This window comes from Furipterus horrens, unplaced genomic scaffold (assembly GCF_987537825.1).
Source record: "Furipterus horrens unplaced genomic scaffold, mFurHor1.1.pri manual_scaffold_17, whole genome shotgun sequence".
Lineage (NCBI taxonomy): Eukaryota > Metazoa > Chordata > Mammalia > Chiroptera > Furipteridae > Furipterus > Furipterus horrens.
The window spans coordinates 102,611,493-102,683,581 of NW_028327187.1; the positions used below are offsets into that span (position 1 = coordinate 102,611,493).

Below are 72,089 nucleotides of genomic sequence, written 5' to 3' on the forward strand. Positions count from 1 at the left end.
GAGCTATTAAAATAAAATTGTAACCAAAGAAATTTGCCTTGGTCATCACATTAATGGTATTTTATGTGAAATCCAAATGTGGCTTAGACGTAGAGAATAAAGATGTCTGGTAAAACTTTGCTTCACTGGAGACAAAGGTGGTACTGTTGTATGAATTAGATAACAGGCATTATCAAAACATCCATGATTTCTGTCCAGGTCATCTTTATTTAAGTTCCATTCTGGAATTTGCACTTCCCACCAAAATGCTTATAAAAATGTTTGTTGATCATACCTACCATATACATAGAGAATGCTCAAAACGTCAGTACTATACAAATTTAGGCCCTTCCTAGAGTTACCAGGGGAGAAACCTTCTGCAGAGTACCATAGAGGAGAGGCTTACTATCATATTCTTTCAGAATTCCAGTTTCTAAAACTTAGACTAAAATCTGAGAAACCTTTGTAATGAGTATCAGATGCCTTGACACTAAAAAATGAATATCCCAACATCGTCCAGGATAGTATATTAAGAAAATCAGCAAAACAGTTTCTTTAACTACTAAGTGAACATAGACATGATTTAAAGTACAGAATGAGATCCAATGGGATCTTTATTAAAGGCTGCAATTGCCTATTGAAATCAGAAGCCACCGTATGGCAACTGCTATAATAGAGCAAAAACAATGAACATTTTTTCTTAAGTTTTAGGGCAGAAATCAACCATGAGTTTTTTATAAATGGTCACTTTGTTCAACTCTTGTATTAATTCTTATTTATTAATGAGATGTTCTCAGATTGTTTATATGTCCTAACATACCATTGACAGTCAGTTACACTTCAACGTATTTGTAGCTAATTATATCTCTTATTTCTCCATCACTTGCTGTATTTGCTGGGATCTCCCGTACAATTCTGAATGGTAGTTCTTAGGGCCAGACACCCCATGCTTCCCATAACCTGCCATCTGAGTAAGACCTTACAAAATAGGTTATGGCCAATGGTCACTGTGTTCTCAGAAAGTGTGGCCTGCAGTCACATAGGACCTGGGCCACTGCCTGTGCCGAAACAAAGAGGGTCTCTGTCACAGGCCAAGTACCCTGTACCCAATCACAAGGTTCCCCATTAACAGAGGCAACTAAAGCTTAGCTACCGCATCCTGCTGAGAGCTAACCTCACCCCCACTGCCCCTTCTCCTCTCCCTTAATCACTTCCCACAAACAAGGACCATAATTCTCCTGACAGCCACCCGTAATCAGGGGACATTGTTCTTTTGCAAACACCTGTGAGAAACGCTCACAATAAAAACTGGGACACAGGACTTGAGCAGTAAAGCGAGGCCTTTATTCACGAGTCTGCAGGGCCGGGCGCACCCTCACAGCCAGGAGAACGTGCGCACCAAGTAGACAAAGGAAACTGGTTTTATAGTCTTAGCTTCCCCACCCTAAAATTGCCACCCTAAAGTGATTATCTTCCTTGCCCTAAAGTGAGAGCAATTAGCTTCCCCGCCCTAACACAACTAGCTCCCCCTCCCCTCTCCTTCTTCCCCGTTTCTCCATTACTGGTTACTCCGGAGTTACAATCTAACACGGTTATCTAAATGCCCCTTCTGTGGTTTGTAGATATGCCAGTGCTCTCAGCTCCCTTCTCAGAGATTCTCTAATTACATTTGCCCTTAAGACCCTTTAATTACATTTGCCCTTTGTTACTAATGACTTTTTACTGGTTTGGGAGTCACTATGTCCTTATTTCTAACACACCTATACCCTGGACTCTGGAGCTGACCAACAGGGTGACCCATCCCCCTGAGGGTTTGCTCCAAGTCATTAAAGATCCCTCTATCCTTTCCTTTGGTGCTGTAGTTCACCCAGACTCAGCCCCCTGCTTGAACATCCTTCAGTAAAGGCTTTGAACTGGTCCACCTGACTCCTCCCTTCTTCCAGGCACAAACCTAACAGTAGTGATGTTAGTGCACATCCTTGTTTGTTTTTAATGTTAATTAGGAATGATTCTGTGCAGGCTAAAAAAATAATATTTTACCTCCCACTTCAAAATTCTTCTAGGCTGGGATAATAAGCAAATTAAAAATGACGGGTTAAAAGGATAAAAACAAAGTTTAAAAAATGTGCATGGTGTATACATATAGGCATGAAAATTCAAGGCAGGGAGGCAACATTGAGTATTAAGACATTTTTGGAAAAAGGAGATAGGTAAGGAAAACAGAAACAGGGTCTCAGTTTCAGACATGAAAATGGGTGATTTTCAGGTAGTTGAGGAAGAACACCTGATAGCAACTCAGCTCGGAGCCCTGCTCTCCCACAACACCCAGCACTTCCCTTGCCCCCCAAATGGCTATGAACCAAACCAAGCCCAGTAGTTCCCCATCCCTCATCTGTCAGCTCTCCCCTTCAGGATCCGGGGTACGTTGTCTTCAGCCTCCATATAATAGTCCAGGGAAGCATGTGCTGTATTACACTGGATCATGGTGACGTCCAGGAAAGGCACAGGTCCTAAAAGGGTGTCCTTTCCATATTTCCTAATGTTGTCAGAGAAACCCAGGTTCTTCTAGCAGACATTGTAAAGAATTATAGGTCAGTGACCCTATTAGCATGCATGCAAAGTTTATTAGTGAATGGGAGAGCAAAAGCAAGGGTGGCCGAAGGCTGGGGTGGCAAGCTTGTCCGAGGGTGGCCAGAGGCTGGGAGCCAGAGGTCCAAGAGTGACCAGTGGCCATACGTCTGCTGGTCAAAGGCCAGGAGGTCAGGGGCCCCTGGTGTAGCAAAAGGGCCAAGAGAGCAAGTCTTTGTTCTGAGGACTTGTATAATTGGCGGGATGGGAGATAGGGTGAAGAAGTTACATATTGATTGACAGGTAAAAGTGGTGCTAGCTTTCCAACACCAAGGCGAGAACACCAAATGTTAATGGGCTTCTTTTTTTAGGCCCTATGCTCCCTTTCCTGCTGTCAGGGCAGCCTTGCTCTGAGAAATCGCCCAGAGACCACTGTGGGATTAGGCAATGGGTTTATTGAGGGAAAGGGGCGGGGAGAGGGACAGGGGAGAGGCAGCTTCCGGACCAACTCAAGGGCCCGTAGGAGCAAGGGGAATGGGGAACGGGGAATGGGGACTCCCAGTCCTCCTTGTGGGCCCGTAGGAGTCCCACCAGCACTTCTGCAGGCACCTTTTTTATACTTGTCAACCACACATTTTGGTGAGGGTGAGTTTGCTTATCAACATACTCAGTAGATCATTTACATCTGATTGCTCGCCCCCCACCCCCCACCCCACACACACCAGGTTAGTTAACATATCGAGCTAGGTTCATTACCATTTCCCCTGGAAATGGTTTCAGTCCATCAACACATCTTTTGGGAACTGCAAAGTCCATCAGCATGTCTTTGGGAACGGCTAAGTCCAGGGCCGGGTTGATTAGCAGATACCAAAAGTCCAGGTGTGCATTCAAGCTGCCTCTTTGTTCAGACACCTGCCTTTCAGGCCTTGGGGTGTAAACAGAGTTTCAAAGGCTTTCCTTCCCAGGTAGTGGGAAAAAATGCATAGAATTCCACGGACTTTTCTCCTTCTGTGCTAACACAGTGTTTCTGAAACCAGAAAAGCCGGTGACCTTGCTGCCTGTCATCTCCCAGACCCAATAAGCAGAGGCAAGGATTAAATCTCTATGAGCACTTTATGAGCAGATGGTCGGCAATCTGAGAAGACAGCAGGTTTGTACCCTAACAGACTGTCTTAAATTCTATTATAAACAGACCCTTTTTATAAGAAGGAACGTGTAGGTAAGGGGTTTGGAATTCAGGGAAAAGGTTAATCAGATAAAGCTGCAGCATTCTTTCATCTGTGTCCTGGGCTGCAGTCCTTGCGTCCTGGGTGGTGGTCATCTCACCATGGAGTGCAATGGCTCAGATACCGTCTTGATTGCCTGCAGTCCTCCTGAGGCACAAAGGTGGGACTGCTTATGGTCTCCTGGCGTCAAGGTGGGTCACACCTCCAGTTCCCGAAACAATGGCTTTTTACACACATTGATCACTAAGCTTATTAGCTGTTACTGGACACTTTTAGTTTCCAACATTTGAGTCTCCCATCACTTATGTTGCCTCCGGCTCTCAAGGCTGCCAGCTCTTCTTTTTAAATCCTGAAAGTCACATATCTTTTGCCCTGGGGTGGTAGCACAGCTATTATCCAGATATCAGCTTCCATAGATATACAAAGTATCTTAAGCTGTGTATTATCTCCTTCCCCCATCCACCAAACATTGGCTGTGAGGACTTTGGAGACCACTCTCTATCCTGTTTCAATTCCCTATATGATCCAAGACCTTAATGGCTATCTATCATGAGTTTTAATCCCTCCTATTGTTGGTAATACCTGTCAGCTGAGGAAGAGAGTCCCTAGAATATCAGGGTTATTATAACTTTTTTTAGCAGAATAATTCAAAAGAACCAATTACTCAGGTTAAGATGTGATTTGAATTTGAGATTCATAAATGTGGGGGCTAAAAAATATTAATACTTTTCCTCCAACCTTCTAAATTTTTCTAAACTGTGCTAATCACCAAATTAACAGAGACAGATTAACAGGAGAAAACCAACTTCTAATACACGCGCATCAGGAATTCACATAGGCGTGAAAATTCCCAAGACAGTGAAATAACATTGGGTATAAAAGACGTGTCTGTGCAAAGGAGAAAGGGGGTGGGGTGGGGCAAGGTATTAGATATCAGAAGTGAGAATGGGTGATTTACACGTAATTTAAGAGCACACAGGCGGACACACATGCAATGCAAGAAAGTCCTTGCTAGGCCACACAGAAACAATGGGACCCAGGGGGTATCTAGTTAACAGGTAACTGCCTGAAGCCCTCTTGTTTACCGTGCTTCATTCAAATTAGGCCAAGGGAAACATCCTAAAATGTCTTTCCTGAAGCATGTTTCTCTCTCTGAATTTCAGGAAAAGGGGAAGGGACAGAGGTTCTTTCTGAGTGTTTCATTTCTTAAAAAACAGATTAAAATCAATATCCCCACAAGCAACTTCAGAGTGGCAGAATTTTGGTCCCTTCAGCCCTGAAGTTTGAATTTTAAAGTTTCAGATTTCAGAAGTTAAGTTGGTAGATTACTCCATATTTCACTGATTCATTCTGCCCAGAGAATAAGTCAGTTCAGTTAAACTGCCCAGTCTATTTTCAGCAGGTGGTGATCCAGATAGGCTTATATTGTGTAAGCAAGCAATAGGTATTTAACAAGAACTATGTTTATCAAAACAGAAGAAAAATAAAACAAAGTTCATGGTTAGACCAAATTATAAACTAGTTTCCGAGTCCGCAAGGCTGTCAGTCAAAAAGATTTCCAGAGGAAAGGCTCAGAGTTCTTTTGCTGGAATGAAAGCAGGCAGTGACTACCTGACAGATTCTCCTGGTCTGCAGTTCAACGTCTCAGGTGATGTCATCAGGTCCTCGGGAAAATTCTGCATGGCTTACACTGGCATCAGTCATTGAACTTGTTTAAGTGTGAGCTGTAGTGACGATTTCTCAAGTTCACTTCATGTCATTTAGCTTCAATTTGCAATTGCAAGGTTCAGGGAGAAAAGTTTTAGTTCTCAATAATTCCAAGTCAAAGAACAGGAGAAAAATGGAATATTAGTTTGAGGGGTTATAACCACATATTTAAGAAAACTAGAAAAATCAGGATTCAGTCACATTTACAGGTGAAAAATAAAAGAGAAAGACAATTAACTGAACTACAGTCTAATATCCACAACTGTGTCTTATAATTTCTATGGAAACACAATTTCTCTCCCCAAAAATCACCCTCATTTTTATTTTTCTTAAAAATAGTCAAAGTAACACTATTTCCTGCATAAGTCTGGATTTAATAAATTGGCTTGATTATTTGCACAAATATAACAACAGCAGCAAAGAAGTCATATAGACTTTCTTAAATCTGCTTTGTTGGAATTGTTGCTGGTGGAAATAAGGCTCTTCCACGGAGTCATGAGAAAGGCGTTTCTGGGATACGTGCATGGGAAGATGAGGTGTACTGGTCAGATTTATTGAAGTAAAAACAAAGGACTGTCTCGAGGTGCCCACTGTCTCATTCATGACCAGGTAACTTAGCTCTGTCTCTCTGTGGAAGATGTCCAGCCTTGTCTTCACCGAAGCCAGAAGGGCCAGGGCCCAGATGTTGTGCAATTACCCAGCATCAGCAGGGTATCTGAAGCTGTTGTAGTTCAATTTAATCCAGGTCAAAGCTTAGTCCAGCTCAGTCTTTGTCCTCATCCGGTTGGTTTTGTCTCTCTTCTCAGCTGCGCTGCAGCTGGCACTGTGCTGCTGCACCCAGGCCCCCACTTGGAGCCCGCCCAAGGTTGGGCCAGCATAGCTCTGTGACCACATGTCGGCAACAGAGAGAAAGCATGGTGTGAATGAACCGGTGAATGCGTGCTACCGAAAGGGGCCTTTGTTAAGCTTTGATTATTTTATCTTGGGCATGGGAAAGAGCAGGACTTCTTTCAAAGTAGCCAATCTGTTTCCTAATCCTCTGCGGGCTTTTGCTGGGTCCTCCCCTTATCCAACCTCTTTCCTATATCTTACGGGGTTTCGTGCCCTCATCCAATCCAATACGTTTTTCAGGCTACACACTTCTCCTTTATGGCTGCCATCTTGGTTCCTACTGTGCATGCACCCAGCAGAAGAATTTATTCCTCTTCCCCCATAGTCCTGGCAAGTGGACAGGTTGTACAGTGGGGAGATTGGAAAGCTAATCTTTCCTCCTTACACAGGATGGAGGGGTATTAATCCTCCTGGCGGGGATTCTGTTATCCCCTGGAGTGTCTGAATCTGTAACTTTCAGGCATAAACTTGATTAGGAGTAACTTTTAGACTTAACAAGGCCCAACCATTCTAGCTCCCTTCTCTTCTGTTAACTGCTAGCTGCCTATACAAACAGAATCTCATAAGGAATCTCCAGATTGAATTTTAATTAGCTTCTCAGGGCACAGAAGCCAAACCTATAGGTCTGAGTGTACTCCTCAGATTCCAGGTTCCCCAAAATGTCTTGAGGTTCTCTCTTTGCCATGTCCCAGGAAAGCAACGTTTTTTGTTTGTTTGTTTGTTTTGTTTTGTTTTTTAACCTGGAAAGACTGCTGAGAACCACATAAGTAAGGTACCATACCTTTTCCAAGGGAATCTTATTGGCTTCCAAAATCAATTTATTAAAGCTTTCTGGTGACATCCAGAATCTATGCATGTCTCTGTCAAACATCACATTCCAGTCAAAATCTTGGTTAATAAAACTAGTTTCCAATTGTGTCCTGTTAAAAAAAAAAAAAAAAAAAAGAATCTTACTGATTTCATGCCAACAACTGTATTACCATGAAAATAAAAACACTCATTAAGAGTTTCCAAATTTTGGGGTATCAGGTAGGAGAAAATATAAATGCTTCAATACTGCTTACAAAGGTATAATTTACCAAATTGCTGTAAGAAAAACAAGTTTCTTTATATCTGAAAAAAAAAAGATTTAAAAAGCAAACAAAAATTTTTTAAAAATTTTTATCCTCAGTTTATTCAGTCCCATATAATCAATTCTTACATATCCTGATTATTTTCAGTATTTCCATAAACCTAATTATTTCTTAGAGTTCTATAAATTAGCACCCAGTTCAAAGAAATGACCTGAACGCTTATTCTCAGAAATACGTAATTTAAAAGAAGGCAGAGTCCTTTCTATGGATCTTTAAGATGAAACATATTTGCAAAAACAGAGTAAAACAATGACTATGACTGTCTATAAATGACAAAACTTTAAATAATATGGTTATAAATTTGATTATAATGCAGTTATAAAACATTTTGCTTTTCTATAACATATAACATTCTGAGATAAGAATTAGAGTTACAGTGTAAATATATCAGAACTTTGTAGACTCTTGGAGATTTTTCTATAATCTCTAGGATATCCACTTTAATAATAAAAATACATGTATATGAATAAACATAATTATTATTTCTTTATTTTGAAAAACTGCCCATGTAACTTCAGAATATCAAATAGGCCTAATTAGTTTAAAATCTCTTATTAGGAGAGAAAAAAAAAATCTTTGAGGTATGCTAGGGACCCATTAGAATAATCCAAAGCTATTTCCAAGATTAGAAAAAGTCTCCTTCCAAAATTTAAACCGAATGAATGGTGTCACATATATTTGACCAAAAGATTATATATATTTATAAAACAATGTTAAATTATCCATTTACCCAAAGTGACAATCAAAAGTATCAAACAAATTTAGGTTAGCAAAACTTTAGTTCTTATGACTTAAAGGATTATCTTTTTAAATAATCAAGAAATTCATTAAGAAAATATGACACAGAACTATTTTAATACAACATAGAATCTTTGCTTTGCACGTAGAAAAATTTTTATATCTAGAGGAGAACCATAATACAGAAGAAAAACCCCCAAAACCTTGTCCCGGTAAAAGAACCAAACTCTGGTTTTGCATCAGCTTACACTTGATATTTACATTCATGCACTTAATTATATTTATTCCAATCTTATTCATCTTATCCATATATAAAATTTCCTCTCAAGATTTCTCTCATAAAGCTACAACATTTTTCATCACTCAGTTTTCCTCTCTTAACTCATTCAAAAGTCACCAACTTTAGAACAACCCAAAATTTGTCTCCATACCTTATACCTACCTTCCTTTACCAAAAACACAATTTCTGTCTGACATAGTTAGGATTTTTAACTTTTATAAACTTCAATTTCCAGTAGCAACAAAAAGTAAATAGCGTTCCTTTTAGGTTCCCAAATTCCTGAATAAATTTAGTAACTTCTAGAAACAGACTCTTTCCTTGGCAAATATATTCAGAATTTTATAAACATATTTAATAAAATGAAAGACATATTCAATAACAAATCCAAATTTATTTTCTACCTTCTCTGTAATAATAAACCAAAAGTAGTAAAACTTCGATCAATTCATGTTTTAATATTTTATGTTATTTTAAAATATCTAGATACTTAGTAATTTTTATCAGTTAACTTTAAAAAAATCTCTAAAGTTTCAAGTTAGCAACAGACTTTAGAAAACTATATTTAGGTATATCGTCGTCGTCGTCGTCGTCGTCGTTGGCAGCCGTCCGTCTCGAGAGACAATGGTGTAGCTTCTTAAGAGTCTATCTGCACCGCCGAGAATGGTTGTGCAGTCCGACTCGGGAGTGACACGGTATCTGTCTCCTCCCGTGTTGAATCGACATCTTGCGATGACGCTGGAGTGTCCTCTCCAGTGAAGCTGAAGCTACAGAGCCTGGGCAGGGTAATATGGAGGGTCTGCTGTTGCCCATGCAGCAGACCCCCCCTCTCTTCGCAGCTGAAGGGTCCAAGGGAAAGACGGAGTCAATACAGCTTGGCTTCAGGTGCGCCGCAGGAGTTGCCGGTGTTGGCTACAACGTCGAACCGCCTTAGGGACTCCGGCTCCGGATTTTCTGTCGGGGTTTACTCCCTTAGCCTTTCCCCTGAAGAGGTATGCCGCAAGGCAGCGGAGGTTTTTTGGAGTCAGAGTTTTCCTTCTCTGATGTGCCCTGACTGGAAGATCGAACCAGCGACACTTAGCTCGCAGGCCGACGCTCAATCCACTGAGCCAAACCAGCCAGGGGTATTTCGGTATATATATAACATATAATAAAATTATTACTTTTATCAAAAACCCTCCACTTTAGTTGTATTTAATGGATCTTAGTAACACTATGAGGTTTCAAAATCAATTATTATCCAACCCATTTTCTTGACAAATTTTGTAATGGACGTAACTTGAAATTATTTTTGTTAACCCTGGTAAAACAAACATATAAAATTCATGTTAATAACTCTAAAAGATATCAACAAAGCTTAAGCCAGATCTGATGTCAAATATTTTCTTAGATCACATGATCCTTAAAAATAGTTAGGATAGTTTCTATTTCTTAATTTATATAAACATTTAATTCCTTTAAGCTGATAAAATACTATATAATGGAAGGAATACCATCTAGAGGCAGAAGACATCTTTCTATACATATATAAACACAGATCTCACAAAAAGATCACAACATAAACAGAATCATTACTAACTGTAGAGAAGACACAGGTTTTTCATTTACCCCTGACAACTTTTAAGGAGGCTGGAGAAGAGAAAGGGCAGATGTCAAGCATGGGCAACTTTAAGCACTTGTGTCTTTGAGAATGCCAGTTTTTTTTGTTTGTTTGTTTGTTTTTTTTTCCATCTCCACTTACTTCTGCCTCATACTGTAGTGGGTTGAGTTTACATTTTTGATTGCCTGGCAAGAAGACCTGTTGAGACTTTAAAAATATTCCTATCATACTTTGAAAAATCAGCTTTCAATTTTGTCAAATTTCTGATTAGTTAGTAAATCCTTTAAAACCTTTTCAAATATACCAATAGTCATAAATCTTATATCTCAATAATGTATTAAAAATTTCCACCTTGTTAGGAAATGTATTGCTTTTCTCTTTTTCTTAAAATTCTCTTCTTAATTAACCCAATTAGCATCTGTAAGATCCAAAAAGCTAAATAGAAATTTAAAAGTGTTAAGACTAGCTATAGTTTTGTGTTTTATTTTTTTTTAAATACGTGCAGGGAGATTGTTCTTCCAATGTTCTAATTTTTACACTGTGTGCAAATAGCTGAAGCTAAACAGGAAGGGGTCTGATTGGACGTCGATTTTTATTCTAATTTCTGTCCTTCCATCTTGTTAAAGGTGTCTTAATGGCTGGTTATTATATCAATATGAGAGCTCAACAAAGTTTGTCAATTAAGAAATTTTTTTCAATTCAAAACATCCGCCGTCTTGCCAGTAGGATTTTATAGCAACTCAACCAATAAGTCTTTTAGAACTCAACCAAGGAGGCAAAAATGCTTCCCCAAAGTGAATGCAAAAGATGCAGCCCTCATGATCCAAATGTTCACTCCCAAAGCACAGGCCTTCGTCACCCAGGTGGTTAGGATGGTGGGTGCATAAGGTGTATCTGGTCTCCCACAGAACGTGAGAAGGCTCCAGTCACAAACCTGCTAATTTGTGGCCGGTGGCAGGCACTACTGGAATGAATTTTTCCCAGCATTAACAGGAAACAAAGGTTTAGATGACAAAGTCCCCTTAAGGGCTAGCACCCCATATGACCATCTCCCCTGAGAGCTCGCATAGATGGACAAAGACACTTGGCACCCCTCTCTATTTGACTGGCCACCAGGTGCACCATGTAAGTGAACCTTCCAGATGGTGGAGACCAGAGAAAATGAAACAGAACTCATGGGCTGTTCAGTTATGAGGGGGTCGATTGCCCACCACCGAAAAGTATAACTCCCAATTCTAGAGTTTAGTGAAAAGGAAAGGAATTGTTTATTTAAAGGTTGTGCAGATTTAGATTAATGGTGGGTTTCTGCTATTAAGTCCCACTCCCTTTAAAACACCCAGAGACATAGGCCTGCCTCCCATGGCCAAACCAGGCCAGTTTCAGAATATGCCAATAAGAGGTACTGTCTTTCAGAAAAGCAGAAGTTTACAGCTCAGCTTTTGCAGCAGTTCCCATTCATTCATGCTTGATAGGGAATTTCTGCCAGTGTCACAGTGTTCTCCAGTTCTTAATCCATAACTGCACGGCACCTTCTTACACACCTGACCTCATGGTGGGCTGGTTCGGTGCCTTTACTCTCTTTCAAACCGCATGGCATCCTCACCCAAATGGCTGCCGCCTTATTTCAAAACCCTGACTGCGGCCTGTGACGCGGTCAGTGTGGTGACCAGTCCTGGCCATTCGCAGAATCTCGCACAGGCCCTGTAAGCTTTTTCATCACCCTTCTATGGTCAAAGCCCCTCCCATCCTTGGCACCATAGATCAGCCATAGCTATTCCCATAACTAAGACACTAAGTATCTCTCAGGAAAATGGCTGTGCTCCACGGAGTCCCATCCCCCAACTTCTGAGGCTTCTGTCCACTCTCTGATCACAAGCCAAGATTTTAGGACAAAGAACTAGTTGGAAGGGGAAAAAACCCCATCCTTTTTAAAATCTTTACTGAATTTACTGCAGTGACATTGGTTAGTAAAATTATATATAGATTTCAGAGTACAATTCTATAACACATCATGTATATATTTTTTCTGTGTTCCAAACCTCAGGTCAAGTCTCCTTCGATCACCGTTTGTCCACCCTTTAGCCTCTTCTACCTTCCCCCACCCTCATTTCCCTCTTGGTATCACCATACTGTTGTCTGTGTCTATGAGTTTGTTTTCTTGGCTGAATATCTTCACCTTTTCATTGAGCCCCTCAACCCACCTCCCCTATGACAGCAACATTGCCTATATAAGACATTTTTAGACAAAGGATAAAGGTGGAAACAAGGTATTAGATTTCAGAAGTAAGAATGGGTGAATTATAGGGACTACAGGGGTAGTGGAACCCACATCAGGAAAATCCTTGCTATGCGATTCAGAGACAGGGGGACACGGGGTATCTAGTTAACAGCCACCTGCCTTAAGCCCTTGTCTAAGGCAAATATCCTAAAATGTCCTTCCTGAAACACATTTCTGTCTGAATCACTTAGGCAGAAAAGGGGGAAGCGTCAAAGGTTCTGAGCTTTTTTGTTTCCTAATGAATACCTTAAAATTAATATTTCCCCAAAAGAGTTTCAAAGGGGCAGAAATTTGGTCCCTTCCCTAGCAGAAAATGTTTCATCCAATGTCATCCAAATAACTGTGTAGCTGAAGCTACAATTACTGTTACTACCCCAGAATGTACTGTTTTCATAATTGTATTCTGTTTCTATGTTGTTGTTGTTGTTGTTGTTGTTTTCTATTGGTTTATTGTTGTTGTTCAGTTTGTTCTACACAGAGGACCTCGATTCAATTACAGGGGCTTGAGCTGCTAATATGTCTGCCATACAGCTGACAAAAATCCAAGTTGAGACTACAGCCACCTTAATAGGTGAAAGGTGACATTTAAATATCATGATCTTAGTGTGCTTTATGTACAGTATCAAATAATATTTAACCCTTAAAATAATATAAAAGAATGTTGAGACATGGGATCCCCATTTCTATTGTCACTTAAGCCAAATCACGATGCACTAAAACAAGTATGCCATATGCCACTATTTGTTGAAATGATTTAGTTGCAAATTTTATTTGATCCCCTCATTTACACCTTCTTAGCCCAATGGCATTGGAAAGATAACTTCTCTGAGCTTAAGTTTCCTGTCCTCCATTTTAATATGGGTTTTATGAATAACTGTGGAGCCCCGGGCAGGTAGCTCAGTTGGGTGGAGCATCGCCCCAATATGCCACGGTGGTGTGTTTGATCCCGGGTCAGGGCGCTCATAGAAGAAGCAACCAATGACTGCATAAATAAGTAAAACAACAAGTTGATGTTTCCTTCTCTCTCTCTCTCTCTCTGAAATCAATAAATAAAAATAAAAAAGAATTATTGAGAAACTATACTTGAATATAGTTGCTAGTATAGGTATATCTAAATGCCATAGATGGTTTTTGATATAATGGAGCCAGAGATAAAGATGTGCCAAAGCTAGGAGGAAAAAGAAAACACTGTACTTTGCATAAAACAACAGGATAAGAAACTTCCGATCCCCCTCCCAGTGAAAACATCCAAAACTCCCTAGTTCTCCCCACAACACTGCTTGAGACTAGCATAGAAGGTTCCTTGTCATACAGCCATCTCTGAACTCATTGTCCCTTAAGGGAATGTGTATCCAGTCCCCCATAAGGCTCTGAGAATGAAATCTAAAGATCTAAACCCCTCATTTTACTATTGAAGAGACTGAAGACAAGGCAAATTAAGACAGTGGAGTTCATAGATGTTGATGGGGGGATGGCTCGAGGCTATTGTAAATTCTTGCATTATGCTTTGGGTCACATGGTAGAAGGAACACTGTTGAAGGTCACCATTGGACTAACAGGACTCACTAAAAATTTTTTGCCTTGCCGCTTAGTAATTGGGCTCCTTCGTATATATATATACTTTTTTCCACCTGTGGTCTTTTCCACACCTGTCCTTTTAAAGAACGACTGCCAGAAGATGTCTTTATAAAAGCATCATTTTGCATATGTAAGAGCTTTATGCAGTTAGCTTCTGTGCGTTATTGGAGACAATCGTAATATTGCATAAAGCTCACGAGGGCCTACACAGAACTGTCCTGTAGAAATACATGTGGAATGAAAATATTTGGTGTTGTAAAACTAAACTTAAGGCGAACTTATGCCTGCTTATATGCCAGAACTGTTAGCTTGGCCCGCCATCTCATGGAAGTTGGTTGTGATGTTTATTGTCCTCTTCTATTTACTAATATACCAATATTCACATGAATTAAAACTGCAATATTATTTTCATTTTCTGGGATCTACACTACCGGCTTGGTTTTCACCTATAATCATAAATTTATTTTTCAAGTTATTTCACTCCCTGCTACCTATCTATCTACCTGTCTCTCTGTATCAAACAAGTCCAACCTCTCTCTTTAGAGGAATTTACTCTTTCAAATGCCAAATTATCTAAGTGATCTGCTGACTTACCCAATCCAAAGCAGGTGGTTATGGGTGCATCCGTCAGGGTCCAAACAGAGGTGACTTATAATAGGGATCTGACAGGACGTAATTGTGGGACCTGGTTAGGCAGCTTTTGTTTTTGCTTCAGGTGCTGGAGCTGGGGGTCAGCACAGCATTCAGGAAGGAGCATGGATGTGGAGTGGGGTAAGCAAAGATGGACTGGAACCCGTGAGACACTACCGGAACCCACAAGGACCGGAGCCTACGTTGATCCTTCACTGCCTCCGAAGCCCCAACCGTGGTGGCCTGAGTGCGGGAAGAAGTGGCTTCTCTGTTTATGGAGCTATGAAGCTGAAGAAGGATCTGAGGGGGAGCTGCCGTAGCTGTGGGCCCGGCTGCTGCTTCACACTGAGGTGAACCAGAACAGGAGTGCCAATGTGCCTCTGCTCGAAATCAAACAGGGCCACTACTTTGCCCTTGCCTTGCAAATGCCGCTGCAAGTGCCCCCTGTTGCACAAGCTGTCTCAGAGCCATGCAGGGAACTCTGAAGGATGTAGTCCAGAGGACACCCCTCCCAGCCGTCCTCCCCACCTCAATGGACAGACTGCTTCCAAACAGCAGGTGAAAAAAGAACTGGGTAGATACCCTCCCTTGACGTTGTTTTCACTGCCACCCAGTGTCATTGGAAATTCCAAACGTTTACTTTCTTGTTTTAAATGTGTTGAACTTCTTGCTGGTACACATCCCACCCAATTGTGCAGGATTGCCCCAAACCTGGGATTCTGGTTTACAAGTGTGCTTTCCTTATGGCTCATTTTAAACCACAGTGCTTCGTTCAGACTCACTGCATTCTTTGGGGACTTTTAAGGTCCTTTCCTGACAATGGACCTTGGTAGGGGCTACACCAGGGCCCCAGATCCCCAGGCAGTTGTTCCCTAACTTTGAATCTCAGCGAGCAAGCAGAACCTTTGGTCAAGTAAGTTTCCATTCTGAAGTCTAATCTCAATATAACTTTGCAAACTGCTCGCAGGGGGCCAGAGATTATATCCATTAAGGAGCATTATCGAAGAAAAGCCTCTGTCAGGGCACAGGATGATTTATCACATCCATCTTTGCCAAACAACATCTGCAAAGCAGGGTGTTTCACTCGGCAGAAGTGTTGGGGGCAAGGGGGGGGCCTCTGCAACACTAACACAAGTAACAGGTATAAAACTAAAATATTATTATTACGCAGCCATTGGACATCCTGCACCCAATGTTCACATGAGATAAGGCTTAGAACAAAGCATTTTAAAAAGCAATTTAACCCACTGAAGACAATCTTAAGGAATGCACCGATGTCGAGTATTTTGTGCAATGATATCACACAGTGATCTGTAAGTACAAACGACTCTTTATTGCAACATGAAGACATTTCTAAAGTTGGTTCAAATATATAAGCATTTCCAAATATTAAGAATGCTGATATTCCTGGATGATACCTTCTAGGAGATGGCCGTCCAAAGAGAAGACTGTGGAAGGTAATCCTGTGGGAGTTCTCAGCCATGAAACTTCATGAGAATTCAAGTGCAGGGTAGAGAGTGGCATGCCACTAAACTTAATCCTTACCAGCACCGCCTACTAAAATTAATCATTGTTAACATATGGAAAGAGAAAACGAGAACAACACAAAGTTATTAATTCTAGACAGACAAGTTCCCTTCCTAGGAATGTATCCAACCACCTCCTTTTCTCTCCATTTTCCTTTCTCTCCGCGCCCCCTGCCCCTCTTCGTGCGAGACTCTGTGCAAGTACACATCCGTGTGTACATGTGTGCGTTTACTTGTTTTATCACTTTTAAAGAAACAACGCCTTTGTACAGTTTTCAGCTCAACCAAAGAACTTACTGATACGCTCCTAAAGGTGAAAGGAAGGTGAGAGTTTTCAGTGTCAGAAATAATAACGTATTCAGTAAGGCTCTTAATAGTTTCATCAGAATAGGGGACCTTTGGATGTCAACCATAAGAGAACAAACAACAAACAGCATAAATAAATGGCTTCTACATGCACGCATAAGCAAGGGGGAAAGAGAGAGGACTAAAGGGACCAAGAGAGTGGAAAGGAAAGAGGGGCGAAGGATGTGAGAAAGGAAGGAAGGGAAGCAGAGGGAAGAGATGAAAGGTGGCTTGGATCGTGGAAAAGACAAACGGCAGATCTGTTAGGTAAGCTGAATTTCACACTTAAAAGTCCAGCCTACTAGGGTGACATCGTGCGGGATCAGGTATCAGGCATTCAGGATGTCAGGCACCGTGCATATTACTGGTGTTGGTCCTGGTCTTGGGGTTCGTCGCCCTCATCGTCGTCGTCGTCGTCGTCGTCGTCGTCGTCATCGTCGTCGTAGTCATCATCATTGTAATCGGACACATCTGAGGCACTGGAAGAGTCATCCGACTCTGCATCCATGAGGCCAAATGGCGGAAATATGCTGCGACGGCTAAGATGGAGAAAACTTCTCTGTGACAGGTGGCGCATAAGGAAGGAAAACAGGTTTCTGTTAATCAGGTCACGGGAGCTCAACCTCTCTCGATCGCGTTCCCGCTTGTTCTTCTTCATCACATTCTCTAACCCAGGAAGCCCAGTGGGAGCTGGAGCGCTGGGTACCCAGATCTTGGCATCATAGTCTAGGCCACTGCTCGCCATCACAGGCAGGTAAGGATGGGGCTCCACACAGTTCACTGTGTTGGTCCTGTCTCCTTTCAGGAGCTGAACGACCTGACAGGATGATTTCTCCCAGAAGAAGATGTGCCCGCCATCACTACCGCTCACCACAAACTCGCTTCCGGGGCCGTAGAAATTGACGCCTTTGACCGTGGCCTTATTTCTGTGCCCCTTATACCTCTTAACATACTGGTCTCCATCACAGCCAGAGGAGTGGAAGAGGTAAATATCTTCATCGTTGTAACTGGCCAGGAGCTCGGTGCCATCGTGGCTGTACACCACGCAGGTGACATTTACTTGGCCATCCCAGTCGACCAGGTGATGAGGACAGAATTTCTTGAGTAGCCCGTTATTCTCATTCTCATCAATTCTCCTCTGGTCGTAAATTCTTACAAACTGGTCTTTTCCACCCACAGCAAACTGGTAAGGATTGGCGGGGTTCACAAAGACTGTATACAGTCCCACTTTCCTGGCATTCTCCCTCGTCACCACCAGTTCGTGAGCCGGCCGCTCCTGTCTGAGGTCAATGGCAAAGACAACAGCATCTTCACCTGAGCTCAGGAATGTGAAAGGGGAGCCCGGCTCCAGAGCCAACTTGTGGCTGGCTCTCCTATGTTGGGCCACCTTCCGGAAAACAACATCGCCCGGCGCAGCAGGGAGCTGTGCCACCCGTACCTGCCCATCACGGCCACACGTGGCCAGGGTGCAATCGCCCCAACTCGGAAGGAACTTGGCCTGAAAGACGTTATCTGTGTGACCAGAGTCCAAGTTCATTACCGGCTGCTGGCGTGCCCAGTCCCAAATTATCACTCTCAGGTCATCGCTGCTACTGGCCAGCCAGGTGCCCCGCTCGTTGAAGTGAACACTATTGACACAGCCCTGGTGGCATTCCAGCCTGCACTGCAGGCTCAAACGCTGCACAAACGCTCTCGATCCGCAGGCCGCGGGTACGAAGCGGGCCCCTGAACCCAGCTGCCGATCTCGAAGGGCACTGAGGACATTCCAGCGAGGGCGGGGCAGGGCAGATGTTTCTGAGGACGCCCCGTTCTCCAGGGCCCGATCCTCATCTGCTAGGTACTGATCAGGGTTGGCCCCGCTGCTCTGTACCTGGGGCTGTTCTCCTGCCGCTTCCTCCTGGACCGCCTCTACATCCCTTCTCAGCCGGCCTTCGCGGTAACGGGCCGTGTTGTCGCCACCACCTTCCACGCGTCCAGAGATGACGCGGTCGTTTCCCGCGTCTGCACCTTGCTGTTCTGTATAGGCAAAGACGGGAACACTATTAGCCCCGGCACCGTCACCACCCCCGTTCAATCTCAAGCCCATTTGAGGCTCAGGTCTCAAATCGAAATCTGAGGATGTCCCCATCATGGCGTCGGCTCGCGACCACTCACCTGGGGCATCAGCGCCGCTGCTGCTGCCGCTGCCGTGGCCAGACATCTCGGAAGACGCTAGCTGTAGCCGGGTAGTGACTGTGAGAGTCCTAGAGTCCTGGAGACGGCGGCGGGTCAGCGCCGGGTGGGACTAGGACAGCGGAGCAGAAGGTAGATCCAAAGGTCCGACGCGACTTCAGATAAGCCAAAGCCGGAAGTGCCGTAGCTGGCTGACGGCGCCCAGCCAGTATGGGTGCCGAGAAAGCTCAAAAGACTTCTTCCTGTCTCAAGTCGCACGGTATTTGGAACCGCTCAGATTTTTTTTTTTTCTTTTCCTTTCCTATTTCCAGGCCCGAGACCCGCCCCCGTATCCATCTTGAACTATCAACTATCGTGCTTACGGTTTGTTCCTCTGAACATTGAAATATACTGCGCTTGCGAAACATTCTTATTAGGGAACCTGCAAAAAAAAAAAAAAAAAAAAAACCCGATCCTTCTCGAGAAAAACACTTAGGCTAAGCCTCTCAGTGCTTTGCTCGAAGATAATGTACAGTTCTGAAATGAATAGTCAAAGGTATTGTAAGATTGCTAAGGCCACCACAGATACTGAGTTCCCGAAATACAAACAATATCTTCAGCGAATCAAACAGCTTAAGGGAAATCCCGAGTGCTCGAATTGGTTACAAGGCCGTAGGGTGGACAGATAAAATACACAATGCCCAGGTCATTGCATTTTAGGTTTCAAAATAAACACCCTTTCAGCAGCAGTAGATCCTAAATTTTGCATTAGGCATGACTTCTAATAGAGGTGCTTATTATTTATTAGAATTGCAAATGTCAATGTGCGTCCTGTATTTTTTTTTTTGTTGTTGTTGTTGTTGTTGTTCTTGCTCTTGTTGTTTCAATCTGGCAGGCTCTTATCTAGAAGAGTAATTTAGACCCTCCGTGTCATCCAGGCTGAAATCAACTGGTCAATTTAATGTAGACATTGAAAGAGCGCTGCATCACCCATTTGGAATAGAAGCGTCGCTTTTTGCTTTTTCCACCAGAGACTCTATGTATTCATTTGGAATTTGTTCAATTTAGGATACTTGGGGAACACTGTAACAGAACCCATGGCTGCTCCGATTGAAACAGAACCCATGGGCTCTTTAGTTATTAGGGGCCCGACTGCCCGCCGCCAGAAGCATAACTCTCAATACCAGTTTTGGTGAAAAGAAAAAGAATTGTTTATTTAATGGTTATATAGATTTAGATTATTTGCGGATTTCTGTTGTTAAGTCTTATTTTCTTTAAAACACCCACAAACACAGTTCTGCCTCCCCCTACCAAACCAGGCTAATTTTTGAAAGGCCAGAGATATAGTTTTCCTACTTCCCAGACACAGTTTAGCTTTCCCGGTAGCTCCCAATCATTTGATCCTGATTGGGGAGGTTTTTCTTGTGTTGTGGTGCCTTCCAGCTTTTAATGCAGAACCGCGTGGAGTTCCCAGCCTCCTTGTAAACTGCAGGGAGTTCTCCCTGTCCTTTCAAAGCAGCATGGGGTTCTCCCCTAAAAATGTCTGCTGCTCATTTTTAAATCCCTGACTGCGTCCTGTGACGCAGTGGGCATGGTAACCAGTTCTTACCATTCACAGCACCTTACACAGGCTCTGTGTGCTCTTTCAGTATCATTCCATGGTCCAAAACCCCTCCCATCTGACCGGGGCCTTGGAAGAACCAAAGCTATTTGCATAACTGAGACACTAAGGTTCGAGCCATATTCATGCAAAGGCATCTTTAAAGCTGTCCCCCCTTCTCTCCCTCCCTTCCCCCGCCCCCGAACCCGCAGGCTCTGGGGATTTTTGGACATCCTCATTCTGTAACAACACCACCATGATTTTATGAAAGAAAAAAAAAATCTCTGTGATGTTATAAAGGTCTCACAATATTTTAAATGTATCCCAAAATACATAAGAGGCTTGAGGGTGGAGGGTTTTAGGCCCAGAAAACTTTGGGAGACAGTTCATGCAGATTGCTGTGTTAACTTCAGAGGTATGGCAAGTGAATGATCGAGGGTGAGGTCAGTAAATTTTCAAGGACTACAGTAAACTGCTGTCTAAGAATGCAGAAAACAAGATTTCCCTCAGAGTAATTGCAGCATCAACTTAAATAGTCGATCAAACCTAAGACGGGGGGTCTTCTAAAGAGAGAGAACAGTTCCAACGCTGACAGCAGTGAGAAGACACGTAAAAGGCTATTCATAGTGATCTGAAGAGTAGCACAGCGACCTGAAAACCACCTGAAAGAAAGCCTGTCAAGAGCAACATGGGTCAATGAATTAGCATATATTTCTCTAATGGAATCATGTACAAAAATGAAGATTCGTGAATTAAAATTAAGTGCGGCACCGCGAGTGAATCTTTAAACAAGAATGAATAAAAACACAATGAGAGAAGAACAGTGGATAGTTTCATTTTTCATGCAGATCTCTGTAGTTTTCATATGCAGTAAAGCTATTTAGAAAGGCAAGGAAATAATCGGCTTAAAATTCAGGGTAATTATTAAGAGGAGAGGAGGAAGTTAAATCTGGAAGAAACCTTACAGTATTATTGGAGACATAGATAGCTTATCGTGGATACAGGAGTGTTGTTATTGTTTTTACTCCTTGTGGGCTGACATAGACGCGACATTGATATACCCTTTCCTGTGTATGATACATTTCATAGTATTCGTTAACAAGGGGTTCTTCTCAGCCATGAACCACAGAAACAAAACACAACAAAAGACACACACACACGCCCAGGAAAACTAGGACACTAAACCTTAGGCTCATCCTGGCATTGTCCAGGGAGGAATCCTTAATTACCGGCTTTGGAAATATGCGTCGTCCCATTTCCAGGAACAGTTTTCCTGGGAGAGGTTGAACCAGGTTATTTCAATCTGACGTTGGTGTATTAGTTTGAGTCGTTTTTCCTACAAGTTCATTAAGCAAATGATAAATTGGGTTTCTTTTAAACTGGCATTCAATTTACTTGATCCATTTGGTATATTGTCATTCCCATTTACTCATTCATTCATTTTCCACAGATTTATTTGGAGCTCCTAAATAAACGCTGTGCATTGTGGTGTTCTAGGTTCTGATAAAAGTGGTAATCTCTTCACTCATAGAGCCTAAAATGTGGTGGGAAAAGACAATAGACAAGTCCAGTAGACATAGACGGAAGGCTTGTTATTTTAGATGGTGCATTCAAACAAGGTCTCCTTTATGGGATGCCATTTAATCAGAGGCTGAAGGCAAAGAGAAATGGAGCATGGAAATATGTAGGGTAAGTGACATTGAGTGCAAATGGTCTAAAGCACTAGCACTGAGTGTCCGTGGCACTTCACGGAGGCCACCGGGACTGAAACAGTGCAGGGAAGCCCTGCAGAGGGCGTCAGGCAGTGAGATCAGGAGAAGCAAAGGCTGACTACATAGAGCCTGTCTGCCCACCCCCAGCAATTTTTATTTTAATTTCATTCTGTGATTAGTGGCAAGCCTTTAGAAGCTTGTGAGCAGGCGATTGGATTGTCTGGCTTACTTTTCAAAAGACGACACTGGCTGCTGTGTGCAGAACAGAACGGGGCAGGAGGAGAGAGCGCAAGTACTAAGCTATTGCTCTAATCCAGGTGAGCAATTAAGGTGGCTTAATGAGGACGTGGATAATACAGGCGGCTAAACTGTTTAGGTTTGGAATACATTTTGAAAGTGGAAATTATAACCTTTACTCCTACACTGAATGCGAGTGTGAGGTGGATCCGTCAGGCTACTGGCAAGAAGCACCTGTCACTTGGCAATTTGAAGCAGTTCCTAAGTGGAATTCTTACAAAAGTGAGAGAAGCCTGTAGGGAATTCCCAAGGGAAAGAGCAACACCTCAGGGCCATAACGAACAGGAAGACGTTATATTGTACCTCTTGGCCTAAAGGTGGGGAATTAAGAGCGCAGTTATTAAGATCCTGAGGCAAAAAATACACTGTGAAGAGTCTGAGCGGGCAGGGGAAATCATACCCATCCCTCCATGAATTGATAAAAAGGGAGTCCCTGAAACTAATACTCCAAATTAATTCTCCTATTCTCCTTCCTCTGTTCTCCTGCTGATACTTCCCACTGCGTCATGTGAAGACGGCAGAATTGCGTATCCTGTAACTTTACTAAATTCATTAGTTCTATGGTATGTGTGTGTGTGTGTGTGTGTGTGTGTGATGTCATCTGCAAACAGTTCATTTTACTTCACACTTTCCAACTCGGATGGCTTGTTTCTTTTTCTCTCCCAATTGTCTTTGCTCGGAGTTCTAGCACGGTGTTGTATCAAAATGTCAAGATCCGGCATCCTTGCCTTTTTCCTAATCCTGAAAGTAAAGTTTTCAGTTTCTCACTGTTGCATATGGATGTTAACTGTGGGCATGTCCTATACGGCAAGTTCCTCTATTACCTATAGTTTGTTAAGGGTTCTTATCATGGAAGAGTATTGGATTTTGTCAAGTTTTCTTTTGCATTTATTGTGATGATTGTGTGACTCTTACCCTCCGTCCTGCTAAATGGTGTATCGCTTTGATTGATTCGTTTACGCTGAAACATCCTTGCATCCCACAAGTAATCCCATATGGTCATTTTAATGTGCGGCTAGATTTGGTTTGCTAGTTTTTTTTTGTTCAGGAGTTTTGCATCTATGTTTATCAGCAATGCTGGCATACAGATTTCTTGTCCTGTGTCTGTATTTGTACTCAGGATAAATACAAATGAAGTGTACAAAAGGAAGTTAAGGAAACACTGCCATTTACAAGAGCACCAAAAATAATAACATATGTAAGAATAACCTAACCAAGGAAGTAAAAACTTGTACAGTGGAAACTACCGAACTTTGATGAAAGAACTTCATGAAAACAACTGATTGGCAAGACATTAGTGACCAAGGGTTGGACCACTTAATATTGTTAAAATGACCACACTGCCCAAAGTGATACACAGATTCAATGCAATTCATACATGTAAAGGGGGACAACCGTTTTTCATCTGGTTTACCACTGGATGATCTAGGCCAGTGACAATGATTGAATAGAAAGGGTAAAAAGTGTTAATGTGGGGGAGATGGGAGTTTTAGGAAGAAAAGTCTTGAACAGGGCGAGGGTACAGGTTTCAATGCATAAGTCCAGGGACTGTAACAGGAAAGGAGACAAAACATTGGGCACACAGGCTGGTGGGATGTTATCTTTGCCGGTGGAAAAAAATGTGCATACTCTCTTCTCACAGCTTCCACTCCTCCAGTGAATAGAGAAGGAAGGATATCAGCCATGAATGAGGAAGATGAAAGCTGTGCTGGACCTCTGAGGCAGAAGAAGGTGTGGAATAGTCAACTCAGTGAATGGGAGAAGGAGTCCAATAGGGGAGTGGAGAATTGTTGCCCAGAAGCAGAGAGCGCCCAGTAGTGGTTTTATACCATAATGATATCACACGGTTATCTGTAAGTACAAACGATTCTTTATTGCAACATGAAGTCATTTTTAAAGTTGGTTCAAATGTATATGCATTTTCAAGTATTAAGAATGCTCATAAAATGACAACAAACTCACAACGATCAACAATTGAATCTAAAAAATATAAACAGACTCCAACTAGCAAACCAGAACAGGAACAGAATCATAGGTATGGGGATCATTTGGAGGGTTATCAGCAGGGAGGGGAGAGGGGGAGAGATGGGGATATGGTGCAGGGATTAAGACGCATAATCGTTTGGTACAAAATAGACAGGGGGAAGTTAAGAATAGTATAGAAAAGGGTGAAGTCAAAGAACTTATATGCATGACCCATGGACATGAACTAAGGGGGGTGGGATTGCTGGAGGGAAGGGAGGTACTGGACAGAGGGGAGCAAAAGGGAAAGCATTGGAACTACTGCAACAACACAATCAATAAAATAAAATAAAAAAAGAATGCCCATATTCATGGCTGGTACCTTCTAGAAGCTGGCCATTATAAGAGAAGTCTGTGCAAGGTTATCTCGTGGGAGTTCTCAGCCAGGAAACTTCATGAGAATTCAAGTGCAGGGTAAAGAGTGGCATGCCCCTAAACTTAATCCTTACCAGCACCGTCGCCTACTAAAATTAAACATTGTTAACATATGGAAAGAGAAAATGAGAACAACACAAAGTTATTAATTCTGGACAGACAAGTTCCCTTCCTAGGAATGTATCCAACCACCTCCTTTTCTCTCCATTTTCCTTTCTCTCCGCGCCCCCCGCCCCTCTTTGTGCGAGACTCTGTGCAAGTACACATCCGTGTGTACATGTGTGCGTTTACTTGTTTTATCACCTTTAAAGAAACAACGCCTTTGTACAGTTTTCAGCTCAGCCAAAGAACTTACTGATACGCTCCTAAAGGTGAAAGGAAGGTGAGAGCTTTCAGTGTCAGAAATAATAACGTATTCAGTAAGGCTCTTAATAGTTTCATCAGAATAGGGGACCTTTGGATGTCAACCATAAGAGAACAAACAACAATCAGCATAAATAAATGGCTTCTACATGCACGCATAAGCAAGGGGGAAAGAGAGAGGACTAAAGGGACCAAGAGAGAGGAAAGGAATGAGGGGCGAAGGATGTGAGAAAGGAAGGAAGGGAAGCACAGGGAAGAGATGAAAGGTGGCTTGGATCGTGGAAAAGACAAACGGCAGATCTGTTAGGTAAGCTGAATTTCACACTTAAAAGTCCAGCCTACTAGGGTGACATCGTGCGGGATCAGGTATCAGGCATTCAGGATGTCAGGAACCGCGCATATTACTGGTGTTGGCACTGGTCTTGGGGTTCGTCGCCCTCATCGTCGTCATCGTCGTCGTCATCGTCGTCTTCATCATCGTCGTCGTCCTGATCGTAGTCATCCTCGTCATCGTAGTCGTCGTCATCGTAGTCGTCGTCGTAGTCGTCATCAGTGTCGTCGTCGTCATCGTAGTCGTCGTCGCCGTCATCACTGCCTTCGTCATCGTCATCGCCGCCGCCGTTGTCGTCATCGCCATCGGACACATCTGAGGCACTGGAAGGGTCATCCGCCTCTGCACCCCCGATGTCAAATACCCTACGACGGCTAAGAAGGCGAAAACTGCTCTGTGGCTGGTGACGCAAAAAATAGGAAAGCAGGCTTGTGTCAAACGAGTTACCGAACATCAACCTCTCCTGATCGCGACGCTCCTTGTTCGTCCTCATCACATTCTCTAACCCAGGAAGCCCAGTGGGAGCTCGAGTGCTGGGTGCCCAGATCTTAGCATCATAGTCTAGGCCACTGCTCGCCATCACAGGCAGGTAAGGATGGGGCTCCACACAGTTCACTGTGTTGGTCCTGTCTCCTTCCAGGAGCTGAACGACCTGACAGGATGATTTCTCCCAGAAGAAGATGTGCCCGCCATCACTACCGCTCACCACAAACTCGCTTCCGGGGCCGTAGAAATTGACGCCTTTGACCGTGGCCCTATTTCTGTGCCCCTTATACCTCTTAACATACTGGTCTCCATCACAGCCAGAGGAGTGGAAGAGGTAAATATCTTCATCGCTGTAACTGGCCAGGAGCTCGGTGCCATCGTGGCTGTACACCACGCAGGTGACATTTACTTGGTCATCCCAGTCGACCAGGTGACGAGGACAGAATTTCTTGAGTAGCCCGTTATTCTCATTCTCATCAATTCTCCTCTGGTCGTAAATTCTTACAAACTGGTCTCTTCCACCCACAGCAAACTGGTAAGGATTGGCGGGGTTCACAAAGATTGTAAACAGTCCCACTCTCCTGGCATTCTCCCTCGTCACCACCAGTTCGTGAGCCGGCCGCTCCTGTCTGAGGTCAATGGCAAAGACAACAGCATCTTCACCTGAGCTCAGGAATGTGAAAGGGGAGCCCGGCTCCAGAGCCAACTTGTGGCTGGCTCTCCTATGTTGGGCCACCTTCCGGAAAACAACATCGCCCGGCGCAGCAGGGAGCTGTGCAACCCATACCTGCCCATCACGGCCACACGTGGCCAGGGTGCAATCGCCCCAACTCGGAAGGAACTTGGCCTGAAAGACGTTATCTGTGTGACCAGAGTCCAAGTTCATTACCGGCTGCTGGCGTTCCCAGTCCCAAATTATCACTCTCAGGTCATCACCGCTACTGGCCAGCCAGGTGCCCCGCTCGTTGAAGTGAACACTATTGACACAGCCCTCGTGGCCTTCCAGCCTGCACTGCAGGCTCAAACGCTGCACAAACACTCTCGACCCGCAGGCCGCGCGTACGAAGCGGGCCCCTGAACCCAGCTGCCGATCTCGAAGGGCACTGAGGACATTCCAGCGAGGGCGGGGCAGGGCAGATGTTTCTGAAGATGCCCCGTTCTCCAGGGCCCGATCCTCATCTGCTAGGTACTGATCAGGGTTGGCCCCGCTGCTCTGTACCTGGGGCTGTTCTCCTGCCGCTTCCTCCTGGACCGCCTCTACATCCCTTCTCAGCCGGCCTTCGCGGTAACGGGCCGTGTTGTCGCCACCACCTTCCACGCGTCCAGAGATGACGCAGTCGTTTCCCGCGTCTGCACCTTGCTGTTCTGTGTAGGCAAAGACGGGAACACTATTAGCCCCGGCACCGTCACCACCCCCGTTCAATCTCAAGCCCATTTGAGGCTCAGGTCTCAAATCGAAATCTGAGGATGTCCCCATCATGGCGTCGGCTCGCGACCACTCACCTGGGGCATCAGCGCCGCTGCTGCTGCCGCTGCCGTGGCCAGACATCTCGGAAGACGCTAGCTGTAGCCGGGTAGTGACTGTGAGAGTCCTAGAGTCCTGGAGACGGCGGCGGGTCAGCGCCGGGTGGGACTAGGACAGCGGAGCAGAAGGTCGATCCAAAGGTCCGACGCGACTTCAGATAAGCCAAAGCCGGAAGTGCCGTAGCTGGCTGACGGCGCCCAGCCAGTATGGTTGCCGAGGAAGCTCAAAAGACATCGTCCCGTCTGTGGTCTCGCGATAATTGGGGCCGCACAGATATTTTCTTTTTTTTTTTTTTCCTCTCTTTTCCTGTTTCCAGGCACGGAGTCCCGCCCTCGCAGCTATCTTGAACTCTCAACTATCTTGTTTACTGTTTGTTCTTCTAAACATTGAAACATACTGCGCTTCCGAAATATTCTTATTAGGGAACCTGCAAAAAACCCCGATCCTTCTCGGGAAAATCACTTAGGCTAAGTCTCTCAGTGCTTTGCTTAACATAATGTACAGTTCTGAAATGAATAGTCAAACGTAATGTAAGATTGCTAAGGCCACCACAGGTGGTGAGTTCCCGAAATACAAACAATATCTTCAGCGAATCAAACAGCTTAAGGGAAACCCCGAGTGCTCGAATTGGTTACAAGGCCGTTGGGTGGACAGATAAAATACACAATGCCCAGGTCATTGCATTTTAGGTTTCAAAATGAATACTTTCTCAGCATGAGTAGATCCTAAATTTTGCATCACGCATGACTTCTAATAGAGGCGCTTATTATTATTAAAATTGCTAATGTCAATGTGCATCATGTATTATTATTATTTTTTTAATCTGGCAGATTCTTTTATCTTGAAGAGTAATTTAGAACCTCTGTGTAATCAGGGCTAAAATCAACTGGTCTATTTAACGTAAACATTGAAAGAGGGCTGCTTCACCAATTTAAAGTAGAAGCACAACCTTTTCCTTCTCCTCCAAGACTCTATGTATTTATTTGGAATTTGTTCAATTTAAGATACTTGGACAACACCACCATGATTTTTTGAAAGAAAAAGGAGAACATTCTCTGTGATGTTATCAGGGTCTAACAATATTTGATATATATCCCAAAATAGGAAAAAGTCTTGTGGGTGAGAACTTGTTGGCCAGGAAAACTTTTGGAGACAATCCATTGTGATTGCTGTGTACACTTTAGAGCTTTGGAAAGTGAATGATCTTGGGGGAGGTCAGTAAATTTTAAAGGACTACAATAAACTGATGACGAAGAATGCGGAGAACAAGATTTCCCTCAGAGTAATTGCAGCATCAACTTAAATAGTCGATCGAACCTAGACGTAGGGTCCTCTAAAGAGAGAGAACAGTTCCAACGCTGACAGCAGTGAGAAGACACGTAAAAGGCTATTCATAGTGATCTGAAGAGTAGCACAGCGACCTGAAAACCAACTGAAAGAAAGCTTGTCAAGAGCAACATGGGTCAATGAATTAACATATATTTCTATAATGGAATAATGTATAAAAACGACGATTCATGAATTAAAATTAAGTATAGCTCTGTGAGTGAATCTTTAAACAAGAATGGACAAAAACACAATGAGAGAAGAACAAGGGATAGTTTCATTTTTCATGCAGATCTCTGTAGTTTTCATATGCAGTAAAGCTATTTAGAAAGGCAAGGAAATAATCGGCTTAAAATTCAGGGTATTTTTAAAGAGGAGAGAAGGAAGTTAAAATCTGGAAGAAAGAAACCTTAAAGTGTTATTGCAGGCATAGATACCTTAAAATGGATATAGGTATGCTGTTAAGCATTTTATCCTTTGTGGACTGACATGGACAGAGACATTGATATATGTTTACCTATGTATGATCCATTTCATAGTGTTCATTAACAAGGGGTCCTTCTCAGCCATGAAACACAGAAACAAAACACAGCAAAACACACACACACAGACACACACACACACCACACACACACACACATGTGCCCAGGAAAACTAGAGCATTAAACCTTATAATGCTCATCCCGGTATTGTCCAGGGAGGAATCCTTAATTATTGGCTTTGGAAATATACCTCGTCCCATTTCCAGGAACAGTTTTCCTGTGAGAGGTTGAACCAGGTTATTTCAATCTGATGTTGGTGTATTAGTTTGAGTCGTTTTTCCTACAAGTTCATTAAGCAAACGATAACTTGGGTTTCTTTTAAGCTGGCATTCAATTTACTTGATCCATTTGGTATATTGTCATTCCCATTTACTCATTCATTCATTTTCCACTGATTTATTTGGAGTTCCTAAATAAATGCTGTGCATTGTGGTGTTCTAGGTTCTGATAAAAGTGGTAATCTCTTCACTCATAGAGCCTAAAATGTGGTGGGAAAAGACAATAGACAAGTCCAGTAGACATAGACGGGAGGCTTGTTATTTTAGATGGTGCATTCAAACAAGGTCTCCTTTATGGGATGCCATTTAATCAGAGGCTGAAGGCAAAGAGAAATGGAGCATGGAAATATGTAGGGTAAGTGACATTGAGTGCAAATGGTCTAAAGCACTAGCACTGAGTGTCCGTGGCACTTCACGGAGGCCACCGGGACTGAAACAGTGCAGGGAAGCCCTGCAGAGGGCGTCAGGCAGTGAGATCAGAAGCAAAGGCTGACTACATAGAGCCTGTCTGCCCACCCCCAGCAATTTTAATTTTAATTTCATTCTGTGTGTAGTGGCAAGCCTTTAGAAGTTTGTGAGCAGGCGATTGGATTGTCTGGCTTACTTTTCAAAAGACGACGCTGGCTGCTGTGTGCAGAACAGAACGGGGCAGGAGGAGAGAGCGCAAGTACTAAGCTATTGCTCTAATCCAGGTGGGCAATTAAGGTGGCTTAATGAGGACGTGGATAATACAGGCGGCTAAACTGTTTAGGTTTGGAATACATTTTGAAAGTGGAAATTATAACCTTTACTCCTACACTGAATGCGAGTGTGAGGTGGATCCGTCAGGCTACTGGCAAGAAGCACCTGTCACTTGGCAATTTGAAGCAGTTCCTAAGTGGAATTCTTACAAAAGTGAGAGAAGCCTGTAGGGAATTCCCAAGGGAAAGATCAACACCTCAGGGCCATAACGAACAGGAAGACATTATATTGTACCTCTTGGCCTAAAGGTGGGGAATTAAGAGCTCAGTTATTAAGATCCTGAGGCAAAAAATACACTGTGAAGAGTCTGAGCGGGCAGGGGAAATCATACCCATCCCTCCATGAATTGATAAAAAGGGAGTCCCTGAAACTAATACTCCAAATTAATTCTCCTATTCTCCTTCCTCTGTTCTCCTGCTGATACTTCCCACTGCGTCATGTGAAGACGGCAGAATTGCGTATCCTGTAACTTTACTAAATTCATTAGTTCTATGGTATGTGTGTGTGTGTGTGTGTGTGTGTGTGATGTCATCTGCAAACAGTTCATTTTACTTCACACTTTCCAACTCGGATGGCTTGTTTCTTTTTCTCTCCCAATTGTCTTTGCTCGGAGTTCTAGCACGGTGTTGTATCAAAATGTCAAGATCCGGCATCCTTGCCTTTTTCCTAATCCTGAAAGTAAAGTTTTCAGTTTCTCACTGTTGCATATGGATGTTAACTGTGGGCATGTCCTATACGGCAAGTTCCTCTATTACCTATAGTTTGTTAAGGGTTCTTATCATGGAAGAGTATTGGATTTTGTCAAGTTTTCTTTTGCATTTATTGTGATGATTGTGTGACTCTTACCCTCCGTCCTGCTAAATGGTGTATCGCTTTGATTGATTCGTTTACGCTGAAACACCCTTGCATCCCACAAGTAATCCCATATGGTCATTTTAATGTGCGGCTAGATTTGGTTTGCTAGTTTTTTTTTGTTCAGGAGTTTTGCATCTATGTTTATCAGCAATGCTGGCATACAGATTTCTTGTCCTGTGTCTGTATTTGTACTCAGGATAAATACAAATGAAGTGTACAAAAGGAAGTTAAGGAAACGCTGCCATTTACAAGAGCACCAAAAATAATAACATATGTAAGAATAACCTAACCAAGGAAGTAAAAACTTGTACAGTGGAAACTACCGAACTTTGATGAAAGAACTTCATGAAAACAACTGATTGGCAAGACATTAGTGACCAAGGGTTGGATCACTTAATATTGTTAAAATGACCACACTGCCCAAAGTGATACACAGATTCAATGCAATTCATACATGTAAAGGGGGACAACCATTTTTCATCTGGTTTACCACTGGATGATCTAGGCCAGTGACAATGATTGAATAGAAAGGGTAAAAAGTGTTAATGTGGGGGAGATGGGAGTTTTAGGAAGAAAAATCTTGAACAGGGCGAGGGTACAGGTTTCAATGCATAAGTCCAGGGACTGTAACAGGAAAGGAGACAAAACATTGGGCACACAGGCTGGTGGGATGTTATCTTTGCCGGTGGAAAAAAATGTGCATACTCTCTTCTCACAGCTTCCACTCCTCCAGTGAATAGAGAAGGAAGGATATCAGCCATGAATGAGGAAGATGAAAGCTGTGCTGGACCTCTGAGGCAGAAGAAGGTGTGGAATAGTCAACTCAGTGAATGGGAGAAGGAGTCCAATAGGGGAGTGGAGAATTGTTGCCCAGAAGCAGAGAGCGCCCAGTAGTGGTTTTATACCATAATGATATCACACGGTTATCTGTAAGTACAAACGATTCTTTATTGCAACATGAAGTCATTTTTAAAGTTGGTTCAAATGTATATGCATTTTCAAGTATTAAGAATGCTCATAAAATGACAACAAACTCACAACGATCAACAATTGAATCTAAAAAATATAAACAGACTCCAACTAGCAAACCAGAACAGGAACAGAATCATAGGTATGGGGATCATTTGGAGGGTTATCAGCTGGGAGGGGAGAGGGGGAGAGATGGGGATATGGTGCAGGGATTAAGACGCATACTCGATTGGTACAAAATAGACAGGGGGAAGTTAAGAATAGTATAGAAAAGGGTGAAGTCAAAGAACTTATATGCATGACCCATGGACATGAACTAAGGGGGGTGGGATTGCTGGAGGGAAGGGAGGTACTGGACAGAGGGGAGCAAAAGGGAAAGCATTGGAACTACTGTAACAACACAATCAATAAAATAAAATAAAAAGGAATGCTCATATTCATGGCTGGTACCTTCTAGGAGCTGGCCGTTGTAAGAGAAGTCTGTGGAAGGTTATCTCCTGGGAGTTCTCAGCCAGGAAACTTCATGAGAATTCAAGTGCAGGGTAAAGAGTGGCATGCCACTAAACTTAATCCTTACCAGCACCGTCGCCTACTAAAATTAAACATTGTTAACATATGGAAAGAGAAAATGAGAACAACACAAAGTTATTAATTCTGGACAGACAAGTTCCCTTCCTAGGAATGTATCCAACCACCTCCTTTTCTCTCCATTTTCCTTTCTCTCCGCGCCCCCCGCCCCTCTTTGTGCGAGACTCTGTGCAAGTACACATCCGTGTGTACATGTGTGCGTTTACTTGTTTTATCACCTTTAAAGAAACAACGCCTTTGTACAGTTTTCAGCTCAGCCAAAGAACTTACTGATACGCTCCTAAAGGTGAAAGGAAGGTGAGAGCTTTCAGTGTCAGAAATAATAACGTATTCAGTAAGGCTCTTAATAGTTTCATCAGAATAGGGGACCTTTGGATGTCAACCATAAGAGAACAAACAACAATCAGCATAAATAAATGGCTTCTACATGCACGCATAAGCAAGGGGGAAAGAGAGAGGACTAAAGGGACCAAGAGAGAGGAAAGGAATGAGGGGCGAAGGATGTGAGAAAGGAAGGAAGGGAAGCACAGGGAAGAGATGAAAGGTGGCTTGGATCGTGGAAAAGACAAACGGCAGATCTGTTAGGTAAACTGAATTTCACACTTAAAAGTCCAGCCTACTAGGGTGACATCGTGCGGGATCAGGTATCAGGCATTCAGGATGTCAGGAACCGCGCATATTACTGGTGTTGGCACTGGTCTTGGGGTTCGTCGCCCTCATCGTCGTCATCGTCGTCGTCGTCGTCATCGTCGTCGTCCTGATCGTAGTCGTCGTCATCGTAGTCGTCGTCATCGTAGTCGTCATCGTAGTCGTCATCAGTGTCGTCATCGTAGTCGTCGTCGCCGTCGTCATCACTGCCTTCGTCGTCGTCATCGCCGCCGCCGTTGTCGTCATCGTCATCGGACACATCTGAGGCACTGGAAGGGTCATCCGCCTCTGCACCCCCGATGTCAAATACCCTACGACGGCTAAGAAGGCGAAAACTGCTCTGTGGCTGGTGACGCAAAAAATAGGAAAGCAGGCTTGTGTTAAAGGAGTTACCGAACAACAACCTCTCCTGATCGCGACGCTCCTTGTTCGTCCTCATCACATTCTCTAACCCAGGAAGCCCAGTGGGAGCTTGAGTGCTGGGTGCCCAGATCTTGGCATCATAATCTAGGCCACTGCTCGCCATCACAGGCAGGTAAGGATGGGGCTCCACATAGTTCACTGTGTTGGTCCTGTCTCCTTCCAGGAGCTGAACGACCTGACAGGATGATTTCTCCCAGAAGAAAATGTGCCCGCCATCACTACCGATCACCACAAACTCGCTTCCGGGGCCGTAGAAATTGACGCCTTTGACCGTGGCCCTATTTCTGTGCCCCTTATACCTCTTAACATACTGGTCTCCATCACAGCCAGAGGAGTGGAAGAGGTAAATATCTTCATCGCTGTAACTGGCCAGGAGCTCGGTGCCATCGTGGCTGTACACCACGCAGGTGACATTTACTCGGACATCATAGTCAAACAGGTGACGAGGACAGAATTTCTTGAGTAGCCCGTTATTCTCATTCTCATCAATTCTCCTCTGGTCGTAAATTCTTACAAACTGGTCTCTTCCACCCACAGCAAACTGGTAAGGATTGGCGGGGTTCACAAAGATTGTAAACAGTCCCACTCTCCTGGCATTCTCCCTCGTCACCACCAGTTCGTGAGCCGGCCGCTCCTGTCTGAGGTCAATGGCAAAGACAACAGCATCTTCACCTGAGCTCAGGAATGTGAAAGGGGAGCCCGGCTCCAGAGCCAACTTGTGGCTGGCTCTCCTATGTTGGGCCACCTTCCGGAAAACAACATCGCCCGGCGCAGCAGGGAGCTGTGCCACCCGTACCTGCCCATCACGGCCACACGTGGCCAGGGTGCAATCGCCCCAACTCGGAAGGAACTTGGCCTGAAAGACGTTATCTGTGTGACCAGAGTCCAAGTTCATTACCGGCTGCTGGCGTTCCCAGTCCCAAATTATCACTCTCAGGTCATCACCGCTACTGGCCAGCCAGGTGCCCCGCTCGTTGAAGTGAACACTATTGACACAGCCCTGGTGGCCTTCCAGCCTGCACTGCAGGCTCAAACGCTGCACAAACACTCTCGACCCGCAGGCCGCGGGTACGAAGCGGGCCCCTGAACCCAGCTGCCGATCTCGAAGGGCACTGAGGACATTCCAGCGAGGGCGGGGCAGGGCAGATGTTTCTGAGGACGCCCCGTTCTCCAGGGCCCGATCCTCATCTGCTAGGTACTGATCAGGGTTGGCCCCGCTGCTCTGTACCTGGGGCTGTTCTCCTGCCGCTTCCTCCTGGACCGCCTCTACATCCCTTCTCAGCCGGCCTTCGCGGTAACGGGCCGTGTTGTCGCCACCACCTTCCACGCGTCCAGAGATGACGCGGTCGTTTCCCGCGTCTGCACCTTGCTGTTCTGTGTAGGCAAAGACGGGAACACTATTAGCCCCGGCACCGTCACCACCCCCGTTCAATCTCAAGCCCATTTGAGGCCCAGGTCTCAAATCGAAATCTGAGGATGTCCCCATCATGGCGTCGGCTCGCGACCACTCACCTGGGGCATCAGCGCCGCTGCCGTGGCCAGACATCTCGGAAGACGCTAGCTGTAGCCGGGTAGTGACTGTGAGAGTCCTAGAGTCCTGGAGACGGCGGCGGGTCAGCGCCGGGTGGGACTAGGACAGCGGAGAAGAAGGTAGATCCGAAGGTCCGACGCGACTTCAGATAAGCCAAAGCCGGAAGTGCCGTAGCTGGCTGACGGCGCCCAGCCAGTATGGTTGCCGAGGAAGCTCAAAAGACATCGTCCCGTCTGTGGTCTCGCGATCATTGGGGTCGCACAGATATTTTCCTTTTTTTTTTTTTCCTCTCTTTTCCTGTTTCCAGGCACGGAGCCCCGCCCCCGCAGCTATCTTGAACTCTCAACTATCTTGTTTACTGTTTGTTCTTCTAAACATTGAAACATACTGCACTTGCCAAACATTCTTATTAGAGAACCTACAAAAAACCCCGATCCTTCTCGGGAAAATCACTTAGGCTAAGTCTCTCAGTGCTTTGCTCGAAGATAATGTACAGTTCTGAAATGAATAGTCAAACGTAATGTAAGATTGCTAAGGCCACCACAGGTGGTGAGTTCCCGAAATACAAACAATATCTTCAGCGAATCAAACAGCTTAAGGGAAACCCCGAGTGCTCGAATTGATTACAAGGCCGTAGGGTGGACAGATAAAATACACAATGCCCAGGTCATTGCATTTTAGGTTTCAAAATGAATACTTTCTCAGCATGAGTAGATCCTAAATTTTGCATCACGCATGACTTCTAATAGAGGTGCTTATTATTATTAAAATTGCTAATGTCAATGTCCATCATGTATTATTATTATTATTTTTTAATCTGGCAGATTCTTTTATCTTGAAGAGTAATTTAGAACCTCTGTGTAATCAGGGCTAAAATCAACTGGTCTATTTAACGTAAACATTGAAAGAGCGCTGCTTCACCAATTTAAAATAGAAGCACAACCTTTTCCTTCTCCTCCAAGACTCTATGTATTTATTTGGAATTTGTTGAATTTAAGATACTTGGACAACACCACCATGATTTTTTGAAAGAAAAAGGAGAACATTCTCTGTGATGTTATCAGGGTCTAACAATATTTGATATATATCCCAAAATAGGAAAAAGTCTTGTGGGTGGGATCTTGTTGGCCAGGAAAACTTTTGGAGACAATCCATTGTGATTGCTGTGTACACTTTAGAGCTTTGGAAAGTGAATGATCTTGGGGGAGGTCAGTAAATTTTAAAGGACTACAATAAACTGATGACGAAGAATGCGGAGAACAAGATTTCCCTCAGAGTAATTGCAGCATCAACTTAAATAGTCGATCGAACCTAGACGTAGGGTCCTCTAAAGAGAGAGAACAGTTCCAACGCTGACAGCAGTGAGAAGACACGTAAAAGGCTATTCATAGTGATCTGAAGAGTAGCACAGCGACCTGAAAACCAACTGAAAGAAAGCTTGTCAAGAGCAACATGGGTCAATGAATTAACATATATTTCTATAATGGAATAATGTATAAAAACGACGATTCATGAATTAAAATTAAGTGAGTGAATCTTTAAACAAGAATGGACAAAAACACAATGAGAGAAGAACAAGGGATAGTTTCATTTTTCATGCAGATCTCTGTAGTTTTCATATGCAGTAAAGCTATTTAGAAAGGCAAGGAAATAATCGGCTTAAAATTCAGGGTATTTTTAAAGAGGAGAGAAGGAAGTTAAAATCTGGAAGAAAGAAACCTTAAAGTGTTATTGCAGGCATAGATACCTTAAAATGGATATAGGTATGCTGTTAAGCATTTTATCCTTTGTGGACTGACATGGACAGAGACATTGATATATGTTTACCTATGTATGATCCATTTCATAGTGTTCATTAACAAGGGGTCCTTCTCAGCCATGAAACACAGAAACAAAACACAGCAAAACACACACACACACACACACACACACACACACACACACATGTGCCCAGGAAAACTAGAGCATTAAACCTTATAATGCTCATCCCGGTATTGTCCAGGGAGGAATCCTTAATTATTGGCTTTGGAAATATGCCTCGTCCCATTTCCAGGAACAGTTTTCCTGTGAGAGGTTGAACCAGGTTATTTCAACCTGATGTTGGTGTATTAGTTTGAGTCGTTTTTCCTACAAGTTCATTAAGCAAACGATAACTTGGGTTTCTTTTAAGCTGGCATTCAATTTACTTGATCCATTTGGTATATTGTCATTCCCATTTACTCATTCATTCATTTTCCACAGATTTATTTGGAGTTCCTAAATAAATGCTGTGCATTGTGGTGTTCTAGGTTCTGATAAAAGTGGTAATCTCTTCACTCATAGAGCCTAAAATGTGGTGGGAAAAGACAATAGACAAGTCCAGTAGACATAGACGGGAGGCTTGTTATTTTAAATGGTGCATTCAAAGAAGGTCTCCTTTATGGGATGCCATTTAATCAGAGGCTGAAGGCAAAGAGAAATGGAGCATGGAAATATGTAGGGTAAGTGACATTGAGTGCAAATGGTCTAAAGCACTAGCACTATGAGTGTCCGTGGCACTTCACGGAGGCCACCGGGACTGAAACAGTGCAGGGAAGCCCTGCAGAGGGCGTCAGGCAGTGAGATCAGGAGAAGCAAAGGCTGACTACATAGAGCCTGTCTGCCCACCCCCAGCAATTTTTATTTTAATTTCATTCTGTGATTAGTGGCAAGCCTTTAGAAGCTTGTGAGCAGGCAATTGGATTGTCTGGCTTACTTTTCGAAAGACGACGCTGGCTGCTGTGTGCAGAACAGAACGGGGCAGGAGGAGAGAGCGCAAGTACTAAGCTATTGCTCTAACCCAGGTGAGCAATTAAGGTGGCTTCATGAGGACGTGGATAATACAGGTGGCTAAACTGTTTAGGTTTGGAATACATTTTGAAAGTGGAAATTATAACCTTTACTCCTACACTGAATGCGAGTGTGAGGTGGATCCGTCAGGGTACTGGCAAGAAGCACCTGTCACTTGGCAATTTGAAGCAGTTCCTAAGTGGAATTCTTACAAAAGTGAGAGAAGCCTGTAGGGAATTCCCAAGGGAAAGAGCAACACCTCAGGGCCATAACGAACAGGAAGACATTATATTGTACCTCTTGGCCTAAAGGTGGGGAATTAAGAGCGCAGTTATTAAGATCCTGAGGCAAAAAATACACTGTGAAGAGTCTGAGCGGGCAGGGGAAATCATACCCATCCCTCCATGAATTGATAAAAAGGGAGTCCCTGAAACTAATACTCCAAATTAATTCTCCTATTCTCCTTCCTCTGTTCTCCTGCTGATACTTCCCACTGCGTCATGTGAAGACGGCAGAGTTGTGTATCCTGTAACTTTACTAAATTCATTAACTCCATGGTATGGGTGTGTGTGTGTGTGTGTGTGTGTGTGTGTGTGTGTGTGACGTCATGTGCAAACAGTTCATTTTACTTCACACTTTCCAACTCAGATGGCTTCTGTTTCTTTTTCTTTCCCAATTGTCTTTGCTCGGAGTTCTAGCACGGTGTTGTATCAAAATGTCACGAGCCGGCATCCTTGCCTTTTTCCTAATCCTGAAAGTAAAGTTTTCAGTTTTTCACTGTTGCATATGGATGTTAACTGTGGGCATGTCCTATACGGCAAGTTCCTCTATTACCTATAGTTTGTTAAGTGTTCTTATCATGGAAGAGTATTGGATTTTGTCAAGTTTTCTTTTGCATTTATTGTGATGATTGTGTGACTCTTACCCTTCGTCCTGCTAAATGGTGTATCGCTTTGATTGATTCGTTTACGCTGAAACATCCTTGCATCCCACAAGTAATCCCATATGGTCATTTTAATGTGCGGCTAGATTTGGTTTGCTAGTTTTTTTTTGTTCAGGAGTTTTGCATCTATGTTTATCAGGAATGCTGGCATACAGATTTCTTGTCCTGTGTCTGTATTTGTACTCAGGATAAATACAAATGAAGTGTACAAAAGGAAGTTAAGGAAACACTGCCATTTACAAGAGCACCAAAAATAATAACATATGTAAGAATAACCTAACCAAGGAAGTAAAAGACTTGTACAGTGGAAACTACCGAACTTTGATGAAAGAACTTCATGAAAACACAACTGATTGGCAAGACATTAGTGACTAAGGGTTGGACCACTTAATATTGTTAAAATGACCACACTGCCCAAGGTGATACACAGATTCAATGCAATTCATACATGTAAAGGGGGACAACCGTTTTTCATCTGGTTTACCACTGGATGATCTAGGCCAGTGACAATGATGGAATAGAAAGGGTAAAAAGTGTTCATGCGGGGGAGATGGGAGTTTTAGGAAGAAAAGTCTTGAAAAGGGTGAGGGTATAGTATTCAATGCATATGTCCAGGGATTGTAACTGGAAATGAGACAAAATATTTGGCACATAAGCAGGTGGGATTTTGTCTTTTCTGGAAAGAATGTGCATACTCTCTTTTCACAGCTTCCACTCCTCCAGTGAATAGAGAAGGAAGGATATCAGCCATGAATGAGGAAGATGAAAGCTGTGCTGCACCTCTGAGGCAGAAGAAGGTGTGGAATGGTCAACTCAGTGAACGGGAGAAGGAGTTCAATAGGGGAGTGGAGAATTGTTGCCCAGAAGCAGAGAGTACGCACTAGTGGTTTTATACTATAATGATATCACACGGTTATCGGTTAGAACAAACGACTCTTTAATGCAACATGAAGTCATTTTTCAAGTTGGTTCAAATATATATGCATTTTCAAGTATTAAGAATGCTCATACTGCTGTACGGTATCTTCTAGGAGCTGGCCATCGTAAAAGAAGTCTGTGGAAGGTAATCCTGCGGGAGTTCTCAGACATGAAACTTCACGAAAATTCAAGTACAGGGTAGAGAGTGGCATGCCACTAAACTTAATCCTTACCAGCCCCGTCAACTAAAATCAATCAGTGTTAACACATGGATTCAGAAAACTAGGACAACACAATGTTTTTAATTCTATAAAGACAAAATGCCTTCCATGGAACTTATTCAAGCACCTGTTGTCTCGTTTTCCTCTTTACCCCTCTGTGTCTCTGTGTGAGACTCTGTGCACGTACATATCCATGTGTACATGTGTGCATTTCCTTGTTTTACTCACTTTTAAAGAACCAACACATTTGTACAGTTTTCAGATCAGCCAAAGAACTTACTGATATACTCCTAACGGCGAAAGCAGACAGTTTCCTGTGTCAGAAATAATGTATTCAATAAGCCACTTAATATTTTCATCAGAAATGGGAACCTTCGGAAGTCAACCATAAGAGAACAAACAACAAACAGAAAAAATAAATGGCTTCTACATGCACGCATAAGCAAGGGGGAAAGAGAGAGGACTAAAGGGACCAAGAGAGTGGAAAGGAATGAGGGGCGAAGGATGTGAGAAAGGAAGGAAGGGAAGCACAGGGAAGAGATGAAAGGTGGCTTCGATCGTGGAAAATACAAAGGGCAGATCTGTTAGGTAAACTGAATTTCACACTTAAAAGTCCAGCCTACGAGGGTGACATCGTGCTGGATCAGGTATCAGGCATTCATGATGTCAGGCACCGCGCATATTACTGGTGTTGGCACTGGTCTTGGGGTTCGTCTCCCTCGTCATCGTCGTCGTCGTCGTCATCGTCGTCGTCGTCATCATCGTCGTCGTCGTCGTCATCATCGTCGTCGTCATGATCGTAGTCATCGTCGCCATCATAGTCGTCGTCGTCATCGTCGTCGTCATCATCATCGTCGTCGTCGTCGTCATCGTCGTTGTCATCATCATCGTCGTCGTCGTCGTCATCATCGTCGTCGTCGTCGTAGTCAGTGTCGTCGTCATCATCGGAGTCGTCGTCGCCATCATAGGCGTCATCATCATCGTAGTCGCCGCCGCCGCCGTCATCACTGCTTTCATCGTAGTCATCGCTGCCGCCGTTGTCGTCATCATCAGCGGACACATCTGAGGCACTGGAAGGGTCATCCGCCTCTGCACCCCCGATGGTAAATACCCTACGACGGCTAAGAAGGCGAAAACTTCTCTGTTGCTGGTGACGCAAAAAACAGGAAAGCATGATTGTGTCAAACGTGCCACCGGACCTCAACCATTCCCGATCGCGACACTTCTTGTTCGTCCTCATCACATTCTCTAACCCAGGAAGCCCAGTGGGAGCTGGAGCGCTGGGTGCCCAGATCTTGGCATCATTGTCTAGGCCACTGCTCGCAATCAGAGGTAGGTAAGGATGGGGCTCCACACAGTTCACAGTGCCGGTCCTGTCTCCTCCTTCCAGGAGCTGAACGACCTGACAGGATGATTTCTCCCAGAAGAAGATGTGCCCGCCATCACTACCGCTCACCACAAACTCGCTTCTGGGGCCGTAGAAATTGACGCCTTTGACCGTGGCCTTATTTCTGTGCCCCTGATACCTCTTAACATACTGGTCTCCATCACAGCCAGAGGAGTGGAAGAGGTAAATATCTTCATCGCTGTAACTGGCCAGGAGCTCGGTGCCATCGTGGCTGTACACCACGCAGGTGACATTTACTTGTTCATCCCAGTCGACCATGTGACGAGGACAGAATTTCTTGAGTAGCCCGTTATTCTCATTATCATCGATTCTCCTCTGGTCGTAAATTCTTACAAACTGGTCTTTTCCACCCACAGCAAACTGGTAAGGATTGGCGGGGTTCACAAAGATTGTATACAGTCCCACTCTTCTGGCATTCTCCCTCCTCACCACCAGTTCGTGAGCCGGCCGCTCCTGTCTGAGGTCAATGGCAAAGACAACAGCATCTTCACCTGAGCTCAGGAATGTGAAAGGGGAGCCCGGCTCCAGAGCCAAATTGCGGCTGGCTCTCCTATGTTGGGCCACCTTCCGGAAAACAACATCGCCCGGCGCAGCAGGGAGCTGTGCCACCCGTACCTGCCCATCACGGCCACACGTGGCCAGGGTGCAATCGCCCCAACTCGGAAGGAACTTGGCCTGAAAGACGTTATCTGTGTGACCAGAGTCCAAGTTCATTACCGGCTGCTGGCGTGCCCAGTCCCAAATTATCACTCTCAGGTCATCGCTGCCACTGGCCAGCCAGGTGCCCCGCTCGTTGAAGTGAACACTATTGACACAGCCCTGGTGGCCTTCCAGCCTGCACTGCAGGCTCAAACGCTGCACAAACGCTCTCGACCCGCAGGCTGCGGGTACGAAGCGGGCCCCTGAACCCAGCTGCCGATCTCGAAGGGCACTGAGGACATTCCAGCGAGGGCGCGGCAGGGCAGATGTTTCTGTGGACAGCCAGTCCACCAGGGCCCGATCTTCATCTGCTAGGTACTGATCAGGGTTGGCCCCGCTGCTCTGTACCTGGGGCTGTTCTCCTGCCGCTTCCTCCTGGACCGCCTCTACATCCCTTCTCAGCCGGCCTTCGCGGTAACGGGCCGTGTTGTCGCCACCACCTTCCACGCGTCCAGAGATGACGCGGTCGTTTCCCGCGTCTGCACCTTGCTGTTCTGTGTAGGCAAAGATGGGAACACTATTAGCCCCGGCACCATCTCCACCCCCGTTCAATCTCAAGCCCATTTGAGGCCCAGGTCTCAAATCGAAATCTGAGGATGTCCCCATCATGGCGTCGGCTCGCGACCACTCACCTGGGGCATCAGCGCCGCTGCTGCTGCCGCTGCCGTGGCCAGACATCTCAGAAGACGCTAGCTGTAGCCGGGTAGTGACTGTGAGAGTCCTAGAGTCCTGGAGACGGCGGCGGGTCAGCGCCGGGTGGGACTAGGACAGCGGAGAAGAAGGTAGATCCGAAGGTCCGACGCCACTTCAGATAAGCCAAAGCCGGATATACCATAGGTGGCTGGGAGCGCGCATCCAGTACGGGTGCCGAGGAAGCTCAAAAGACATCGTCCCATCTGTGGTCTCGCGATAATTGGGGCCTCTCAGATTTTTTTTTTTTTCCACATTCCTGTTTCCGGGCCCGGAGCCCCGCCCCTGCAGTTATCTTGAACTCTCAACTATCTTGTTTACTGTTTTTTCTTCTGAACATTGAAACATACTGCACTTGCCAAACATTCTTATTAGAGAACCTATAAAAAAACCCGATCCTTCTCGGGAAAATCACTTAGGCTAAGCCTCTCAGTGCTTTGCTCGAAGATAATGTACAGTTCTGAAATGAATAGTCAAAGGTAATGTAAGATTGCTAAGGCCACCACAGGTGGTGAGTTCCCGAAATACAAACAATATCTTCAGCGAATCAAACATCTTAAGGGAAATCCCGAGTGCTCGAATTGGTTACAAGGCCGTAGGGTGGACAGATAAAATACACAATGCCCAGGTCATTGCATTTTAGGTTTCAAAATAAACACCCTTTCAGTAGCAGTAGATCCTAAATTTTGCATTAGGCATGACTTCTACTAGAGGTGCTTATTATTTATTAGAATTACAAATTTCAACGTGTGTCCTTTTCTCTCTTTTTCTTTTTTTTTTTTTTTTAATCTGGCAGCCTTTTTATCAAGAAGAGTAATTTAGACCCTCTGTGTAATCCAGGCTGAAATCAACTGGCCAGTTTAATGTAGACATTGAAAGAGCGCTGCATCACCCATTTGAAATTGAAGCACCACTTTTTCCTTCTTCCACCAGAGACTTTGTGTAGTTATTTAGAATCTGTTCAGTTTAAGATACCTCGGGAATACAACCATGATTTTATGAAAGAAAAAAGAAAACATTCTCTGAGGTTCAGGTCTCAAATCGCCCCAGCCAGCTGCCCCCAAGCGTGCTCCCTCCCATGTGGCCTCTTTACCCTGGCAGACGGTACCGATCCTCTGACTCTGGTTTCTGGCGCATAGTGTACCACACCAAGGTCGGTAGCACTGAAGACATGCTCTTTGAACAGACGCCAGACCCATAGTACCAGTGATTGGTCCTGCGGTTCCCGGCTCCCGAGTTCCAGTCCTGCAGTGAGGATGTCTGTGCCTCTGTTCACCTTTTTTACCAGCCTTATGTTATGCTCTGCCATGCCCAGTTCCGGGGGGGGGGATAGGCAGGGGATGATGGGCCCTGTCCAGGGCCTGCTGGAGCCTGCCTGCAGTCCCCTGAGCCTCTCTTAGCAGCTCGGCACTAGAGAGTACCCAGGTCGGTATAGCTTCTTCCCAGTGCCCAAGCTGTACCTGTGTCTCTGGGTTTCTCAGCTGCCTGATGCTTTCTGGACTCTCTCTGTTCTGTCCTCCCAGCAACTAACGTAGTGTGCTACTCACACAGGGCTGCCTCCTGTTCTCTTCCCTCAACTACGTGTACCTCTGGCTGCAAGGCCATGGGGCCTGCTTGCCTGATCCCAGAAGGCCAGTCCCTGGAGCCCCTGGCCTAGCACTCTCACATGGCACGTGCCTGCACACGGCCCTGTCTACAAAAGCCCCACCTGCCAAGCAGGTTCACATGCGGATGACGGGAAGGCCTGAGTGAAGAAACGCTGGTCTGTGCTCAGGACTCAGAATCCTGCTGGTCAAAAGTCCACAGGAGGCTGGGCAAGCAAGCACTCTGGTCAGGCCCTAGGCGGCCCCCCCTGTAGGACAGAGCTTGGAGATCCCCCCTTTTATAGATACCCACATACCTGGGTGTTATGAGGTTGCACGTAGCACAAACACTTTGTAATATTGATTAATTAAATGTAAGACAGTGCATCTTAAAAAAAAAGAAGAAAGGTCTTACAATATTTTATATGTATCTCAAGTAGGTAAGAGGCTTGGGGTGGGGCCTTTTAGGCCAGGAAAACTTTTGGAAACAGTTCATTGAGATTGCTGTGCTAACTTCAGAGCTCTGACAAGTGAATGATCTATGGTGAGGTCAGTAAATTTCCAAAGGTCTACAGTTGCGGACTAAGAATGCAGAGAACAAAATTCCCCTCAGAGTAATTGCAGCATCAACTTAAAGTTGTTCAAACCTAAGACGTGGGGTCTTCTAAAGAGAGAGAACAGTTCCAACGCTGACAGCAGTGAGAAGACACGTAAAAGGCTATTCATAGTGATCTGAAGAGTAGCACAGCGACCTGAAAACCACCTGAAAGAAAGCCCGTCAAGAGCAACATGGGTCAATGAATTAGCATATATTTCTCTAATGGAATCATGTTCAAAAATGAAGATTCTTGAATTAAAATTAAGTGCGGCACCGCGAGTGAATCTTTAAACAAGAATGAATAAAAACACAATGAGAGAAGAACAGTGGATAATTTCATTTTTCATGCATATCTCTGTAGTTTCCATATGCAGTAAAGCTATTTAGAAAGGCAAGGAAATAATCAGCCTAAAATTCGGGGTATTTATTAAGAGGAGAGCAAGAAGTTAAACCTGGAAGAAAGAAACCTTACAGTATTATTGGAGACATAGATAGGTTATTGTGGATAAGTATGTTATTATCCTTTTTACTCTTTGTTGACTGAGATAGACACAGACATTGATATACCCTTTTCTATGTATGAAACGTTTCATAGTATTCATTAACAAGGGGTCTTTGAGGCAGAAGAAGGTGCGGAGTAGTCAACTCAGTGAATGTGAGAAAGAGTCTAATAAGGGAGTGGCTATTGTTGCCCAGCAGCAGAGAGGGTCCGCTTGTGGTTTTATACCACAAAAGTAAAACGGGACGGCGTGGTTATTAGTTCTCCCTTTGAGGTACTTCATACGAGTGGAGTAGGCAAATACCCAGGTTCAGCTAAATTCAAAATCTTTTTTTTTTTTTTTTTGCTATTTGAGGGGATAACGGAGTTTGGGGCAACGGAGCTTAAATTCTACCTATTGAAATTTCATATAAAGAACCACGAATTTAACTACACAAAAGAGAATTAAGGACAAAAACGGGAAGATGAAGAGAGCAGATTTGGTAGGGTCAGTGGATTGGAGGTCCCAGTCGGGTCCATTTTTGCTCTGCTCGGCAAGTGTGTTCAACCAGAGAGGAAGTAGAGTTCAGTTTTGTCCTTCCCCACCTTATGGCTTGTAAGTACATATGAAGCTTAGGAGGACAGGCCGACCCAGTACACTATAATCTGTACCCAAGCTATTAAAGCAAGGGCAATTTGATTAAAAGATTAAAGTAATTCACTCTAAGATATGGCTGACTGATAAGCTTCATTTTCCCAGAAGCTATTTCCTTAATCTAAGAGGAGCGTCCTATTCTAGGAGGGAGATTTTTTAGAAGAAACCTTCCAGAGCCATTTGAATATTTCAGGTCTTTACTATAACTACTTTTTAAGATAAAAGTGGAGTTGGAGCCATCAGCCTTTGTCTATTAAAATGGTTTTAAACTTACTAGTTCAGTGGTTTTGAATCTATTACCCTGATATTTATTTTTCCCCATCCCCCAACTCTCTCCCGTTGGCAGCCATCAGCTTGTTCTCTATTTGTAATGGGTTTGCTTCTGTTTTGTTCTGCTGTTCATTTTTTAAAATATTCTAGGTCTAAGTGAAATCATGGGGTATTTGTCTCTCTCTCTATAGTATAATTGCTCTTCCAGACCAGCAGTGTGACAGCCTGATTCTGAAAGTGGCATTCAAAGATTGACAATCATTGCTGATTGTCTTGTGGGTTTGGGGACTCCAGAGAATCATTTCTAAAATGCTACATTACCTCCCTCACCTAATGGGCTTGTCTTGTTTTCTGCCTTCTTAGATATAACACCCTACTGTGGGAGACAGACTTGTAAAGTGGTAATTATCTGAAGCCAAGTGCATACTAAGCTTAGTAGAAATTTTTCTGGGAAGATCTCATAAGGTGTCGGCAAAACTTACATTGAAATGTGCTTTCTAGACTTAAGAAATACTGTTGAAATTTCTAAGAAACCCAGAAACTTCAGGGTGCCATTCGGAATGAAAGAGAAAAATAAAATTCGCTGCATTCTAGAACAATTTTCAGTATAAAACAATAATTGGAATAGCTAAGTACACGCTACTTGAATCGTTAACAGCGGGTCCTGTGAAAGTAGAGTGACAGGAGAGATTGTTTGGGGGAGACAAAGGGCTGAGATGTGTCTCCAGGAAACATACTTGAGCCTAACAGCATTGAAGGAGGAAGAACAGAGCAGCACACAGCCACCGGACCGGAACTGTCCTCTGGGCCGTTGGGGAGGCATGCCCATGTCCCTCTGCCTCACCCTCACCGAGCCTCAGTCCCTTTTCTCTGTGTGAGGCAGGACTGGAAGCCATCAGAGATTGACACATGGTCTGTGACAGGAGGGAGGAGACAGCACGACATGTTCTGGAAAATGGAAGTGTCGGTGTGATTGGACTCCAGATTAAATATGAACAGCAGTCTTAAACCAGACCAGCCTGTCATTTGGCGCTTCATTGCAGCGGTTCTCAAACTGTTTGGTCTCAGGATCCCTTTGGCATTCTTAAAAATTATTGACAATTCCAGAAGACTCATCCTTATGTGAGACCCCTACTGATATTTGCCACACTAGAAATTAAAGCTGACAAAATTTTAAATATTTATTAATTTATTTTAAAAAGAACAATAAACCCATTACACGTTAACATAAATATTTCCCAAAAGGCAATTTTTGGGAACAAAACAAATTTAATTTCCCTGCGTTGCATTTTTCTTTATCGTGTGGTCGAACAGAAGTTATTTGGATTCTCATATCTGCTTCTTCAAGTCATCTTTGCATTATCATAAATTATGCCATGTCTGGAAGACTCACATGTACATTTGTAAGAAAATTAGATCTAAAATGGCCAATAGCATTTTAAGATTATTATAAACATATGTTTGACCTTTGATACCCACTGAAAGGGTCTCAGGGACCCACTTCCCTTCCCATGGGTCCCCAAACACACTTTAAGAACTGCTGATTTCTTATAGACATATAGAGAAGAAGTTGGATTTTATCTACTTGGTGATGCATTGATATTTCAATAATTAATCAAGGACTGGATTTGCATTGTATAATGATTACTCTCAGGGTGGAGAATATGCTGGATAGAGGCAAGGTCAGATGTCTTAAAACTAAATGGGAACAATTGCTCACATTCCATCTGGAAGAACGGTTTTATAAAGAGATATCATTGATACTTTTTTTATGCATAGTTTCCTTTACTCAAGAGTAAGTTACTTAAATGTGGGTACTGATTTTGATTCATCTTTATAGCTACAGTTTTTGGTAGAGAGTACAGAGTAGGCACCAAGTAAAGATTTATTGAAAACAAATGAAAGATTCAACAAAAATAGCTATCAGAATATTGCCAGTAAAGGATGGGCTGGTCTTGAACTTAATGGCAGTGCCAACACAGATGGAGCAGATTCAAGAGATGTATGGCATTCAGTGTTGACTGACTGGAAATGCTGTTGACCTACTTACTGGATAAAGACTGTGAAAGAAAGATAAGGAACACCGGTATTTCAGTTATCTACCTTATGTGAATCTGGTTCAGGAAGAATAGGATAGAATGGGGTGGGCTTTGGTGGGGGATTACTGCTTTCATTTGGAATATGATGAATTCCAGATGCTTGTGGGATTTGAGCACCTCCAAGCACCTTAAGCAGTTTAACAGTTACATAGTGTCTTATCTAATTAAGCCAACATCTCAGTATATATCAATATTTGTTTCCAATGCTTTAGTATTTTAGTATTTGTTTTTAATCCTTTTGACGTTTTAGTGATTATTTTTCATGCCTTAGTATCTTAAATATTTAATCTTAAATATTTAATTATTGGGTTTTTGATGTCCTAAATTTTTGATTCTATTAGCAGATGACGATTTGTTGTCAACCAAGTGGGATTAATTTAGCTGTTGCACAGTGGCTTGTTTTCAAGTTCACTACTTCTAAGTTCCATCCATATGTGGGGAGTTGAATTGCCCCTACAAAATTGTGAAGGAATCTGCTGACCCCACTCTTGATATGGATGTTCTGTAGAAAGTAGGAGAAACAGCATTTGACTTATTCACAGAAACTTTCCAAACCTTCTGTCACCATTCTCCTACTCCACAAGCTAGGATTGATGACACATCTTAAAATATGCCTATTAGAAGGAACGAATTTTCATAGTTCATAATTATTTAATAGACACCATGCATTGAAAATAAAGAAACATTATGCAAAGAGAGTGTTGTGAACAACTAAAATGAGTTCAGAAGATAACAAAGTTGGGCTCATGCTTTTGATAGAGTACCCTCCACAGGCAGGAAAAAAAACACTAAATACTGAAGGGATTCAGTCCTCATGTTCTTATTGTCATTCATCTCTCCATCTGGCCAGATTTGCTATTTTACCCAATACTTCCTTTGGTCGGAGTTGCTATTTTACCCAATACTTTCTTATGTGCCATCCTGTCTTTACATTTTGTTTCCAATCCACTCTGCAAGGCTAATTGTTGCCCTGTCCTGGGAAGATGTGAATAATTTTAAAGTTAGAAGAGAAGCATCTACCACAACAGAATATAGAAGTCACTTCATTGTAATTAGTCTATTTGTCTCTTTTTATTAATGCCAAAAATGTATTAATATCTCCAAAGAATGAATGAGTATCATCTGTCTTAAAAAATGAACGCAGCTCCAACTTTAATTATTTTAACTGCTTCAAATTTTAAAAAGTGTGTTAGTGAAAGTTTGAGCTATTAATATGTATCACACTTTTCTATTGGTTGCATTATTCAGTGAGTCACAGAAAGTGTACCGTTCAAGAAAAAGAAAAATATAGTTTTGAAAATTAAATTGTCCTTGATTTTCATTAGTTACTAATTGTGCATTTAATAAAGCAGCCACTGAACATAGAAAATTGAATATTCATGCATCTCAATAGAGATATGAATATACTTAAATGAATAAGAGCATTATTTCTAAGGGTACGTAAGATGGATAGTCATGTTAATGTGTGAAAAAAAACTATGAAACTAAAATGCAAAAGCATGCTAGTGTAATGTGATGGAATTTTTAGCACTACCACCCTCCCATGCTTGAGAATTAAACACTTTAGATTTTAAAAGTAAACAAGAATATATTTTATTAAACATCTATTATTGGGAGTAGTGCCACTCTTTCTTTCTCCCCTCATTTCCATGCAGAAAGAAATTTCTGCTTTTCTCCATTTTTGGAATACTTCCTTTTTTCACTCCTAATGTGATACTTCAAACTCTGAAATATAACAGGCCGCATTTCACTATTGGGCAGTTACTGCTCACGTGTGACACACCCCTTGCTCTCTTGCCCACACTTTTGTCTCAATAATCAGATGTGGTGAGTGAGCACTTTGGGCGTCTTGTCAGCATGCAGTAAGTATACTTGGACAGTGCCCTGGGCCTGACCTTAGTAGAAGCGCTGGCCATCCTTCTTGTTGGTGCTGTCTTTCGCCACTGAATCTGTTCGTGTGATGAACCTGGCATCCTTGTTTATGCACTGTTTGGGTACATAGATTGATTGCTCTGTAGATCACACCACTCTCTGTTTATGTGTTCTTTTTCTTCAGTCTTTCTCTCACCTTCCCCACTCACTGCCACCCTTCTACCAATCCACCCACTACGTTAGTGCCAACATTTAAATTTTGGGTGAGTTAGGGGATCTCCACTTTAACTTCTGACTATAACCTTGTTTCTGGTCCAGCTTTTACTGGATAATGTTGTTGCCGGGGTGGGGGTGGGGAATGGTGGTTATAAAGTGCTTTAAAAATTTATGAATCCATTTGATGGGAAAAGGGGTGAATAGTGGGGTTTGGTCACTTTGAGTCAGTTTAATAAAATGCAAAGAAGAGGACTAGAATACACGTTTTCATGGCTAATTTTAGCCAAATACACGTTGACTCTGTAATGCAACATGGTCAATTTTCATATATGGCTTCTAAATAAACCCTAAAATCAATTTTTTAAATGTTTTTTATTGATTATATTGTTACAACAGTTCCAATTTTCTCCCCTTCCTAAAATCAATTTTTTAAAATGAGGTACATATTGTCATAAAGCAACTTATATAATAAGGAAACACTGATTGTTTATTCTTCACAGTGATTGGTTATAATATCAGAATTTTCAGTGATTACCTCATACAAACCTTGGGAAACTGTTCAAGTTTTGCTTCTGATTTTGAGAGGCATAAGCAAGATATGACCCGGTCAAGTTATTCTTGCAAAATAAGTTAAACTAAACTCTGTTTGTAAGACTACGCTGGTTTTGCCTGTTCGGGAGATTGTCAAGGCTGGTCTCCATTTGTTTTTAATTTTAACAGCTATATGATTAAGAACATTTCATAAAACTCATGATACCGACTTACTGCCGGGATGGAGACCTAGACAGACACACTGCGTCTGCCATCATAACTGGGAGGGAACACAGCTGCCTCAGGACTGGAGACAACCAGAAGTTCCGGAGGGTCAAGCTGCATGGAGGTCCGACAAGTGAAAATGCAGAGAGGAAGTGCTCATCTGGACGGGGGAGGGGAGGGGCGAAGCTGGGGGATTGGGGGTGCCGTAGGCCCGCGGAAAGCGCGGTCACATGTTTTAAGGGGTTGGGAGGGACACCTGGGGAGCGTTCCTGGCGCCAGACCCGACCGCGCATCTCATGGGTCGCCCTCTACTGACAAACACCTAAGGTTCCACCCCTTACAACAGAACAGGAACAACAGCTTTACCTAAGACACTGAGGCAAACAAACACGGGAGCCTGTCAAGATGAGGAGACAGAGAAGTATGGCCCGAAAGGGGGAACGAATCAATGTTCCAGTGGGAGAACTAAGCGATGAGGAGATAGCCAACTTAATAGACACAGAGTTCAAAACACTGGTGATAAAGATGCTCACAGGCTAACAGAAATGCTTAAGTACAGCAAGTGCATAAGGGAAGAAGTGAAGACTATGCTAAATGAAATGAAGGAAAATCCACACAAAACCAATGGTGAAGGGGAAAAAAACCAGGGTTCAAATCAATGATTTGGAATATAAGGAAGGAAAAAAAAAAAACCAGTCAATCAGTACAGAATGAGGAAACAAGAATTGAAAAAAATGAGGAGAGCCTCAGGAACCTCTGGGACAACTTTAAACATGCCAACATCCGAACCACAGGGGTACCAGAAGGAGGAGAGAAAGAGCAAGAAATTGAAAACTTATGTGAGAAAATGATGAAGTAAAACTTCCCAAATTTGGCAAGGGAAATAGACATACAAGTCCAGAAAGCACAGAGAGTCCCAAACGAGTTAGACCCAAAAAGTACCACGCCAAGACACATCATAATTAAAATGATAAAGGTTCAAGACAGAGAGAGAATCTTAAAAGCAGCAAGAGAAAAGCAGAGTTTCCTACAAAGGGGTGCCTGTAAGATTATTAGCTTGTTTCTCAAAAAGAACTTTGCAGGCAAGAAGGGACTGGCAAGAAGTATTCAATGTGATGAAAAGCAAGGACTTATAACCAAGATTACTCTATACAGCAAAGCTATCATTTAGAATGGAAGGGCAGATAAAGTGATTCCCAGACAAGGTAAAGCTAAAGGAATTCATCATCACCAAGCCATTATTATATGAAATGTCAAATGGACTTAAGAAAAAGAGATCAAAATTATGAACATTAAAATGACAACAAACTCACGGGTATCAACAACTGAATCTAACAAATAAAAACAAAATTCAACTACACAAACCAGAATAGGAACAGAATCATAGGTAGGGGGGTCATTTGGGGGGTTATCACCCGGGAGGGGGAAGGGGTGCAGCGATTAAGAAGCATATTTGGTTGGTACAAAATAGACAAGGGGAAGTTAAGAATAATATAGAAAAGGGTGATGCTGAAGAACTTATATGCATGACCCATGGACATGAACTAAGGGGAGAGGGATTGCTGGAGGGAAGGGGAATATTGGGCATAGGGAAGCAAAAGGAAAAAAAATTAGGACTACTGTAACAAAACAATTAATAAAATATACTTCCAAAAAAACCTCATGATACCATACACTTAAAATGGATGGACCATTTTGCATTTAAGTATACCTCACGAAAGCTACTTTCTCCTATTCTCCTTTATCTCTCACCTTAAAGAACTGAAGACTTATTGTTTTCATCTTGCTAAACATGACACGCATTATAAAACTCTTTATTTGCAGGGAGCTTTGGATTCCACCTATTTTTAAATTAATGTTTTAATTTAAATTCAATAAATTACTTCCTCAATAGTTATTAACTAGGACATTTTCTTATTTTACCCTTTTTACATAAATGGAAGCATGCTCTTCACATTTTTTTTTTCAAAAACAAATTTGCTTGGGGAAATATTTATTGACTGCCTACTAGATAAATGCCAGGCCGTGTTGTAAATGCAATGGATAAAAGAATGAGGAAGACAAATAATAACCCATGTCCTGATACATTAATACTAGGTGATATGTTAAGGCGAAAAAAGAAGCAGGAGGTGAGGATAAGGATGTTGGAATAAAAATTGTTTTTTACAAAATCTTGGCAAAAACAAACAAACAAACAATGGAGAATGTGCCAATTGAACATAGACTTTAAGAAGGAGAACAAGTAAAGCTCATATATATATGTATCCCCTATGCCACTACTATATATATTTATATAATACTTTTATTTAAAAATTTGTACCTTACCTAATGTGTTCTTAGAAATACATACATCAATATCTGTCTCAGGCTATGTAGCAAAGCAACCCGGGACCCTCACCGCACTCTCCGAAAGACAATTTCTGGCCTGCTTCCTGAGGTTCCCGCCTCAGCTCCAAGGAGGAAAGCACCTCTTCTCCACTCTTTTTCACCATTCCAGACGAAGACTCACCTTGCACAGATGGCTGCATCTGAAGCCCCCGGACATTAACAAAGCCCGTGGAGCCACGGCTTTTCCTGGTTGTGAACAAAGAACTGCCGTTTTCTGCTTTGTTCCCCTATGGTTGTCAGGCAGAACCTCACATAATTCCCGTTGAAGCTTGGAGGCCTTTTGAATCCTCAACATCAGACGTCACAAGTAAAATAGAAACTGGAGGCATGAGAAGATGGCGGAGGAGTGAGGGGAGGCTGTGCTTTCTGGCTCCCGAGACTCATCTGTAGTTTGAACTAATTGCAGAGAGAACATCTCAGTGAGCAGCAGCACACTGGCAGGAGTCGAGCCTTGGCACTGCTGGAATAGAGAAGAACCATCTGAGAACGACCTGTTTGGCTTCCCAGAGAGGAATCCAGAGGAGAGCGGATCTCTGCCCACTGGCAGAGCCAGGACTGCGTCAGGTGGCATCTGGCACTGAGAGACAAGAAACAGCGTACTGCTGTGCATGTGAGAACGTGACTTTCTTTTATATTTTTCTCTTGTGTACTGCGGAGAGGAGAGGAAAGGTCGGGGGTGATAGGACATTCTTGAGGAGCGCAGGCACAGAAGTGCGCTCGCCCACTCCCCAACCCTCCCCTTGGGTCGCGAGGGTGCGCACAGGAAAGTGCCCTCATTCACTGGCCCAGGTGCGCGGGGCCGCGCGTCCAGGTGTCCCTTGGACACACCCCAACGGATGTAAGATCAGTGCCCCAATGGGCGCAGGGAGGGCCCGCTGTGCACGCAGAAGACCGTGCGCAGACACCCCTGGCCAGCTCCAGTGGGCGCCAGGCTGGAGCGCAGACCACTTGCGTGGGCTCTGCTCGTGCCCGCCCAGACGGGTGCAGGAACGGTGGGCGGCTGCAGCGCGGGAACAGCGGGCGGCGGCGACTCACAGACGCTCGCGTCCACTTTGCACAAGTGTCCGGGGCCCCACCCCAAGGGGCAACAGACCGACTCCCGAGGCGCGGCTCCGCAGGCCTGAGGCTAGTATGAAGGCCACCTTGCGCGCGCACGTGTGCGCGTGCACAAGCACCCCAGCCGGCTCCAACAGGCGCCAAAACAATGCCGGCCACCACCGAGGGCAGGGCGCACACCGCTGCTGCAACAATCAGGAACCTCTGGCCCGCCTCATTACACCAGCTGTGGATCCAGAAAGAGAAGACGACACACAAAGGCTGAACTGAAACTCAAGACAAAGTGGACAGACTGACTCGCAACCAACTAGCCAGAGGGAAGATCCTACCAAAGAGCATCTGAAATATAACCAGACAGCATAAGCAAACGACATAAAGGGTACCCCAAGAACATCAGGCTCAGGAGATCAAAGGGACTGCACCACTGAAACCCCTAGATCTCCTATAAAGAATCTCGTACCACAAAGGAGGGAAGTCAAAGCAGACAAATCCAAAAAACAAAAACAAACAAGAAGGATCCGACATGGTGAGATGCAGAAACAGCCTCTCAATGAAAAGAAAAGAGGAATCCCCAGAAGGAGAGGTAGATGGAACAGACATAGCCCAAATGTCAGACATGGAATTCAAAACAGTGGTGGTGAAGAAGCTCAATATACTCGACAACCTCAAAAACAACTACGACAACCTCCAAGGAAGTTACCGACAGCTCCAAGAAAATTACAGGGAACTTACAGAGAACTACACCAGCATAAAAAAGACCATAGAGACTATTAACAAGAACCAGGAAGAAATGAAGAATACAATCTCTGAACTGAAAAGCACAGTAGAATCAATCAAAAGCAGGCTAAACGAAGCAGAGGATCGGATCGTGAGTTAGAGGACAATATGGAAAAAAATCCCCAGACAATACAACAAAATGAAAAAAGATTGAAAAAATATGAACAAGATGTAAGGGAATTACAGGATAGCATGAGAATAAATAATATCAGGATCATTGGAATAAGAGAGGGAGAAGAGGAGCGAGGAATAGAAAAGCTGACAGGAGAAGTATTGACAGAAAATTTTCCCAACCTGATGAGAGAAAAACTTATGCAAGTTCAAGAAACACAGAGAGTCCCAATGAAGAGGAACCCCCCAAAAAACCCACTCCGAGGCACATCAAAATCACAATGGCAACACTCAAAGACAAAGAGAGAATCCTAAAAGCAGCAAGAGAAAAACAGCAAATAACATACAAGGGAGCTCCGATAGGGCTATCGACCGATTTCTCAACAGAAACACTACAAGCCAGAAGGGATTGGTCAAAAATGTTTCAAGCAATGAAAAACAAAGGCCTGCGACCAAGAATACTCTACCCAGCAAGGCTCTCATTCAAAATGGAAGGTGAAATAAGGAGTTTCCCAGACAAAGGAAGACTCAAAGAATACATCTCCGCCAAACCAGCATTGCAAGAGATCCTAAAGGGAATGTTTTAAGAAAAAGAAGAAAAAAGGAGGAGAGAAACACGGGTACAAAAGGAAATGAATAAATACATGTCAATAATAACGTTAAATGAAAAATGGATTAAATGCTCCCATTAAAAGACATAGGGTAACAGAATGGATAAGAAAACAGGACCCACGTATTTGCTGTCCACAAGAAACACACCTCAAAACAAAAGATTTACATAGATTGAAAGTAAAGGGATATAAAAAAGTATTCTAAGCAAACGGACATGGAAAAAAAAGCGGGGGTAGCAGTTCTCATATCAGACAAAACAGACTTCAAAGCAAGGGCAATAAAAAGAAACAAAGAAGGACATTTCATAATACTTAAGGGAACAATCCATCAGAAAGATATAACACTGATAAACACATGCACCCAACGTAGGAGCACCCAAATACATAAAGAAAATACTAGAAGACCACAAGAAAGATATTAACAGCAACACACTCATAGTAGGGGACTTTAACACTCCATTATCAACAATAGACAGATCATCGAAGCAAAGAAACACCAAGGATATACAGGCATTGAACAACACACTAAACCACATGGATCTAACTGATATATATAGAACTTTTCACCCCAAAGAAGCAAAATATACATTCTTTTCAAATGCACATGGGATATTTTCAAAGATAGACCACATGATAGGACACAAAAAAAGCCTCAACAAATTCAAGAAAATTGAATTCATATCAAGCACCTTTTCAGACCACAATGCCTTGAAACTAAAAATCAACCTCGGAGAAAAAAATCAAAGACACCCAAACTCATGGAGAATGAATAACACGCTATTAAATAATGAGTGGGTTAACAATGACATCAAAGAAGAAATCAAGAAATTTCTGGAAACTAATGATAATGAACACACAACAGCCCAAAACCTATGGGACACAGCAAAAGCAGTCTTAAGAGGGAAGTTCATAGCAAGACAGGCATATCTGAAAAAGATAGAACAGTCTCAAAGAAAAGATCTAATCTAAAGCTACAAGAACTAGAACAACAACAAACAAAGCCTAGGGCAAGAAGAATGAAGGAAATCATCAAGATCAGAGCAGAATTAAATGACATAGAGACCAAACAAACAATTCAAAAGATAAACGAAACTGGGAGCTTGTTCTTCAAAAAAAATAAATAAATAAACAAAATCGACAAGCCTCTAGCCAGGCTCATCAAGAAAAAGAGAGAGAAGACCCAAATAAACAAAATCAGAAACGAAAACAGAGAAATCACGACTGATACCACAGAAATACAAAGGATTGTAAGAAATTACTACAAACAACTGTATGGCAAGCAATCTGGCAGCCTAGAGGAAATGGACAAATTTCTAGAAACATATAACCTTCCAACACTGAATCAAGAAGAAGTAGAAAGTCTCAACAGACCAATAACAAAGAAGGAAATTGAAACGGTAATCAAAAATCTCCCTGCACACAAAAGCCCTGGACCGGATGGCTTCACAGACGAATTTTACAAAACATTTAGGGAAGAACTAACTCCTACCCTCCTCAAACTATTCCAAAAAATCCAAGAAGAGGGGAAAATCCCAAACTCTTTCTATGAAGCCAGTATTACCCTAACTCCAAAACCAGGTCAAGACACAACAAAGAAAGAAAACTACAGGCCAATATCACTGATGAACACAGATGCTTAAATCCTCAACAAAATATTGGCAAAGAGGATCCAGCAATACATCAAAAAGATCATCCACCACAATCAAGTGGGCTTCATCCCAGGGATGCAAGGATGGTTTAATATTCGCAAATCAATAAATATGATACGCCACCTAAACAAAATGAAAGACAAAAATCACATGATCATATCAATAGATGCAGAAAAAGCACTTGAGAAAGAACAACACCCATTTATGATGAAAACACTCAGCAAAATGGGAACAGGGGGAGCATACCTTAACATCATTAAGGCTATATATGAGAAGCCTGAAGCCAACATCATACTCAATGAACAAAAACTGAAAGCATTCCCCCTGATATCATGAACAAGACAAGGCTGTCCACTCTCTCCACTCCTATTCAACATAGTGTTGGAAGTCCTAGCCACAGCAATCAGACAAGAAAAAGAAATAAAAGGCATCCAAATTGGGAAAGAAGAAGTAAAACTATCATTATATGCAGATGACATGATAGTATACCTAGAAAACCCTATAAACTCCACTAAAAGACTACTCGATATAATAAGTGAGTTTGGCAAAATAGCAGGGTACAAAGTAAATATACAGAAATCTAAGGCATTTCTGTACACCAACAATGAAATATCAGACACAGAGACAAAAAAGAAAATCCCATTTACTATAGCAACAAGAAAAATGAAGTACCTAGGAATAAACTTAACCAAAGAGATAAAAGACCTATACTCTGAAAATTACGTAACATTGAAGAAAGAAATTAAGGAAGATACAAATAAATGGAAGCAAATACCATGTTCTTGGATGGGAAGAATCAACATCATCAAAATGACCATACTACCCAAAGCGATTTACAGGTTCAATGCAATCCCTATTAAAATATCAATGACATATTTCACAGACCTAGGACAAATACTTCAAAAGGTCATATGGAACCAAAAAAGACCTCAAATAGCAAAAGCAATCTTGAGACAGAAGAACACAGCAGGAGGAATCACAATACCAGACATCAAACAATACTCCAAAGCCACTGTGATCGAAACAGTCTAGTATTGGCATAAGAACAGACATATAGATCAGTGGAACAGAATAGAGAGCCCAGAAATATACCCAGGCCTCTATGGTCAACTAATATTTGATATAGGAGGAAGGAACATAAAATGGAGTGAGAAGAGCCTCTTTAACAAATGCTGCTGGGAGAACTGGACAGGGGCGTGCAAAAAAATGAAACTAGACCACCCACTTATACCACACACGAAAATAAACTCAAGATGGATCGAATACTTAAATATAAGCTGTGACACCATGAAAGACATAGAGGAAAACATAGGCAGGAAAATTTCAGATATCCCACATAACAATATTTTCACGGATACATCTCCTAAGGCAGGAGAAATAAAGGAAAAAAGTAAACAAATGGGACTCCATCAAAATAGAGTTTCTGCTCAGCAAAAAAAACATCAGCAAGATGAAAAGGAAACCAACCATATGGGAAAACATATTTGCCAATGATATCTCAGACAGGGGACTGATCTCCAAAATATAGAAAGAGCTTATACGACTCAACATCAAGAAGACAGACAGCCCAATTAAAAAATGGGCAAAGGACCTGAACAAACACTTCTCTGAAGAGGACATGCAGAAGGTCCATAGACACATGAAAAAAATGCTCCACATCATTGGCCATCAGAGAGATGCAAATAAAAACCACAATGAGATACCACCTTACACCTGTCAGAATGGCCATCATCAACAAATCAACAAACAACAAATGCTGGCGAGGATGTGGAGAAACGGGAACCCTACTGCACTGTTGGTGGGAATGCAGACTGGTGCAGCCACTATGGAAAACAGTATGGAATTACCTCAAAAAACTAAAAATGGAACTGCCTTTTGAACCAGCGATTCCACTGCCAGGATTATACCCGAAAAATCCTGAAATCCTAATTCAAGAGAACTTATGCACCCCTATGTTCATAGCAGCCCTGTTTACAATAGCTAAGTGCTGAAAACAGCCTAAGTGCCCATCTGTAGATGAATGGATCAAAAAACTGTGGTACATCTCTACAATGGAATACTATGTAGCAGAAAGAAAGAAGGAACTCCTGCCATTTGTGACAACATGGATGGAACTAGAGATAATTATAGTTAGTGAAATAAGCCAGGCAAAGAAAGCAAAATACCATATGATATCACCCAATACAGGAAACTAAAGAGCAACACAAAACAAGCGAACTAAATAGGCAAAGACTAGAATAGTTGTCTGTAGCGGGGAGGGAGAGGGAGAGAAGGGGGATAAGTAAGGGAAGGGTCTAGTCAAGGAACGTATATGAATGACTCATGGACATGGACAACGGGGAGGGATATAATTGTGGCAGAAGGGATGGACTGGGAGGGGGGAGCAATGGGGGAAACATGGGACAACTGTAATTCAACAACCAAAAAATAAAAATTAAAAAAAAAACAAAACTAAAAATTGAACTGCCTTTTGAACCAGCGATTCCACTGCTAGGATTACACCCGAAACATCTTAAAACCCTAATTCAAAAGAAGTTATGCACCCCTGTGTTCATAGCAGCACTGTTTACAATAGGTAAGTGCTGAAAACAGCCTAAGTTCCCATCTGTAGATGAGTGGATCCAAAAACTGTGGTACATTTACACAGTGGAATACTATGCACCAGAAAGAAAGAAGGAACTGCTGCCATTTGTGACAACATGGATGGAACTAGAGAGAATTAGGCTTAGTGAAATAAGCCAGGCAAAGAAAGAAAAATACCATATGATATCACCTAGTACAGGGGACTAAAGAACAACACAAACAAACGAACTAAATAGGACAAGGAGCAGAATAACAGTCAATAGGGGGGAGGGGGAGGGAGAGAGAAGGGGTATAAATAAGGGAAGGGTTTAGTCCAGGAACTTGTATAAATGGCTCATGGACATGGACAACTGGGAGGGATATAATTGTGGGAGAAGGGCGGGCGGGGTGGGGGGTAGCAATGGGGGAAAAATGGGACAATTGTAATTGAAAATCCAAAAAATAAAATTAAAAAAAATAATCTGTCTCAGGACTGGCACAAAGTAGGTACGTAATCAATATTAGCTAATAACATAAAGGAGTTACATAATACTTTATCTTTAAGAAGGTAATTAGTCTGGAATTAGTCTGGAGAAAGAGTTGGTAAGAATTGATTCCCCCAAATCTCATAGTGATTAAAAGGAGAGTGAGATGTTATGAGAACTGATCAGGGAGAGAATAATCAATTTAGCTGCCACTGAGGAAATTTATCATGGAGGGAGGGAGTGGAGAGGGATATCCTAAGGGGCATTTATATATGATAATAGAGGGTGGCCTTTGGTCTATGTTGTGATATATGTTACCAAGCTTAGGTTAGAGTGAATAGAGTACACAGGAGAGGGTAGACCTATATTAATTTAGATAATACAAAACCACTAAGAGACTGCTAACTCATTCCTCTTGTTCTTTTCAAAGCTAACTATGTTATTGATGAGAAATAAATGAAAAGGACATTCATATTTTCAAGACTTTATTTTTAATAGGGGTTTCTATTTACATTTATATATATTTACTTTATCTTAGATATTCACACTTAAAATATTAGCAAGTTATTTCTTGTTTTGAGCAATTTCATCATATACTTTATATTATTCCTAGACATTTGTATTTTAACATTAAGTTTATTTATAATAATTTTTAATTTGCATATTATATTATTCCATTTGTAACACTACCCAGTGCATGTGTGTGTGTATCCAGTGGCATTTAAAATGCAGTGTATATCTTTGCCTTTACAATTTCCAACCATTTATTATATATTTGGGTTCAACTAGACCTTCATAAAGCAAAATCTGAAAATAAAGAATTAAAACATAAGTATGACATCTTGTTAAAATGTTAGTATCTATATTTGGCAGGTCAAATTTATTATTTATAATTATTGCAAATAAACCTTTTCCTAGGTGGAAGAAAACAATTTTCAGTCCTAATGGCTGTTAACCCTCAGTGTAGTCTCCATGCAGGAATTACTGATGTGAGCCTTTATCTTAATACTTACAAAGCATTTGAAGTATGTATGTTAGAAGGGGAATGCATCCCTTAAACAGTTTGAATGTCTTTTGGAAATGAGAGTTGATTGAGTTTTCTTACATATTACAAATTTAGAAGTCGCTGGAGATGAATCTTACAAGGATGCTGAAAGATGCAGCTAAGGATTTTGACACACATTCAGTGTGTCCTTGTGGGTGGAGTTTTCCTGTCTTGAAATTAGCATGTGCTGCAATTTATCATGTTTCTTATTTTTTTTAAATATGGAATTGAAAACATGGAATCTGATTGTGATATTTGATTTGAATCCTATAATAATATTAATATTTTATTTATTTTTCTTTAATAAGTACTTAGTGTTAAATATGTTTAAGTGTCCAAGATTTTACTTCATTTTCTCAAAAACAGTATACACTTATTTACTTATAGGACAGTTCAGTTTCTTTTAAATAATATATTACTTGCTTTTATCCTATGTTAAAGTATATGTGAGATGGATTAATTTAAAGTAGAAGTGCACCTAGAATATGAAAGCAGATAAACTTACTTAGTTAAAAATCAGTCAATGATCTATCATAATAAATATGAATATAGTTTTGTTATTTGGAGAATCCATTCTGTAGTAGTGAAGAACTAACCATGCTTGCATCTTTTGTGCTTTAAAAAATGAATTGACAAAATGAGTTTTTATAACCTGCTTTTCTGTCGCCTGATGAATTTACTATTTCATATTCCAACAAAGTTGGTAGACAGGTAACCTACTGAATTATAGTGGAATTGCAGCTGGAGTAAAAAGGGTTTTTTTTTTCTTTCTCCCCCTTTTGCTTCCAGCAGAAAATTAAATCTTTTCTATAGTCTGGACTGTTACAAATGCAGTTTCCCAGTAGTTTATTCCAGTCTTCAATAGTAAGTGAAATAAACAACTTACACTCTTCCACACAAAGAACCAGAGACAATCATTAGAACACTTTTGTATTTAGGAGAAAAATAAATCCTTTAATATCCAATTTATCCAGTAAATCTTTTTACACATGTAACCATATGATTTAACATCAATTAGAAAAATAAAATTAAACTATTATTTAAAATGTACTTCAAATGTAGAGAGCAGGGACATGATACTATTGATTATTTTTTTCACGTTTGGCACTTTTTTAATAAGTAATATATGTACATGATTAAAAAACCAAAATACATGTTCAGAAGTCTTCTTAATACCCCAACCTTCCAACCCATTCTATTCCACTGTATACTGATATTTTTATTAGGTTTTTCTTATCTTCTCAGTACTTATGCAAATATAAAAATATATACAGTAGTTTCATGTCTTTAAAAAAGGTGGCATGCACAATATTTCATCATTTTTTAAATTTTAAAATTTTATTAGAGATCACTTTATCTCAGTACCTAAAGACTGTACTAATTCTTTTTACAGGTGCGAGGTATTTCATCATGTAGTTGTAGCCTGGGTTATTTAATCAATTTCCTATCACTATATACATGATTTGTTTCCAGTTGTTTACTATTACACTTCCTCAATGAGTAACCTCGTTAATATATCATTTAGAATACATGTAGGTATTTTTGTAGGACAGACACCCAGAAGTGAGTATCATGAGTCAAAGGATAATTGTATTTATATTTTGGTAAATAATGTCAGATTTCTCTGCATAAGCATCACACCATTTGTCACACTTACCAGCAATGCATTTTAATGCTGTTTTCCCACAGCCTCAGCAACAATATTTTTTCTTTAATTTTGGCATACGACGGGTGAGAAAAGGCATCTCTGCAGTGGGTGTTCCCATTTCTCTTTTTAAAGGTAAAAAAGCAGAACACTATTTCTGTTTTTAAAGACCATTTGTATTTGCCTATCTGAGAATTGCCGTTTCATGTTCTTTGCTAATTTTTCTATTGGATTGTTGATCTTATTGTTCTTGATTTCTAGAAACTTTTTATGTCTTAAAGAGGTTAGTCTTTCGTATGTAGTACAAACTGTAAAGATGTTTCCAAAGTTTTCATTTCTTTTTTGACTTTGCATATGATTTAAAATAATTCAGTATAATTTATTACTCTTTTCATTTAAGCCTTCTGGATTTTGATTCTTTTGTTAGAAAGTACTATCCAACTTCAGTATTAAAAAATACACTTATATTGACTTCTAATATTTGTGCTCTTTTAATTTTTCATTTAAATCTTTAATGTAATTGGAGTTAATCTGGTGTATGCTGTAAGTGATAGGTATAAAAATTGATATCCGTTAAATGGTTTCCAGTTGTCCATACAAGATTTATTTAAAAAATTTATTTTTACCAACTGATTTTCAGATGTCACCGTTATTGTATACCTATTTCCATATTTACTCGAGTCAATTTCTGAACTTTCCATCCTATTTGATTGTTTTAGCTATTTATATACAAGTATGACATGTTTTTAATTATTACGATTTTAATGCATACTTTAATTTAGTGTAGAGTTAGTGTTCCTTAAAAGATTGTTTAGAATGTTTTCTTATTTATTTTTGCCTATTTATTTTCCCATATAAACATTCAGTCATATGGGCTTAATTTTAGAAAACAAACCAAACATAGCAGCAACAACTAGATATAACATTAATTTGTTATTTATAAATTTTATGACATATAAATTTACTTTTGAAAAAGTAAACGTATTTTTATTGTTGAACCTTCCTAGCTAAAGCATGGTATATATATTTTTTTGTTCAACTCTGTTTAGGTCCTTCAGAAAACCTACAGGTTTCATTTTAGATTTATTTCTAGCTATACCTTCTGTTTTGGTAGGTATTGTAAAGGATGGAATCTCCTTTTATTTGATTTTTAAGTGGACTTTGTTTATGTAGAAGATATCTATTGATTTCTAAATACTAATTTTATATCCCAACAACTTATTATTTGTATTAGCTTTCCTATCATTCTCCTGGAACTACAGGAACACATTCTTATCATTTGCCATTACAAATAACATTTTTACACTGTTATACCTCAAATTTTTACACTGTTATACATCAAATTTATTTCTCTTGTTAATCTCACTGACAGATACATCTTATATATAATATTTATAGTAATTGTGATAGTAAGCATTTTATCCTCTTCCTGATCTTAACTGGAACACCTGCAATGCACCATAATTAATACGTTTTTTTGAAAAATATTTTAATGACATATCTGTTGGATCCTATTTTATCAAGATATTCTTGTTTTATTTTAAGAGAAATAGGTTTCAATCTTATCTGAATGTCCTTTCAACATTAAAAAATCAATCATTTAAATTTGCATGGAATTGCATCAGCGGGCTCCATTAGTGTTAGATAAGTGAGAATTCATTCTGTAGTTTCCATTTTTTTTGTACTTTTCTCCAGTTATGGATAAAATTTTACTCACACTTTATAAAGATAATTTTTATATAATTTATTCTTTTTATATATTCTTGAATAGGTGAATTGCCATCAGAATGATGTGTTCTTTTTGGATTTGGTAGGATTTAATGTGAAACCACCTGAGCTTGGTGTTATTTGTAAGCAGGAGGTTATTATTTTATTTACAATCTCCAGTACTCTAAGGAGATTTAAGTTTCCACTTTCTCTTCTAGTAATGTTTTTGGTAGATTTTATTTTTCTATAATGTTATCAATTTCATCCACATTTTTTTTTCATGAGAAAACCTAAAGTAGCTTGTAAATACTTTTTTAAAATACCATTAGTGAGTTTGATTATTTATTCATAGTATTTCTAATTATGTGTTAAGGGTGCTGATAGTTTATTTTATTGATTGTTTTCTGCTCTGTGGTTTAATCTGAAACTTAGGAAAATTCAATGATTTATGTCTACTTGTATTTATTTTTAAAAGTTTAATGTTTTGCCATCCCTATTAATATTTAAGACTAAAAACATCTTTGTTTTAGTGTTACCATTAAACATGTACATTTACATAATATCCTTAGTTTTTATTTTTTAGGCAGTCTTATTATGAGCAGCAATGAAATTAACTGGCTTGTAAATTCTCCTGTTTCTACTCTTCCCATTTCCAATTTGTTCAGCAGTATTATCTTTTATAATAGTAACCACCATTATGTTCAACATTATACTGAAGACCTAGACAGCACATAAAGATAAAATTAAATGAATGAATGAATAAATAAAAGGCACACAATTTGGGAAATAAAGAAGTAAAAATATATTTGCAGATGATCTGATTATGTATGTGGACAGTTATTTAAAATTCTACAAAAAAGTTATTACAGTTAATGAGTACATTTAAGAAAGCTGCAGTTTACAAGGTCAGTACACAAAATTTGATCGTATTTATATAAAATGGAAATTAATATTAAAAATAATATTTAAAACTCCATTTAAAATGTAAAAATATGAACTACTTAGAAATACATTTAATAAAGGATATGCAGGGTCTGAATACTGAGAAAAATCACCAAACATTGATGAATTTAAATTAAGGAACACACACATACATATACATATGTTTACAAATTAGAAGACTCAATGTAATTAAGATGTCAATACTTCGTTAATTGATCTATAGGTTCAATGCAATCCTTGTCAAACTGATAGGTTGATTATACCAACTCTATGAAGATAAAAAGAATATACAATAACCAAAACAGCTTTGATAAAAAGAATAACATCTGGAAACTTTTATTAGCTATTTCAAGACTTACTATAATGTTAAAATAACTAATATAGTGTGGTATGGGCATAATGGAAGACATCAATATTAACTAAACAAAGTCAAGGTTTCAGATGTAGGCCCACGTACTATATATGGTCACTTGGTTTGGGAGGAAAGGATACTCTTTTAAATAAATGTTACTTGAACAACTGGATAACTGTATGGTAAAAAGTAAATAATGACTGACTTCACATCATATACATAAGTTAGCTTAAAATTAAGGATAGACTTAAATGTTATAAAACTTCTTGAAGAAAACATAGGAGAAGATCTTTGTCATATTGACTTTGATGAAGTTGCTTAAAAAGGACAAAAAGCATTGATCCATAAAAGACAAAATAGTTTCTTGTTCTTTGATAGACATGGTTAAGAAAATGAAACTTCCTGTCACAGAAAGGGAGAAGATATTTGCAGGCCTTATATTTGAGAAAAACTTTGTATTCATAAAATATAAAGAATAGATTTAACTCAATATTATGAAAACAAACCAAAATTTTTAAATGGGCAGAAGAATTCAAAAGATATTTAACAAAAGAATATATATGTATGCCCAATAATCACATTAAAAGATGTTTAATAACATTAGTCATCGGAGAAATTCATATTAGGATTTCAATGATACATACACTAGAATTGCTAAAATATAAAAAATTGAAATGCTAAATTTTGACAAGGATGTGAAGCAGCTTTACTTCTCTTACATTGCTGGTGGGAATGCAAAATGGTACAACCATTTTGAGAAATTACATTTTATCAGTTAAACATCGGCATTAAACATACATTTATCTTATGACATAGCAATCCCATACCTAGGTATTTACTCAGGATAAAGTTAAATAATAGGTCTACGCAAAGACTTTGTATTAACTAGGATTCTCTAGAAAAACAGAATCATTAGGATGTGTGTGTACTAAATATGATTATTGTGAAGACAATATAGTCTGTCAGCCTCCCTCATTCCAGATGCCGCGGCGTGGGCCACTTAGAGATAATAATTAGATTTGCATGCGCAGCACACTTGCAATTATATAAGGATTGATGTCATATTTTGGCAACTGGCTTTGTCTATGCATAGTATATAAGGGGTGGAATCCCCATGGGAGTGCGGTCAGCGGTCGGTGTGCAGGCAGTTCGGTACACACACGTGACAAGGAGCAAGCGCGAATGCTGTAATATCTGCAATAAAGGAATGTCAGAAATCCCTTCCCTACCTCGTCTATTTTTCTGTCAAGACTGAACCTGCACTGGTTCCACAATAAATATACACACAGATATGGATATATAGATAGAGATATTTATTATAAGGAATTGGCTTATGTCATTATGGAGGCTGAAAAATCCCAAGATCCGCATTTGGCAAACTGAAGACATAGGAGAACCAAGTTCCAGTTGGAAAGCTGGCAGGCTTGAGACGCTAGAAGATCTGATGTTGCGGTTTGAGTCTGAAGGCTATTCCAGCTCAATCAGTCAGGCAGGCAGGCAGAGTTCCCTATTATTCAAGAGATGGTCAGGCTTTTTGCTCTATTCAGACTTTCAACTGACTGAAAGAGGGCCACCCACATTAGAGAGCACAATCTGCCTTACTCAGTCTATCATGTAAACGTTAGTCTCATCCACAAACACCCTCACAGACACACCCAGAATAATGTTTCACCAATTACCTGGGCACTCCATGGCCCAGTCAAGTTGGCACATAAAATTAACCATCACAGACATATACACAAACTGCCAAAGTAGCATTATTTATATTAGTCCAAAACTGGGGGAAAAAAACCAACTGGCACATAACTGGTAAATGAACAAACTGTGGTATATCTATACTAAGGAATACTATTCAGTAATAAAAAAAAATATTGATATACACAGTAACATGGATTAATCTCAGAACTACGATACTAAACTAGAAAGTGAAATATAAAGGAGTACATAGTACATGGTCCCATTTACAAGAAATTTTAGAATATGCAAAATTATATTAACATAAAGCAGAACAATGGTTGCTTGGAGCAGGAAATGAGGGGAATAAATGTAAAGAGACACTGCATAACTTTTTGGGTTGATTTTAAAGTTCTTTTTTTTTTTTTTTTTAGATTTTTTTTTTCAGATTTAATGTGTTTTATTGATTAAAATATTACATTTGTGCCAATTTCCCTTCCCTCTGCTCCCCTCCACCCGGTGGCCCCCCTCCCTCCAGTTGTCCCCCCCTTTTAGATTATGTCCATTAGTTGTGCATACAGTTCCTCCCAACCTCTCTCCGTCTATTCCATTCCCTCCTACCTTGATCCCCAATTCCTATATCATCTCCCTCCCTTTCCCCATTCCCCCTCCCTGTTGACCTCCCCCCAATATGCTTCCCGTACCCACAGTTCCTTTTCCACTCTCGTTGCCTGTTTAGTTTGCCTTTGTTTCATCTCCCTAGCTTCTGTTTTTTAAACCAGTCCCTTTAACATCTCATATAACAGTGGTTTGGATCTAATGAACTCTTTCAGTTTTATTTTGTCCTGGAAACACTTTCTCTGTCCTTCTATTCTGAATGACAATTTCGCTGGATAGAGTATTCGTGGTTGTAGGTTTTGGATTTTCATTACTTTGAATATTTCTTGCCAGTCCCTTCTTGCCTGTAGGGTTTCCCTTGAGAAGTCAGCTGATAGTCTAATTGGGACCCCTTTGTACATAATTCTTTTCTTCTCTCTTGCTGCTTTTAAGATTCTCTCTTTATCTTTAATTTTTGACATTTTGATTATAATGTGTCTTGGAGTGGTTCTCCCTGGGTCCAGTCTCTTGGGAACTCTCCTTGCTTCCTGGACCTGCAAGTCTATTCCCTTCCCCAAGTCTGGGAAGTTCTCCTTTATTATATTTTCACTCAATTTTTCAAGTTCTAGTTCATCTTCCTCACTCTCTGGCAAACCAATGATTCTTATGTTGGGCCTTTTATAGCTGTCCCAGAGGTTTCTGATCCTCTCATTGTTGCTTCCCATTTCCTCTCTCTGCATTGGTTGACTGCTTGTTCCTTCTCCATATTCCAGTTTGTTGAAATGAACTCTGGATTTTTTTTCCTCACCATCTGTCTCGTATGTGGTTTTGTTCCTTTCGTTATGAATGTTTTTCCCTTCTTTCTTATCTTTTTCCTGCTCTTTTGTGAATTCTGTAAGCCACCTGATAACAATGGCCCAGAACTGAGCCTCTGACAGGTTTCTTATCTGTTCATCTGTCAGGTTCTCTATCTGTTGCCTGGTGAGCTGTGCCACCGGGATTTCTATAGTTGTCTGCCTCATTTTGACAGATGCGTTTTGTTTTCTTGGGCCGGCTGTAGGGGGCAGTGCCTGTGTACGCGTCACAATTCAGCGACCGGCGCCTGTCCGCGACCTATTTCGCAGCCCTGTGGTGCTTTCTTTGGGGGCGGGGGTCCAAGATGGATTCACACAGTTATTCAGCTAGGAGACCGGGATCCGTACTCCTGCCCCCCCTGGGCCTCACTGTTCAAGGCGATGCGGTGGCTGCTTTCCCCAGCGCTGGGGTCGCGCACTGCCAGGGGCTTGACTGCCGCCGGGATTTTTCGCCGCCCCGCCGCTGTCCCAGGTGCGACCGCAAACAGCGCTGCCCTCTTTAACTCTTACCTGCCCAAATGGCACCGCTGGTTTATAACTTCATATGTTGGGCTTCCGTGTAGTTTTATTTTCTGGAATTTCTAGTTATCCTTTGTTTTGGAGTAGTTGTATTCCTCTCTAGTTGTAGAGGGAGACCTAGCGTGTCTGTCTAAGCCTCCATCTTGGCCGGAAGATTTTAAAGTTCTTTATCATGTTTGTGGGGACAGCTACACAAATACATACAATTAGCAGAATGTATCAAACTATATGAGTAATATGGATTAGTCTTATTGTATTTCTCAATGAAGCTGGGAGAAAGAGAATGTTAATTACAGCATTGTTTAATGAAAGCAAAGTTGAATATTTTATAATAGAGGAATGATTGTTATGACACTTTGATTAAATGAAATATGCACTCGTGAAAATAAGGGAATTGAAAATGTAATTGGAATCATACATGGTTGGTATGTTGTGATTGAAATAATTTTTAAAAATCACACATTTCAATGGAGACTAAAAGAAGACCATGGACATTTATAAATAGTTGTATTAATGAAATACAAATATATAATTTAAATTTTTATTTTAGTTGTAAGAATAAATCCAGTACTAAAACAAAATAAAATAATTGGATATCACAAGTTCCACAACCTCAGATATACATCTAGTCTTTGTTTTCCCCATTTAAACAACTTAATGACAAATTTCCCAAAGGATCTTGCAGTAAAGGTTGAAAAGCCAATAATACAGAGACTGTGGTATTATTTATTATTTTAAATTCTTAAAAAGTGAAGATTTTATAAATATGGAGAAGATGCTGATATACAAGGAAAAGGTTTTTTGATTTATTTCCAATTATTCTTGTCTCATTTTATGGCAAGGTTTGTCTTTGTGCTTTTTTTTTTTTGGCCCTGGCAGATGTGGCTCAGTGGATTGAGCACTGGACTGCTAACTGAAAGATGACCAGTTTGACTCCCAGTCAGGGCACATGCCTAGGTTCTGAGTTGCAGGCCAGGTCCCCAGTTGGCGGCATGTGAGAGGCAACCGATCAATGTTTCTCTTACACATCGATATTTCCCTCTCCCTTTCTCCTTCCATTCCCCTCTCTCTATAAACAAATAGAAATAAATTTTAAAAAAGACATTCTCTGTGCTTTTTGATTGCTTTGAATATTTCATGACATACCAGAATCAACAGGCAAAATTTTCACATCTACACTAAGTAATATTCAAGCACTTTTACTGGGTTCACTATTATTTGTAATGCCCTCAGTTTTACATTTCAGAGTCACCCTGTGCCTAAATCATTCTCTGTTAATGACTGAGGCACTGGAGGCACATTAAAGCCATAACCACTAACAAATCACAGGTCTTTTAGGAAATGGCTGTTGCCATGCATAATTTGGTACTCATGGCACTCACCTGTGCCTGTAGCAATTAGTGATTTCCCCACTGACTCCACAATATCCTGAACGAGTTAATAGACATCTCTTATAGTGCAGTTTCCAAACAGGATCAAATAAATTGTTTCAGTACCAATCTAATTAGATTTCTTAATAAAAATAAAAAGTAGCCAAGTTATTGGCATTCCACTTTACCTGATGCCTATGAAAAGGGAAGATAGCACAATTTAATTTAAGGTTATGCAATGCATGGTTCAAAAGTGTTCAATAATAATAATGTTAAAAGCATTGAGATGGAA

General features: G+C 41.6%; 4 pseudogenes; all 4 read right to left on the reverse strand.

Moving 5' to 3' along the window:
- Positions 1–14,686: 14,686 nt before the first annotated feature.
- LOC149991716 (DDB1- and CUL4-associated factor 8 pseudogene) lies at positions 14,687–18,676 on the reverse strand (annotated as a pseudogene).
- A 6,721-nt stretch (positions 18,677–25,397) lies between these two features.
- Positions 25,398–27,362, reverse strand: LOC149991717 (DDB1- and CUL4-associated factor 8 pseudogene; annotated as a pseudogene).
- Positions 27,363–33,316: 5,954 nt separating this feature from the next.
- Positions 33,317–35,254, reverse strand: LOC149991718 (DDB1- and CUL4-associated factor 8 pseudogene; annotated as a pseudogene).
- Positions 35,255–39,985: 4,731 nt separating this feature from the next.
- LOC149991719 (DDB1- and CUL4-associated factor 8 pseudogene) lies at positions 39,986–42,845 on the reverse strand (annotated as a pseudogene).
- Positions 42,846–72,089: the final 29,244 nt, after the last annotated feature.